The sequence below is a fragment of the Arachis hypogaea genome, chromosome 4 (assembly GCF_003086295.3).
Source record: "Arachis hypogaea cultivar Tifrunner chromosome 4, arahy.Tifrunner.gnm2.J5K5, whole genome shotgun sequence".
NCBI classification, from domain to species: domain Eukaryota; kingdom Viridiplantae; phylum Streptophyta; class Magnoliopsida; order Fabales; family Fabaceae; genus Arachis; species Arachis hypogaea.
Window position 1 is genome coordinate 3,933,114 of NC_092039.1, and position 72,089 is coordinate 4,005,202.

The window sequence follows — 72,089 nt, forward strand, 5'->3', positions numbered from 1 at the left end:
GGACTTAAAGCACTGAACTTGCGATATTGAGACTGATCAACTTGATATCACCTGTTTGGTGTGTATAGGGACCAGATGTCTACTCGCGGACGCGGACGCGGGCGAGGTAGAGGCCGAATAGGCAATGCCATGCCTGAGGCATCAGGAAACACTCCTAATCCTATAGACTTCATGGCTGCATTAGGCAATATGGCAGCAGCAATGCAAGCAACAGCTGAAGCCCTGGGAAATCAAATTAATAATGGAAATAATGGCAATAATGGTGAGAATGGTCCTATGTCACTGCATTCCTTCCTGAAGGTTCACCCTCCAACTTTCAGAGGGACCTCGAATCCGACTGATGCTGATAATTGGATACAGGCCATTGAGCGAGCATTACAGGCTCAACAGGTTCCGGATGAGCAGTGGGTTGAGTTTGGGACCTATCAGTTGCATGGTGAAGCTCAGCACTGGTGGCAGGGCATGAGGCGCATTTTGCAACCTGATGGGATTGTGATATCTTGGGAGTTGTTCCGAGATGAATTCTATAAAAAATATTTCCCCACTTCAGTTAGAAATGCCAGAGAACTCGAACTCCTTCAGCTTAAACAGGGACAGATGACCATCACTGAGTATACCAGTAAGTTTGAGGAATTGTGCCGCTTCTCACGCATCTGTCAGGGAGCTCCTGAGGACTTTGCTGAGTGGAAATGCATAAAGTATGAAGGAGGCCTTAGGAGTGACATTCAGAGCTTTGTGGCGCCTATGCAGATTCGGGTGTTTTCTGAGTTGGTAAATAGGAGCAGGGTGGCAGAGGATTGTGTTAGAAGGGCTGCAGCAGAAAAAGGGGGTATGAGGATGCCATTCCAGAGGACCACAGGGAGAAATTTTGCACCCAGAGGCAGACAGTTCAAGCGTGGTAGCTTTGTTCCTCAGAATAATCAGGGGCAAGGCAACTCCAGGAGGCCTAATACCAATGCTAATCAGGGAAGGAGACAGGGTAAGCAGCCACAGCAGGATATGAGTTGCCACAGATGTGGAAAGTATCATTCAGGACAATGTAGGTTTGGGACTGGAGTCTGTTACTCCTGTGGGCAGCCGGGACACTTGGCTAGTGGTTGCCCCGAGAAGAAGAGATATGAGACAGGCAGGGTGCAGCAACCAGGAAGGGTATACACTACTTCTTCTATAGGCGCTGAGGGGTCAGAGGCATTGATCCGAGGTAAATGTGAGATGGCGGGTAAAACTTTGAATGCTTTGTTTGATTCTGGAGCTTCACATACTTTTATTGCATTTGAGAAGGCTGATAAGCTAGGATTGAAAATAGTAGTACTGGGGTATGATTTAAAGGTATATAATGCTACCCACGAGGCTATGGTGACTAGATTAGGGTGCCCCCAAGTTCCTTTTCGAGTACAAGGGCGTGATTTCGTGCATAACTTAATTTGTTTGACGATGACTGGTCTTGATCTCATTCTGGGATTGGACTGGTTATCCAAGAACCGCGTTCTATTAGATTGCTCGGCGAAAACAGTGTATTTCATGCCTGAAGACACTGAAGGGCCGGTTGTAGTGAATAACTACTACTTGAATTCCATGATGGTGAACTGTTCTGGGGCTGAATGTCAGGGGATATTGTTGCTAGCTGCGGGTGTTTCGGGTGATGATCAAGATTTGGAACAAATCCCAGTTGTGTGTGAGTTTCCGGAGGTGTTCCCTGATGATATTGATGAATTTCCACCGAAACGGGAAGTTGAGTTTGCTATTGATTTAGTACCTGGGGCCGGACCAATCTCGAGTGCTCCTTACAGGATGTCGCCTCTAGAAATGGCCGAATTGAAGTCTCAACTGGAGGATCTGTTGGGTAAGAATTTTATCCGACCAAGTGTATCTCCGTGGGGTGCGCCAGTATTATTGGTGAAGAAGAAAGATGGAACCATGCGCTTATGTGTTGACTATAGGCAGCTGAATAAGGTTACAGTGAAGAATAAATATCCGCTGCCAAGGATTGATGACCTGATGGACCAATTACAGGGAGCTGGCGTGTTCTCCAAGATTGATCTACGATCCGGATACCACCAGATAAGGGTTAGAGATGAGGATATCCCAAAGACTGCCTTCAGAACGCGCTATGGCCACTATGAATATACCGTGATGTCCTTCGGACTAACTAACGCTCCGGCGATATTCATGGATTACATGAACAGAATTTTCCATCCATATCTGGATAAGTTTGTTGTTGTGTTTATTGACGACATTCTTATCTATTCTAAGACTAAGGATGAGCATGCTGAACACTTGCGAACAGTGCTACAAATTCTGAAGGATAGGAAGTTGTATGCCAAGCTATCCAAGTGTGAGTTCTGGAAGTCTGAGGTGAAATTTCTTGGCCATGTGGTAAGTAAACAAGGAATAGCAGTGGATCCCGCTAAGGTTGAGGCGGTGATGAATTGGGAGCGGCCAACTTCAGTGACGGAAATCAGGAGTTTCTTAGGCTTGGCGGGTTATTATCGAAGGTTCATTAAAGGGTTTTCACAGCTCTCTTTACCCTTAACGAAGCTGACCAGGAAGGATGTTCCTTTTGTGTGGACTCCCGAGTGTGAGGAGAGTTTCCTTGCCTTAAAGCAGATATTGACTACCGCCCCTGTACTAGTGTTGCCTGAGCCGAGAGAACCATTCGAGGTGTACTGTGATGCATCCTTGAAAGGTTTAGGATGCGTGTTGATGCAGCATCATAAGGTTGTAGCTTATGCCTCACGTCAATTAAGACCTCATGAAAGAAACTATCCGACTCATGATTTGGAACTTGCAGCCGTTGTCTTTGCCTTGAAGATTTGGAGGCATTATCTCTATGGAGTGAAATTTCAAGTCTTCTCGGACCATAAGAGTCTGAAGTACCTGTTTGAACAAAAAGAATTGAATATGCGTCAGAGGAGGTGGATGGAACTTCTGAAGGATTATGACTTCGAGCTAAACTATCATCCGGGAAAGGCGAATGTAGTGGCGGATGCCTTGAGTAGAAAATCCCTATGTGCTGCTTGGATGATGCTGAGAGAGGAAGAGTTGTTGAGAGCCTTCGAAGGATTGAAATTGGGAATCAGAGAAGAGTTTGGGACTTTATGCTTAAGCCAATTACAGATCTCAAGCGAATTCAAGGCTGAACTGATAAAGGCTCATCAGAACGACCAAGAATTGTATAAGATTTTGCCGGCGATTGAGAAAGGCAAGCAATGGAGAGTGTCAGAAGATAGAGATGGATTGTGGAGGTTCAAGGGCCGGATAATTGTGCCAGATGTTGGGGATTTGCGACATAACATATTGAAGGAAGCTCATAAGAGCGGGTTCTCCATTCATCCTGGAAGCACTAAGATGTACCAAGACTTAAAAACGATGTTCTGGTGGCCAGGAATGAAAAATGATGTGGCGTTACATGTTTCTAAATGCCTAACTTGTCAGAAAGTTAAGATCGAACACCAAAAGCCAGCAGGAACCCTTCAACCTTTGGAGATTCCACAGTGGAAATGGGAGAGCATTGCTATGGATTTTGTTTTGGGCTTACCAAGGACTCGGACCGGTTGTGATGCTATTTGGGTGGTTATAGACCGATTGACCAAATCAGCTCATTTTCTGCCTATTCGGATAAGTTGTTCTATGGAGGAGTTGGCGCGCTTATATATAAAGGAGATTGTGAGGTTACATGGCGTACCTTCCACCATTGTATCGGATAGAGATCCTCGCTTTACATCACGGTTCTGGGGTGCATTTCAACGAGCTTTTGGCACTCAATTGAGCTTAAGCACTGCCTATCATCCTCAGACGGATGGCCAATCAGAAAGAACAATCCAAACCTTGGAAGACATGTTAAGAGCTTGTGTTTTGGATCAACCGGCGAGCTGGGATCGATATATGCCTTTGGTAGAATTTGCTTATAACAATAGCTATCATGCAAGTATTGGAATGGCTCCATATGAGGCTTTGTATGGAAGAAAATGCCAGTCTCCATTATGTTGGTACGAAGCAGGAGAAAAGAGCTTGATAGGACCTGAAATGGTAAGTGAAACCACTGAGCAAATAAAGAGAATTCGGAGTCGAATGCTTGAAGCTCAAAGCCGTCAGAAGAGCTATGCAGACCGAAGACGGAAGCCTCTAGAATTTGAGGAAGGAGAGTACGTCTTCTTGAAGGTTACTCCAACCACTGGAATAGGGAGGTCCATCAAAACCAAGAAGTTAAATCCCCGTTACATTGGACCGTTTGAAATCCTGAAGAGAATTGGACCAGTGGCGTATAGGATCGCGTTACCACCACATCTTTCGAACCTGCATGACGTGTTCCATGTATCGCAGCTTCGTAAATACACTTTTGATCCTAGTCATGTCCTAGAACCGGAATCAGTCCAAGTGAGAGAAGACCTGACGCTTCCAGTAACTCCGGTTAGGATTGATGATACCAGCACCAAACGTCTCCGCGGAAAGGAAGTTTCTTTGGTGAAAGTAGCTTGGAGTCGGGCAGGTATTGAAGAACATACCTGGGAGCTTGAATCAGAGATGCGAAAGGACTACCCACACCTCTTTTCAGGTAACTCCCTCTGAATTTTGAGGACAAAATTCCTAATTAGGTGGGTAGGATGTAAACCCCGCTAAAATCGGTAAATTATTAGTTAATATATTGAATTTTAATTAGGAAAGTTAAAAATACAAAACTAATATTGAAATAGGATAGAGCTCGTCGAAACGAAAATTTTGATACCAATTTCGATAATTTGGCCCAAAATCGGACCGGAAGGGCCGAACCGGTTGAACCGGGGCCCAAACCGGACCCATGGGTTCAACCGGGCCCCTAACATAAATGAAGCAGCAGCTTCATCTTCTCCATTTCACCACAGCAACGAAAAACACAGCAAGGGGGAGAAGAGAAGAAACCTAACCCTCACCATTCCTTCCAACTACCATAACTTCCTCATCCGGGCTCCGATTGCCGCACCGTTCGCGGCCACGCGCTCAGCGCGTCGAGCTCTACCTTTCTATCCAAACAATTTCTCTGGTAAGCCTTCTATTGAGTTCAGAATCTCTATCCCTCTTTCTTTGGTAAACTTGAAAACCTATAGTGAATCTTGTCTAATTTTTGTGTTCTAGGTTCAAGTTAGATTCCGGAACTTGTGGGCTCAAGCTATTGAGCATATGGGTATGGTAAGAACACCCTAACCCTAGCTCAATCTTGTTTTTGGTAATAGAGAACTGAATTGGAACATATATATGTGTATTAGGTGTAGTTTAAGAGGGTGTTTATGCATTGAACTTGAATTTGGATTACTTGGAGCTTTGTTGGTGACAAGGCTTGCTTTGGGGCTGTTTGATTGAGCTTGGAGGGGCTGTGATTTTATGTTGAGAAGCTGCCTTGGGTGAATTAAGTGATCGGCCAAGGTATGGTTTAAGTTTCGCACGTTTAATATTTACGGTGTTGTGAAAACTCAGGTTAGAGGAACCATAGAATAAGTTGGATTGTTTGTTGTATTTAATGATTAGCCTTGTAATGTTGTTAGAATAGATTTGTTAGTGAATTTATATATTAGAATTATGAGGTGTGAAAGCTATTAATAGTGTGCTCTTATATTTATTTATGATGGATTAGAATTGGTGTTTGTTAATAAGGATGTAGAGTTGTGTTGTGGTGGTATTGTATATGCTGTAACTAATTATGTAATGATCGGAATTGCATGAGACCAAGTTTGGGCTAAACTTGGGAATATAAGGAACTAAACTGGAAATTTTGGGACTTTTTTGTTAAATATACAATTTATGGCAAATTTTTAAAGTTAGGTTGTTAAATCTGTCCAGCAGCAGAAAAGATCAAACAGGCAGCAACTTGTTTGTCTTGCTGCGACTTTTACGAGTTGAGTCTTGGAGCGAAACCAATTTTGTTATAAAATTTGATTAACTTTCTTTAGTTCTCTAAAATTTCAGAATTTTAAGAGTTGAGGATTGGGAGCTGTGAATTTTTGAATATTGGTGGTCAAAACTAAAAAGAAACAGATTTCAGCAAGCTATGCATCAACTTCCAATGCTTGTAACTCTTAGAATTAAATAGAAATTGGGTTGCAACCAAGACACACTTGTTTTTAGATGAGCTAGGGGTTCTCAAATCAAAATTTAGCTTAATTGGAGTTTTGTAATAAAAGTTATTCCAATTGAAAGGTACTAAGCTTGTTGGTTTTTAAAACAGATTTTGTCTCATTTTTACTTAACTTCCAGGTAATGTAACTTTTTCATTAAAAATGGTATTGACTCAGAACCAATTGAGAAAGAAACCTGGATGAGTAAATTTTAACTACATTAATTTTCAAAGTCATTGGATTTAACTTGGATTTTATATTGAATTTTGAATATCACATGCTGCTGCTGTTTTTCTGGTTTTATGCACTGCAGAGCAGTCACGGTTTTTCCTTTATTCCTGAGGCTAGAAAAATCAGAAAATTATGATATTTAGTTTGTTAGAAAGCTTATTTCAATATGAACGCCTGGACATAAAGTTTGTGCAATTCCGAGTTCATTTGCTATATTAAAAATAGAAAAGAAAATAGAGTGTCGAGGATGTCTTAGTGATAGTCATGAGTTCGAGAAGTTAAAGTTCAATCCTCGTGTGATGTGATTGATTTAATGTTAGAGTTGGGTTGATTTTAAGATTATTCGATATTAAGAAGGATGAGAAGAGTTTGATAAAAAGTTTGGTCAGGACCCGGAAAGGGTAATCAAGTTGAATTATAAGGGAATGACGATGAAAAATGTGAAAGGGAGGTTGTTAATAAAAGGAGTTAATATGCCATGGCTTGATGAATGATTAAATAATGATTATGACTATGAAATGGCTTATGAATAATGCTATCTGAGATACGAGTTCCCTGGGTAAGAGCCGTGGCTCGCCACCACGTGTTCCAGGTTGAATCTCGATACTCTGTTGACCCTACGTCGTAAGGGTGACCGGGCACGTATAAATTCCCGGGTATGGATAGCCCCCATTGAGTGATTATATGATGATTGAATGTGAACTCTATGCATAGACTCTTGGGGATGCGCGACGGGGGACAGTCTAAGGTTTTCGGACTTGTCGGGTTGGCTGGATAACCGACAGATGGGCCCCATCAGCCATAGGACAGGCATGCATCATATGCATTTGTTTGTATTGATTGCTATGCATTTTTTTGGGTATGCCTAATTGATATATATTACCTGCTATTTGTTATACTTGTTATTTGTACTATTTGATCATTACTTGTGCGTGAACTTGTTTGGTTGCTTGTTTCTGTTACATTCTGAATGATGAAAGGATGGAGAAAACGGAGGAAATGGTTTGATGTTAGGTTAAGCTTGAACTTGAGTAAGTTAGGCAGATTTAGAATACCTACCCCTGTTTATGGCTTCTGTTTAGTACTTAAGTTGGTTAATTGAATAACGGAGTTCTAGGATTGCCTATGGCATTCTCAGGACCGTATTTCTTATACGCGTGGCACTTTTACCATGCTGAGAACCTCCGGTTCTCATTCCATATTGTATTGTTGTTTCTCAGATGCAGGTCGAGAGGCTCCTCGCTAGGCGTCTGGATTCTGGAAAGCGAAGTAGTCCTTGGGTATATTTTGGTTTCTATTTGTATATATGTATGTATATGTGTAGCTTACTCTCCAAGTAACTTATGTATGCTGCTCCTCTTAGAGGTTGAGGGAGAGATAGGAGTTTACTTTGGTATTTTGGTATATTTTGGGGACACTTATGTATGTTTATAGGTATATATGTATCCTCCGGCCAGCCTTAGCTTCGCAGGCTGAGTCAGAGGCTAGTTATGTTGTTCCTTGGCTTTTCTTTATCCCTTCGTTTACTGTTTTATCATGTTCCTATTAGGTTTCTTAGCACGCAAGTAATCCTATTCCTTGAGCGTTGCGCTTTTTATTTTGCGATTTTTGTTTACCCGCTCTGTTTCAAGGCTCCTAGTATATTATTTCTTTCAGTATTATATGTATATCCTTACTATTAAAGGTCTGTAATACCACACTACCTCTGTTCTATGACTTAAGCATAAAACACTGTGTAGTAGGGTGTTACAAGTAACAAAATTGATTATATAATAAGATACAAATTTTTAGAATTTCTAACACAATTAATAAATTTTTAATTTCAAAATAAATGTTTACTCTATTTTTTATCTTTTATTTGATTTTTTATAATTTTTCTTGATTTTTTTAATTAATTATGATTGTAATAACTCATCATAAATTTGTGTTTTGTAAAAAATATTTATCAATCATAAAATACAGAAGACTTAACCAAAAATTTAAAAAATATTGATTAATCACAAAATAAAAAATTATGAATTGTGCTTTAATTATGTTGTAAAATACAAATATGGATTATTTAAAATTACTTTTTTACCATTAATGTTAACTTCAATCATAATAAGGTAAAAAATAAAAATTATATATAATAATTTATTTTATTATTTATACTACTGAAATTATTCTTTAATGTATTATATCCTATTTATTTTTATTCATCGATAATCTTTAGTTCTCTATTTTCAATAAAAATTTGAATTGATTAAATAGATTATTTTTCAATTAGTAATATAATTATTGTGATATTTATTTTGTTGAGTAATATTTTTTAATTTATTTAACCTGATTAATTATCTTTTTCTTATTTTATGCTAATTTAACTAATTAAAATTAATAAATTTCAGTTATTTTAATTCTTGCAACTTTTTATTATAATAATGTATTTTTATTAATGTATTAATAGAATTTTAATATTTATATGTCATTAATAATAATAATCTCATTTTAAAATGATGTTTTATTCCCAATATATATATATATATATATATATATATATATATATATATATATATATATAATTGTAAAAAATTTACTATTTTTTATACGATTAGATTAGACATATTTATATTCAATTTATTTGATTATTTAATTAAAAGTAATTATATTAAAAGATTATATTAAGATTATGGTAGATTAATTATATTATTATTCATTAATTATATTAAAAGATTAAGATTATGATAGATTATTATTATTTTATTATTTTTTATTTTTTGATATTAATTTAGATGTTTAGCTTCTTTTTATTATCATTTTTTATTCTCCTATTCTATGTGTTTGTTCTCATAAATTTTGCTAAATTAAATAAAGTATTGTATATCTTCTTTTTATTCTTCTTTTATATACACATAAAATTTATTAAATTATTTCTCTTCCATCTAATAATTTTGTTTCTCTTCTATTTATATTTCTTTCCTTCAATATTTTATTGGTTCTTATTTTTCTAAATTTTATTTTAATTTATGTATTTATTCTTACTATACCTAATTTTTTTATTTATGTGTAATATACATTCTTATATATGTTATAGAAATATGATTTGATTCCATTAACTTGCCAATTTTTTTTGAAAAATCTAAAGCTAAAGCACAAAAATATATTTATAGATATTTTACTTTAATTTTTTAATAACTAAAAAATATAATATTTTTTTGTCATATTTGTTGGAATTCTAAGTTAAATATGAATATTAATTTTTGAAATAGAATAAATAAATTTTAAATTTTTTGCATCTAAAAATAATATTCTATCAATATTAGAATTATTTAGATGAATAAGTAATAGTGAATATAGAATTATTTAGGATGGATAGAACTAAGTACATCTTTTTATTGAAAATATGAATTTAAAAATATTATATTCAATTCTCAATAGTCAACCTCTTATTGAACCATTGTATTTTCAAAAGATTTTTGAAAAAATGAAATAGTTTTAGGTGTATAATTTTTGTAAAAATTTAATTAATTTAAGATATTTATTATCGTTGATTAAAAAAGTAAATTGAAATGACAATTTAATATTCTATACTCTTAAAATATTATTTATTTATTTTTCTAGCATTCTTTATCATCTAATGATCACATTAATATAATTTAATTCAATAAAATTATTTATTATCATTTGATTGAATAAAATTTTTATTTTAGCTGACAATTTTAGGATTTCTCAGCATCAATATCATCCATATTAAATCATTAAAAAATATAACTAAGAGCGCAGAAGTGTTTCTTCATTCGAGAGTATGATTCAGATCAGAGAACTTGGCTCTTGTGGTTCTTTGATCTTCGTCAACCAAAATCTTCTGTATTTTTGATAGGACTGAATCATAATTTTACTGTGGAAAAAGATTTACGAAGACGAGTTTGATGTGTTGGAGACCAAAATTCTAAAGTTATTATTTATATTTGAGTGTGACACTCATTAAACCCTAAAACTCAAATAAAATAGTATCTATGATTTTAATCTCATTTATCCAAATCAAAAGTAATAATGACTTATTTAATTTAATATTTATAACAATAAATGACATCACCGTCATATAAGTCATTTAATGTGAAATTACTTAATTTACGATTATAATTAATATATGTATTATCCATAAATATATTAAGAAATAATAATTTCCTAACAATCTTCTACTTGGGTTATAAATATATATTTTCTTGAGATGACCTCTTATAAATTTTATGCGTAAATCTAAATGTTATTTCTTTTATTACTTTAATAATCTGGTCTATCTCATATATTAGTTATGAAATTACCGAAACTTTTATCACATTAGTGTCACAACAAAACTACGATGATCCCATACTAAAATACTCAACCACATAGATTAAATTTGGATGAGAAAATTTATAAATTACATGAAAAAATGATCTCATGTATGTCTATTTTTAACTTGAATAAAAGTTCTATTTTATTCGGTGACAGACTCAGATGAAACTGCAACGGCAAAGTTCGGGCTCATAACGAAGGCGACTAAGTGATGAGTTTGTGAAAGAAGAAGAGAAGAACTTAACAGACTCGCAATGAGAGAGAGAAAGAGAAAAATTTACCTAGAGAAAAGAAATTCGGCAGGAGAATGGTGGCGACGGGATCAACAATAACGGTAACGGGATGAGCAGCGATGATGACATAAGGTGTGAACAATGACGGACCCAAAAAAATTTAGTAATGGGGATAAAAAATATAATAAAATTTAGGTATAGATTTTTTTTGCTTCCCACGATATTCAACAAGTTAAGGACTAATCCGTCATGAATTTGAATTCCATTTAAGAACCTACAATTGGTCGGCAACGAGTTGCTATATATACGAGACAGAATTTAAACCCTCAATACTTACTTAAGCGGACCACTAAGTTAATCACTTGATCAACCTAAATTGGTTTAGATATATTCAAAATTTAAAATTAGAACTATCTAATACATATTGATAAGAACTAGAAATATACACACAATCAGTATTATAATATTTAAAATAATAAAATATAATTTCATACACATAGTATAATATTTAAAATAACAAAAAAAATATTTATAAGGACTTTTTTATTTTTAACATGATTAAATATTATTTTTTATATATTTTTTTAAACAATTATTTTACTTAATTGTTAAATCTACTTATTATAATTTTTATAGTATAAATAAATTTTTTAACCAAAATAATTACAGTATATTAATACATAGATAATATATTTTTTTATCTTAAATAATTTTTAAAAAATCACTAATAATTTAAATTGTATTTAATTAAAAAACTAAATTTTAATTTAATTATTAATAATTAACTAATATAATATAATTAATTATCACTAATTTTTTAGTGTATTTATTTATTTTTCATAATAAATCAAATTTAACAATATAATTATTATTATGTGTTAAGTTTAACAAAATATTTTTTAACATAAAATACAAAAAAACTATTTATATTTTATTTTGAGACAAATATAATATAATAAGTGGTATATATGTATATAAGTATTACTTTTTTTTAAAAAAAATTGAGGGGGCAAATGCCCCCTCTATATTAAACATGGGTCCGTCTCTGGCTGTGAAGGAAGATGGGAGTTATGAATAGGTAAGCGGCGATGGACTCAGCAACAACATGACGGGAGCTATGCGATTTTTTTGTGAAGAAGTCGAGAAGAGAAGAAGAAGATTTTAGGTGAGGGTGACTGAATTTATCTTACATGGCTATAGAGTATAGACTGAAGTTATGAATCATGTGTGATGTGATGCAAATCCTAATTCCTAAAAAGTGTTTATATGTATATATTTGGGACGGGTACACCCTAAATCCAACCATACCCTGTCTTGAACAAAATCTGTCCTGACTCGAATCAAGTTATTACCTTTTTCATCCGGGTATGGATGGGTCGGGTACCCGCGTATTCGAAAACTCCTGCCAAGTTTAATCACGTATTGATACTCTATTTATTAAGAATTTATCGCTAGCCAATGAATTGCTATATACACAAGGCGAGATTCTAACTCCTAATAGTTGTTTAAGCGGACGAGTGAGATGATCACTTAACAAACTCAAATTGATTAAGACAAATATTAATTATTTTAATATTTTAATATTAAAAATTTTGAGAGTTAGATTTTAATTATAACTTTATAAAATATTTATAATAATAATTATTATATATATTATTTAATTTTTTAATAAAATTTTTAATATAATTTTATGTATTATCCCGTACAAAGTACGGAAACATACACTAGTTAAATAATAAACCAGGTTTAGTATTTTAAAAAATTTCTATAACAGATTACAGGTCAAACTCAAACTAATTAACTACATAATAGGCCGACCTGTTAAGAATAAAATCTGATTTGGCTTAATCTATTTTTACCCCTAATTTTATACTCAAACATTACTCCCTTATTACTGTTTTTAATGATTCCATTGAAATAAATTACTGTATAAAAAATTGATTACTAACTCTTTTTCGGAGAAAAAAAAAAGAGAAAATAGATAAAAATAAGTGAGATTTGGTGTGAGAAATACAGGTCCAAGAGTTATTTATATATATGTTTTTTTGTTATATATCTAAAATGCAAAAACTTCTGTTTATTTTAAAAGGTATCTCGAATACAGTGTCACCAAATTGATTATGGATGTAATCCGGATACAGTGGTAGAAAATCTATTATAACTTTAATCCAAATATAGTAGTGTATTCGATTTGTGCACGTTTTTTCATTGTTCATATTTAAGGTACAATATATCTAGAATGTTTGTATAACGTGATTTGTTCCATTGTATTCGAAATATGAGTAATTATAGATAAAAATAAATACTTTATATTTTACACATTTTTATAATTATTGTATTTAATTTTTAAATAAAAAATCTCGATATTTATAGTTTGGAATGGCCAATATAATATTTTACAGCATATTTTTTTTTTTGTTATCTTAGACATAACATGAGATCTCCTGAGTTTAAAAGAAAAAAAAAGGTTTTAGACCATATCATGAAATCAAATAGTTTCGCAGTTATAAAAATGTCGTTAAACTTCTATTTTTGAAGTTAAAAGGAAGAAAAAAAAATGATAAACATGAGTCGTGCTAATATATGGATTTCAAATAATATGATTAGGTTCCTTTAATTTATTTGAATAATACAAATGAATAAAGAAAATATTATTAGATACCACTTAGATATCGTGGCAACATGAGTGACAACCCACAATAGCTGGTGTATAATTCTTTCTGCTGGTCTAGTAAAATAACGCTACTTATACGTTGCTTAAAAATTTAGATACTGTCGATTTCACGTGAAATTAATATTTAAAAATTATTAAATAAAAATTTAATCAAATTAGTTAAATTATTTAACAATTATTAGATATCAATTTTAAATGTAATCGACTTCACCTGAATTTTTACCATTTTATATTTAAGTGATATTGATTATGTGACAAATTATTGTAGTTACTTGGAAGATAAGATAATAAAAATATATAACTATAGTTAAATAATACGCGATATAAACATGTGTCACTTTCGGTCATGATTAAAAAACCCCTTCCCTTTTTTTTCTTTTTTTTTTTTTTTGTCGTTGTTACGATTAAACTTCGGTCTCCACAAATTAGTACAAATTCATGGGCCGGGTTAAAATAGTTTGGACCGGAGTGATGGAGGAAGCTTCCTGTGGATTCTTTATTTTTTCGCTAACCGCTAAGAACTTCGGCTTTATCACTTGGCTACAAAATTATTGACGTATACTAAAATCTTCATGCCATCTAGAAATCTCTTGCAAGTAATTTTTTTCTTAATCACGTGTTTAAATTGATAATAAAAAAATTACAGATAATAATATCATGGAAATTATTACGAGATTATGTATGTAAATACATTCTTTCTGTCTCTATCATCTTGGATCATCGTCACCAAAATCTTCAATATCCTGAGCTAATGGATCGGTTAAAAAGGTGTCTCTAATTCTCCCTATTTTTTGGTGCTGCTGTTTCTAATCTAATACTCTAAGCGTGTGTCACGTGTATAATGTAGGAGCCTTAGCTAGCTAGTTAGCTTCCCAACTAATACACTTGAGTGATTCATTCTGTTGGCAAATCGAGTTGAGAGTATGAAAGTAATACTTAATATTCTAGCGCCAAATACAAGCCACCGAGAAGGATCGATTCAAGAAAGATAATATAGTTTAGACATAATAAATTCACGTATATATATTTTTTTTGAAACAAAAAGTTAAACGCAATAAAGTAGAACAGTTAAAAAATATCAAATTATTAAATAACAAAATAAAATTAAATTATAGTCAATTTCGATATTATTATCAATAACTAAAAGAAGTAAAATTAGTCCACTATTCTTTATATCTCATAATTTAGTTGTTGATAACTTCTGTAATATTTGTTTTTTAATTTCTGATATTCTATTACTCATTTTCAGTCAAGTATTTTAGATAATAGTATAAAATTCGTTAACAGACAATAAAATCTATCAATAGACAATAATTCGATAAACTTCTTTTTCACCTTTAAATCGCGTCTCAATAAATTCTTCACTTATTCCATGCTAATTAACACGCGATCAATACAACTACACGTGTAATTTTGTTAGATAGCTTTAGTTGGTTTAAAAAATTATGTTTTTTTTTTTAAGTCAAATCATTGTATTGTAACAAAATTAAACTAGCTTATTCGAAAAACATAAATAAATAAACAACTATGTTACATGTATACTAAAATCAGCTACTAAAGTTAATCATTAATATAAAATACATGCTGAAATATAAATACACATAAAAAATAAATTAAATTACATATATATTTATACACAAATATATTGATGACTAATTTTAGTGGCTAATTTTAGTGTACAAATATATTTTTAAAAAATAAATAATTTAATTGGACATCATTTATTACAAAGCCGCCAAGAATGAAGTCAGATCCTGTTGTGCAAATTTAAATAATAATAAACTAAACAAATTTAAAAATTTAGAGAGATTTGTGATCTTACATTGCGTAGTTGATGATGGGCTTGTGTATACAAAGACAAGAAGAACAACAAAAAGTTGGTGAACTTCTGGCAATTCCATGCAGCCTTAGTGGCCCTTCAAGTTATATTTGGAAAAATAAATAAACTTATAAATAAACATTTTGATTCCTGACCAAAAGACAGAAAAAAAAATTGATTAACTAACCATCAGGGATGTTAATTAAATTTAATCCTATTTTTATATAATTCTATATTATCATTATTCTATAAATTTGCACAATTGGAACCTTTAAATCTTATAATTTTTTTTTTTTACATGTAAACCTATTTATTATTAATTACTGCTGTTTTTCTCACGTAGATAGTTGAAGGGACTGTTTTGGTAATACTTCTATTTTGTTAGAAAATTTTATATTTGGCAACAAAAAAGGGGAAAAATAAAAAGTTATTTTTAATTGAAGGTTAATTGAATTCGCAATTCTTGAACGTAGTAATAGTTATAAAATAGTATACATGGATAAGGACAGAAATAATAAAATATATACGTGTCTTCGTCTTAAATTAGCAACTGGCAGTTTCGTAGAAGAAATGAAAACGTGAAAAGAGTAGTACAAGATCATAAATATTATAAAAAAAATTAATTTTAATATAATAAAAATGTAAAATATTTTACATAATTAATATAATTATATTTAATTTTTAAATAATTATTTACATAACCAATATAAAAAAATACATTTGTCGTAGTAGTGTTATATATTATATTTCTTTGATTTTAACATTGTTAAAGTTTATTTTAGAAGTAATTAATGATGCGTACTATTCTTTTCTCATTGCAAAATCCTGTCTAAACAGTGAAACAAGTGATTTTATCACTTTATATATATTGTCACTCTTTCTTAATCAAACATGCCAATGGAAAATAGTACATCAATGTAACAACTTTATCTGTACATTAAGAATAGTATTATATATACCTATATATTGTTTAAGCTTTTTATTGGGTAAATAATGAATAATTTAACCTTTTATTAGACCACTCATAATAGCCAGTAAAATAAGAAAAATTCTCCACGTACAAGCGTTTTTTTATATAAGTTTTTATAAGTGTACTTTCTTCTTTTTGCACATGTTCGTCTTTCTCTTTCTCTTCTTTTCTTTCGTTTTTTACCTTCTTTTTCACCTTCTTCACGTTTTCACTGCACCTTCTTTTTCTTCTTACTGCACGTTCTTCTTTCTCTTCCTCTTCTTTTTCTTCTTTTCTTTCGTTTCTTGCCTTCTCTTTCTCATTCTTCAACCATTACTGCACGTTTTCACTACACATTCTTCTTCTTCTTCTTTTGTTTCTTACCTTTTCTTTCTCCTTCTTCATTTACGTGCTTTTCTCTCTGTTTTCTTTCTTCGTTATTCTCGATTTCCATTATTTTTTGATATCAAACTCTGAAATCGTTTTTGAAGAAGAAGAAGCAGCAGAAGATAAAGAGGAGAAAGGGAAAGAATTATGAATTATGCAAAAGGTGTACTTCAACGAATTTTGGGTGTATTTCTTAAATCCTTTGGGTGTATTTCTGTAATTCTTTTGGTGTATTTCTATAATCGTTTGAGTGAATTCTTGTAACCGTTTGGGTGTATTTCTGTAACCATTTGAGTGTATTTCTGTAATCGTTTAGATGTATTTCTGAAGTTCTATTATCTTCAAATTTGGCAAGAAACTCATTTTCATGGAAGAAGAAGAAGAAGAGTCGTTTATAATACATGGTGAGTAGCGTACTTTGAAAACAGAAAATAGTTGAATAAGGTGCATTTATTTACTCTTGAATGTGAGAGTATAATATATGTTTTTTGTTGAGTTTATACCAACTTATAAGATTTGTAAGTCAAAAAAACTTATATATATAGCAGAATTTGTAAAATAAAACACTTATTATCCTTTTGAATTTGAGTCTTATTAGACAAGTCTCTAGAATAAAATTATATGTGACAACAACTAATTTTACCCTAACTACCCTTTATTCTAGAAAAACAGAATGGTTAAGGGATAAGCACACACAAATTCTATTACTTTCATCTAGAAAGTCAGCCCTATCTCACATTATTCATTCATTTTCGTCACAAATTGGAAATATAATTAATGAATAAAAAACCTGCTTATTCTTCAAGCCACCAAAGTTGGACTTCAAAATCAATAAAAAAAAACCCTCTCATGTAAATTAAAGTAATTATTTGACCCTAGAGAACCCTCTGGACACACTCCAAGGAAACCAAAGCCATGTCATCAATTTAAACATCTCAATTCAATTCACTTATAAGTTATAACCACCTTATCCCTCTCCAGAGAACTCTCCATAGCACCTTTCTTTTTTCCCTCCTAAAATTTTTTTCTTTTCCCTCTCATAAACATAAACACAAACACATAGAAGACACAAAAAAGCTAACATGGGAACTTTGGTGGGACATGTAGCACCAGGTTTTGGGTTCATGCTAATAGGTTTATGGCATCTCTTCAACCACATCAAGCTCCATGCCATTAACCCCAACAACTACACTTCTCCACCATGGTTCCCAACTTCAAGCTCCAAGTACCTTGAGCTCTTCCTCATCATGTTTGGCTGCACTGCTTCCATATCCATGGAGCTCTTCATCGGCCCCGACCGCCACCAACCCTTCGACCCTGACGGCACCATTCCCTCCAACCACCTCCACAACTTCGAGCACTCCTCCATCTCCATGACCTTCTTTGTCTACGCCGCCTTCGCCATCGTCCTCGATAAACTCAACATCCAAGCTCAACATAGCATTACTCAGTTGATTGGAGCCATAGCCTTTGGTCAACAACTCCTCCTCTTCCACCTCCACTCTGCGGACCACATGGGCCCGGAGGGTCAATACCACATGCTCTTGCAACTTCTTGTCCTTATTTCTTTATTAAGTACCCTTTTGGGGATTGGAATGCCGCGAAACTTTTTAGTAAGCTTCGTGCGTTCCATTAGCATATTCTTTCAGGGAATATGGCTTATGACCATGGGGCTCATGCTGTGGACCCCAGGTCTTATCCCGAAAGGATGCTTTATGAATTCTGAGGAGGGTCACAAGGTAGTTAGGTGTCACGATGACATGTCACTTCATCGTGCCAATTCTCTTGTGACCATCCAGTTCAGCTGGTTCTTCATTGTTGTCACCGTTTTCGCGGTGTCTTTATACATAGTTTTGGTCAAATTTTACAAAAAGATCGAGTATTTTCCTACCAAAAATGAAGAGGAAGAGGAGGAAGACGAATCAAGCCAAGATCTTGAGTCTCCAAAGAAGAACATAGTTGGGAACCTCATGAGGTTCATCCATGTCGGAAAGCCGTATTCATCGCTTGACATTGAAAGGTAATAAGATTTGAAATACATGGCTGTAAATTGCGGTCACAGTCAATTGCTGTAATAAGCCGCAACAGCAGCAATATTGAGACATGAAGCTGGCAAATTAAACTATGAAGGATTACTTAGGTTTGTGGTCCCATAATATGTCAAAATTCATATTTTACATTCATTTAAATTTTGGTGGAAATTCAGGTGCAGTCGACTTCACGTGAAATTGATATCTAAAAGTCGTTAGATGATTTGACTGAATTGATTAAATTTTTATCTAACGAGTTTTAGATATCAACTTTACGTAAAATCGATTTCACCTGAACTTTTACCTTTATTTTTATTTATGATAGAAATTCAGGTTCAGTTATTTTCACGTAAAATTAATACCTATAAATCGTTAAATGAAATTACTGCACCCGAGTTTTTATCATCTACAATGCAACTTTAAGTTAACATCATATAAATTTTTTAATTGGTGGCTAGTTTGTTAATTAATTGAAATATATGTTGTTAACTTAGAGCCTATATATTATGTGGAGATATAAAACAAGTGTAAATTGTGGGTGACGTTGTAATTAGTGGTTAGGTGGGTTGGTTCATGGTACAGCAATACAATGTTGTTTTAGTTTTTCTTTTCCCCCGGCATTAGGGAAAAGAGATTAAATTAATTAAGCCAGCTGAAATTAATGTGATTGGCTTAATTAAACTTGTGCGTGTGGATTACAATGTTACATACACGTCTATATATTTTTTTAGAGGGTGACATTTATTTGATTTGATGGTTTGTGTCTTGATGATGATGATTGCTAAAGTATTATCAACAATTATATAACATGTACGTATTCCGTAGAAATATCAAAGAAATTTCCTCTATTGATTTATATGGGTTATCACTTATGGCCAACAGTATTTGATTTGTTGTATTATGTTCTTTTTTCTTGGGTATATGAATATGATTTTGCTCGCATTTAATTTAAAAATAAACTATTATTTATATCTATGAAAAATATAAATACTGATAAATATATTCATATAGAAATAAAATGATAATTATATCTACAGAATAATTTTTGTATGCTAAGAATATTCTAATAGACTAATTATATAACCAATGTCTAGATATTTTTAGTATATAAAAATTATCTTCCGTAATTATAATTATCATTTTATTTTTATATAAATACATTTGTTAACATTTATATTTTTTTATAAATATAAATAATAATTTATTCATAATTTAATTTGTACTTTTTTGGCAGTTTGAGAATGGTAGCAAGTGGGTTTGTATTTGTGGAAGAAACCTTAGGCAGTGAACCCATGGTTTTAGTTTTTTTTTTATCGCCTTATAATATATGCTTCGCATTATTATATGGAGACATTTGTATATATTAAGATAATTAATTATATGTAGGGGCGTTTTCGTCTTTGAAAAGGGGATTAAAAAGAAATAAAGTAAAAAAAAATGAGAATTAGCATTAAAAAAATAAAGTTATATCCGCTAATAAATATATATATGAAGCAGATCACATCACTCTAAATAATGTGATCATTAAAAAAGTAATTAAGTTACGTTGATTTGTTTGATAGTGACATTTATCTAAACTTTAAAATATTTTAGAATTTTTGTTGTCCCTTAGCCTAGTACCAAAGTAATTAGTTAACTGTTCATAAGTAAAGACTAAGGAGAAGAGAGGTAAAGGAATTGACGTATACAAGGGGAACAAATTTCGGAATGTTAGAGAAAATGAATTTGTATCAATTCACATCCTTTCTAATAATAATAGATAAAAATTAATTGGTGTCTATATATTCCATTATTTAATTGTAGTTAAAAGTAAGAACTATAATGATATATTAGATACGAAAAATATTATACAACAACAACAAAGTCTTGTTCCATTAAATGGGATCGACTACATGAATCAAATGACGTCATTGTGCTCTATCATGTATCATGTCTACAAAGAGACCGTTTATATGTAGATCTTGTTTGACCACCTCATGGATAGTCTTCTTAGGTCTTCCTCTGCCTTTCGCCTTTTGTCCATCTTCCATCTCATCCATCGATGTTCTATCGGTCTTCTTCTCACATGTCCAAACCACCTGAGACGCGATTCAACCATCTTTTCCGTAATGGGTGCTACTCCAACTCTCTCCCTTATATCTTCATTCCTTATTTTATCCAATCGCGTATAATCACTCATCCATCTCAACATATTCATCTCTGCCACACTCAGCTTATGTTCGTACTCCCATTTAGCCGCCCAACACTCCGTACCATACAGCATAGCCGGTCTTATAGCGGTGCGATAGAATTTACCTTTAAGTTTTAAAGGCACTTTTTTGTCGCATATAAAATCAGATACACTCCGCCATTTTGACCAACCTGCTTGGATCCTATGATTTACATCTTGTTCAATTTCTCCATTATCCTGTATGATGCACCCAAGATACTTAAAACTTTTAACTTTTCGTAGGATGTTTTCTCCAATCTTCACCTCTATATTGGGGTTTTCCCTTCTCAGACTGAACTTACATTCTATATATTCCGTCTTGCTACGGCTTATGCGCAGACCATACACTTCTAAAGCTTCTCTCCATAACTCCAACTTCTTATTTAGGTTTTCTCTTGACTCTCCCATAAGGACGATATCATCGGCAAAAAGCATACACCATGGCACAGGCTCTTGGATGTGCTCTGTGAGTACTTCCAAGACTAATGTGAAAAGGTATGGACTTAAGGATGATCCCTGGTGTAATCCTATACCAATAGGAAATTCCTTTGTCACACCACCTTGAGTCTTCACACTAGTTGTGGCCCCATCATACATGTCTTTAATTGCCCGAATATATGCGATCCTTATTCTCCTCTTTTCTAAAACCTTCCATAAGACCTCCCTTGGTACCCTATCATACGCTCTTTTCAAATCAATAAACACCGTATGTAGATCCTTTTTATTATTACGATATCTCTCCATTATATAAATATTATATAAATATTATATAAATATTAAATTAATTATGAAATTAGTCACTCTATTTCTATATATTTATTATTTATGTATGTTTTAATATACTAATTATCTATTGAAATAATTATTTTTCATATTAGAATAGTCAAATTTTTAATAAAATAATTAAAATTTTTGTGAATACCGTATAACAACCATTGTATTTTTATATTTCTATTTGGATTTTATCATAATATAATTTAAATTTAATTATATTATTTACAAAATTTAATTATGAATATTACTCTTTTATATTCTTATATAGATAGCTAATTTACGGCGCTGATGTATAATAATTGGTTGATTTGATACAAAATATATTAATATAAAATCTCTAAGTAGAAAAAAAAAAATAAAAATTTAGGTGAAGTTGATTTTACGTAAAAGTTGATATCTGAGAGCTGTTAGATGAAAATTTAATCAAATCAGTTAAATTAACTAATAATTTTTAAGTATCAATTTCACGTAAAGTCGACTGCATGTGAGTTAAAAAAAAAACAGATAAAGAAAAAAAGAAGTGCTCAAGTGGATTCGTTTGAAGAGATATGTACGAGGATGATGGGGTCACAAGGGCGCAATTTTTTTATATTAAAATGTTAAGTGTATTTTACGTTAATATTATATTATTTTAATGTAATATATTAATATGGGAGAGTCTAATATTAGAAGATATAACAATTTTAATAAAAAGACAAATGTTAGATAAAATCGTTACGAATGATTTAAAAAATAAAATTTTTTATAATAAACAAATCATTACTAACGATTTGTACTAACCAATGAAATTCTTTACTTTAATTAATTTCTTACTATGAAATTAATTATTACCTTGAATTATTCTAATTAGTATATGTATTCTTTTACTTTCACTTTTAGTTAAGTCACGAAACCTTTATATTCTTTTGGATATTTAATTTAAGGGATTGGAAAAGATAGTGATACATGAAAATATATATTAATCCAAATTATGTGTTCCTATTCCAAAACATATATAACACTTGGCTAACACATATCATTCTTTTGCTTTATTATTGATTATCCTTGTAACAGAGTAGACTATAGTATAATTATATTACGATAATTATGTAAGTATTATTAAAATTAAAATTATATTTTTTTATATTTTAATAATATTTTTAAAAAATAATATTATTTAATAATAAAAAATATTATTTTAATTTTAATAATATTTTTTAAAATATTATAATTACTGTATAACATAGTATACTAGAATAATCCTTATAACAATTTAGCTATTAGTTTAGATACAAATCGTTAGTAATAATTTGTTTATTATAAAAGGTTTTTATTTTTCAAATGGTTGCTAACGATTTTTTTTTTATTTTAATCTTATACGATAGATTTTTGTTTCACATAAAATTGTTGATCACAATTTCATTTAAATTTGTCTTTTACTGAAATTATTAGTTACGATTTTTTAATATTAAACTCTCCCACTAACATATTACACCAAAATAACATAATATTTACATAAAAAGATGTTTAATATTCCAATATAAAAAATAAAAATTTGCCTCATATTGAATATCGGCTGTACCAATCGAGTTGCGACTTGGGAGTTAAAGAGAACGAGAAAGTCAAAACTCAAAAGCAGAGAGGGCAAAAAGGAAAAGCAATCTAATTGTGATAACAAGTAATTGAATTATAAGCAACAAGAACTTTTTTAAGAATAAAGTTTATTTATGAGAATTTTTTATTTTTAATATTGGAGTGGTAGTGGTGTTTTTCTTAAATGTGGATTGTTGGGGTGTTATACTCAAATGTGAGATCGTTTAACTAGAAAAGTAAAAATCGGACCGTCCGATTTGTTAGAGGTACACAAATCGGACTGTCCGATTTCTAAGAGGTACACAAATCGATTCCAGGAATTTGTGTTAAAAAAAATTTAAGTATAGAAATCAGACCCAGAAATTTGTGTACTTTCACAGTTTTAAAAAACACTAAAAATTACAATATTAAAGTATATCACTACTTTTACTTCCATAACAAAAAAAAAATAGCCTATTTATGAATGCAAAATTTTTATTATTATTATAATATTAACATGCTAACAAAACTATCTCAAAAATCATACAAGCAAAAGTATTTGCCTGGACCCGGAATGACAATGTAAACTAGATAGTACCAAACTTCTTTTTCTTAATGAAATGAAATAAGTTCTAAACAAATTGAATCTGTGTGAGGGATTCAAAACTTATTGCATTAAGAAAACCTCAAATCTGAATATTATTACGTAAAAAGCAACAATAAATGAACATTGTGTCTTCATAGTGTCAATGAATTCCCTATGTTCATATTACTAACATCAATCTATTGAAAATATAATATATGTAAAATAATTAATAAAAAAGTTAATAATATTATATTATTTTTAAATTTTTATTTTAATTAATATTATTTATATGATGATAGTTATATAAATTTTGAAATTTAATTTTATTTTATTTATTAAATTTTAATAATTATAAGGACGAAATAGATACTTACAAGAACAGGTTAGGATTCAATTTTTTATTACATGCGAGTAAGAGCAGAACGGATTTTATACTGGTTATCATAAGGAAGAAACCGCCCCATTGTCATCCCTACTCACGCCTCATTTACCAAATTGACAATGATGTTTTCATGCACATGCCAACAACCATAACAGCTCTAACGAATAAGGTACAAAAGCATCCAAATTCACGTTCTTAATAACTAAGTAAAGATTATACTCAAAAACAAATTAGTCCTTTTGAAACTTCTTTTTAGTTACAACTTTACAAGCATTAGTCCTTTTCACAGCATTTATAATCAGCTTCATTCACCCTTACTCATTCCTAAACTTTTCACCATTCATAATGGTCCATCTAACTGTCCTTTATGTTCTTTAGTCAATGAATTTTCGTGACATAAAAATGTCCTTTGATAAACTATATCTCACACTACCAATGATCCTCTTTGTAAATTGTGATACAAACTAAACTACTTGCACTGTCACAGATCAGATGTAACTGTATAAGCAAAGGCAGAAACTTGCAAATATAGCACTAAACAATGCCTCAATCTGCAATTTTAATCTTCTTAAAATGTGGGGCAAGGGTGTTCTCACAATTTTGTGCCAAGACCATGTTAAGGTCCACAAAAGGCAGGATCAATTTAGACATCACATTAAAAATATCGTTAACTTAGAAGATCCAAATCCAAAAACAACGAAAAGTTATCACAAAGAATAGAATCCACCTGAGTATTGTTATTTGAAAATAACATATCTAGCCACCTAAAGGTGTCTCTACCATGATTTGTCTAATTATAGGCATCCAAAGTCTAAAAAATAAAGGAGACTTCACTCCTTATCTCCTATACCTCATGTTTTATCTCGTTCTATCATCATATCTTGTTGATTTATCAACCAACAAAGCAAACTAGTAGCCTAATGAAGAGCAGTTGAAAGGAAATGTCACAGTTTGAATGTTTGATGTATTGACTCCAGTGATTCTGCATCAGCATGATTGATGAAACAACAAAGCAGGGTAGGAGTGAAATTCAATACCAGTCCATCCATTAGCATTCAAAGCTGGACTACCAATGAATGAAGAAAAGACAGAGTTATGTGAACACTATCTACGTTATGCAATCAATATTTCTAGAAGAATGCAAATGAAATAGAAAAGTCCGGAGCAATATGGATAGTAAGAAAGGGAACACATAAATAACATCAACAGCTATCAGCATGATTTCAAAATTAAAATTTTGGTACCTCTGATTTATCAAGCTGATACAGCAAATGAGGACAATCGGATGGATGAAGGAGCAATGGTAAGAGAATGTGATCGTTTCGTGTATCAACTCCAATGATTCTGCTACTACAGGATTTTGAAGCAACAAAACAAGATTCGTGGGAAGCTCTATCTCAGTCCATTAGCATTCAAATTACATTCACTATCCAATGTATATGATCATTAATTGTATATTAATACAATCATGTGAATGTACCAAAGGAGTGAAAGACAATCGTTGCTATAGAATACATGGAGTAACCAAGAAAGTGTTGCATGCCAGAGCAAAATTACATTTCATAAGGGATAAAATTTTGCATCAACATATAAATTATCAAAGGGCATGAAAAGCGATCATTTTACTTTTATACTTTTCCTCTGGTTGGGGCCTAAGTATCAGAGAGAACTATACCTAAACCTTCATCGTTAAAAGCATTTCTATACACAACATCTTGTAAGAAGTTGGTCCACTGTGCTCTTTCTAGGTTCCAAAGTTACAAATTACAAAATAAATTTGCAATTAACTTGAAGGAGAGAAAACATTATTTTGATGCTCATATATAAATATATACTTGAATCAAAATTATTAAGGAGCTCTAGACAATATATAAAAACGACTCAGTGATGATTCCTAAAAGGAAAACCTACTGAAATGTTCAGCATATTCATTGGATAAATTAGCAAAAACAATGTGTATGGAAATTTCTTTAACTATCTTACAACACCACTGAACCCAGGCATTCTTTCCATTCTCTGACTCCACAATACTCTTCTTACCAATGATACATCTTCCCACCTTCCTGCATCTGCGTATATGTTCGATAGGAGAACTTTACCTCCACCATGAGATGGTGCCACCCCGGCTAAGCTCTGTGCAGCCCTCTCTCCAATATCTACATTTCCATGAGTTCTGCATGCTGCTAATAAAGTTCCCCATATTACGACGTCAGCCTCTATTGGCATGCTCCTTATTAGTTCTTCAGCTTCTTCTAATAACCCAGCTCTTCCGAGAAGATCAACCATACAGCCATAATGCTTGATATCTGGTTCGACATTATATACACTCTTCATGCTTCGAAATATTCTCCGCCCATGATCCACTAGCCCAGCATGACAACAAGCACTAAGGACTCCTATAAATGTAATTGGATTGGGCTTAATACCATACCTATGCAAATCAGAAAAAACCTCTAGGCACATACTTGCATGTCCGTGTGATGCTAATCCACATATAATTGCATTCCATGCAGACACGGAAGACACAATGTCTCGAATCTGATTGAAAAATCGTAAGGCGGTGTTGATGCTCCCACATTTTGCATACATATCAATCATGGCTGCACATAAATTGTCATTCAAAGGAATGCATTCACTAGTAGTGTACTCATGGGCCCATCTTCCTTCATTCAATGCACCTAGAGTGGCAATTGCGGAAAATACACCCACCATGGTAACTTCATTTGGTTTGACCCCACTAGCTATCATTTTGTGGAAGAGATCAAGAGCCATTCTTGGTTGTTCAGTTTGTGCATAGCCAGCAATCATTGTACTCCACGAAAATACGTCTCTTTCGGGCAACTCTTCAAAGATTTGCCTTGCCTGCTCCATCATTTTATTTTTTATGAATCCAGCAATAAGAGCATTCCATGATTTTAGGTGATCCTTTACACCCACTTCAAATTGTAAATTGGCAAGGTCCATCATCCCACAAGATGAATAAAAATAGATGATCGTAGTCTGTATGAAATTGTAACAGTCAAATCCTTTCTTAACAACTGTTCCATGCAATTGCCGACCTTCGTTGACTGCTGTCTCATGACCACATGCTGAAACCAAATTCACAACCATGACTTCATTAGGCCCTATTCCATTCTGAAGCATTGCACGATACATCACCAAAGCTTCATGCAAACAAGTTGTTTGGATGCAACAATCGATCATCGTCCCCCAAGAAACAACATCCTTATCAGGAATCCTCTCAAACAACTCCTTGGTCATCTCAAGATGCCCCGCCTTTGAATACCCATTCAAAATCACATTCCAGGACACCAAATTAGGCTCAGGCATCTCATCAAACAGCCTCCTCGCTTCCCCTAAACCCAAACAACCACAATAAGCATGCATCAAATTAGTCGAGACAACTACCTGCCCCTCAACAACCAACTTAATAATCAATGCGTGAACCATCCGGCAGTTCCATATCTCACCAAAATGTAAGCAAGCAGACACTACATTGACCAAAGTGACCTCATTAGGGACCACACTGTGATCCATCATGTCCTTAAAAACCTCAAGGGCATCCCCAAAGCAACCATTTTTAACAAGACCCATTATCATGGTGGTATAGGATACAAAACCTTTACCAGGCATTACGTCAAACAGTTGGCGGGCACAGCCAATTTGGCTAGCTCTCATGTACCCAGACACCATGATATTACAAGAAACAGGGTCCAACGTAGGACAAGCCTTAAAGAGCAACTGGGCATCGAACAAGGAGCCGCATTTAGAATACATGCTGATCAAGCTGTTACGAATGAAGGTGTTGGAATGGAATCCGAGTTTGACGACCAAGGAATGGAATTGGCGGCCCAAAGGAGCGGCGGAGGATGAGGAACAACACTTGAGAGCGGAAACAAGTGCAAGCTCGCATTCGTAGTGGTTCTGGTTTTGTCTTGCATTGAAGAAAATACGAATGAAGTGCTGTGGGTCTTCTGAAGGAGGGGCTTTGGTGGCTGAAGTGGAAACCCATTTAAGTGCTTGAGGGAAGAATTTTATTCTGAGATTCTTAGAATTGAAGACCCACAGGAGGTGAAACATTAAACTCAAAATTGGATCTTCCTCTGCAATTTTCTTGTTAAGGTCTTAGAGACTGAAACATTGACGATTGATTGTTGTTTCGCCGCCAAAGAGAAGAAAAAGTGGCACCTGATTTGGGGTTTCAAAAACTGCTTTTTTGGAGTTTAAATGAAAGAGAAAAGTTTCTTTCTTTTAACCTTTAGCCGTTGGATCATTATGTATAAAAAGGATCGTCCATTGCTGGGGAAAATGGGTTTTTGCGTGAAAATTTTTGCAGAATAGAGCATAAATCTTTGTCGGATGGCATGAAAGGAATAAACTGTTTGATTCTGTTTATCTTTGTAGTTTTGGATTGAGTGCTTGTCTGGCGATATTATTTTGATAAAAAAATATTTTTTTAATAAAAAAAATATTTTTTATTTTTTTGTGTTTGGCAAATTTTTAGTAATAAAAATAAAAGTACTAAAAAAATAAAAAAAATATTTTTTTGAGAAATTGTAGTTTACATCTTTTTTAAAAGATCTTTTTTCGTTAAAAAAAATATTTTTCATGTAATAAATAAACAAAAAAATATTTTTATTATACCCAAACATAATTAATAAATAGAAAGATCTTTTTGTACGAGATATCCAAACATAAAATTATTTTTACTTTTTTATAAGATCTTTTAAAAAAAGATAACTTAAAAAATTTTTTTTTTTAGAAGTTCACCCAAACAAGTCCTAATACAACAACTTTGCACTGTTAAGAGAGCCAAAATATTCCAAAACAAAATACTCAGACGATGTAATCATTATCACAACCACACACTATGTTATGTCCTTATTATCTTACACTTTTACTCTCATGATTCAGGGCACTCATTCACGACAAAGAAAGGAAGTTTCAAATTGGCATTGAGTGAAGCACATGTTGTTATGTATATGTTCAACAAATACATGATAGTACAGTACAAACTGAGCTTTAACAAATTTTAGATTTTGTTCACGGATTTAGTTTACATAACTATTGCGTACAACTAAACTAAACATGTGTATATTCACCGCTACACACAAGAAACTAAACAATTTTATTGATGTACTAATATCTATATAAGTTAATATTTTTACAGCACTGAGCGTGTATGCAAATTAAATAGTTTAGAGCCATGAAAGAATAGTACTACCTGAACTCTTATTCATTGAACCTTATGTACCACATAGACCTTAGAGTGTATTTTGTCTTCACATTAATAGGTGACAATATATACACACACCTTACCGTTTATCAACACTCAACACACTCTACATTGACATGGAATCTGTCAAACATATCATATAATAAGAATCCACAAGCATAGTAGTAATTCTTATGTTTTAAGCAAACTCTCGATCAGGGAAGAGGAAAGGAGCCAAGAGAGTCCAAATGTACAATCCAGCAGTGGCCCACTCCGTGCCGATCCGCACCCACACTGATGTCCAGCCAACATCAATGAGATCGGAGCTGTCGGATGTGCTGGTCCACCCAGAGAGAAGCATGGCAGAGTACATACTAGCAAGCGCAAATATGAGGTGGAAGAATGAGTAGGAATAACTAACTGGCTTTGATTCCTTCTCCTCTCCCTTCTTTGATTTTCCTTCTTCAAGTTCTGCTTCAAGAAGAGGTTTATTCCCACCTGAAAAAAAAAAAAAACATGCAAGTACTTGAGAAATGAGACTTACTAGAAACATATTATCATTCCAATTACAATAAATAGTAATAGGGCTATTTGAAGAGAAAAGTTTAGGATTTATTTTGGTTTCGCTTTCCTGTTTTCGTTTTCTATTATCAATATTAAAAAAACTACTGCCTTAATCCATTCTATTTCCTGTCTTTCAGAAGTTTTTCATAAGAAAATGTATAAACAGAAAAAAAAATGTTTTGAAAAACAAACAGGCTCTCATTTACTTTCAAGAAGTCATTCTCTTAAATCAAAGCCAACATAGGTTGTTAAGGTCATAATTTGGTTTACTAAATGGATTCTATAAAGGAATTGATTTCATTTTTGAAAAGAAGTTTGTAGTTCAGAATCTTAAGAGTAGACTAAATTAATGAAAATCCCCAACACATGCTCACAAATTCCCTAAGACAAAGATTATAAATATTACCAGATTTTGGTGAAGATGGTGGAGATGCTAAAAGTGCAGTTGAAGATCCAGCACGAACAGCAGAATACAAGACGGATAACACCGTTGTTAGCATGCCAAGAACAAGGGTTCCTGTGCTGACAGCTCTGGACTTGTTGAGACCATTGCATTCATAGTCATGAGGTTCACTAGAAAGACCCGTGTAGCACACATAGGCACAGTAAAGGGAAATCACAGATGCAGGCAGCAAGCTTCCATTCACCTGATTTCACACTCCCATTATTGATGAATATTTTGTGCAAAATAGAAGAATGACAGCACGAGGTTACATGGAGTAAAACTAAGTAATCAAGCTAATTTGATTAATAAAACTCTTGAGAATTCCCAGCACCATTACATGAGCTAAATTGATGATGGGAAAACAGAGTTAGAGCAGAAAATCCGCTAATAGCATTGCAAATCAAGTCATTCGAATATGGCTCATATGAAATATGTCTGAGAAAACAGTAAGACATGTAGCATTCATTAAAAGAACGCTCTTTCAGATGACCTTAACTAACAAAGAGAAATGATGTGATCTGCTAAGCTTGAGACAAAGGACTCTCAACAAAATGGCAGAAACTAGAAATCCAAAAACATAATCATATATCTTTTGCATTCTTGACAAGAACTATATCCAGGAACAACTTTATCATCTATGGTTCAACAAAAAAGTTCTAATTCAGAAAATAGTATTATAAACTACGAGATCCTAAGATGTTCTCCCACATAATGGAGCTTCAATAACTTACACAGTTATATTCTTTACCTGAGGATGTAAAGCAATTACTGCAAATACAAATGCAAGGATCATGGTCATGACAAGAAAGAAGACATTGAGGCCACAATCATATCCGGAAGGGTCGAACCAGATGAACAGAATTCCTGATAGTACATAGGCTCCAATATAGCATGTGATCGACACAGCAAGTAAAGCAATGTACCTAAAAATTCTAACTTATTAAGATACAATGGTAAATAGAAATCCATCAAAAAAACTATGCAAAAAAATTTCAGCATACCATTTCTGCTCATCTTTTGCAACCCATGCATCATTCCAAGTGTGTGTAAAGTCAAGTAAGAGAATCACTTGGATCAATAAGAAAAAGCCAGCCCCAAATTTAGATATAAACCCTGCAATATTACAAGTAAGCACATGTCAGAAAGCAGCCATCTCATGCATCTGTTGGCATATCGGACAGTATACAAATAGACACCAGTATATCATCACACAATAAAAAAAAGAAGATAAAACACTAAAATAAAACAGATTACTGCCAATAGATTAACGTGTGACAATAAAGTTATAGAACATTGATTTATATATAGTGATTATAGCTAGCAGTAAGGAAGGGATGTTAAATTGATTTCTTCCCTAAACCAACCATGAGGTATTTCCAAAGTCTACATCATATAATGGTACAAAAAACTAAGTTCATTAATCAGAATAGCAATACATTTCCTACTTCAGACTCTAAACAATCATGAAAAGGAATAAAAAGCTAAAGAGTGAGGTTAGATAACTTACCATATGCTAATATTATGACATCTGGAAGGAAAAATGAAAGAATCACGAGCAAAAGCCATATCACCATTTTCACAGTCCATCCACCATGGTGCCAGGAATCACGCCTATCATTCTGGTCCTTCACACCAATCATTATAAGCGCTAGAATACTAAAAAATAAGCAATTCCCCAAGCTCACTCGAAGAACTGCTTGTATTTGATACCATTCCTTTGTCTGAGCATCAGAAGAATCTATCCCTGTAACCATCATATATACAAAAAAACAGGGGGGGGGGGGGGGGGGGCGCAGAAAAAGATTAAACACATGTACAGGGAAAAAAAATTCCCTAAGTTTGAATGATCACTAATTCCCAGCACTGGAAAGTTGAAGCTCAAGAAAGCATCAACAATTTAACAGAAAGTGATTATATTGGTAAACAATAGTAAGTAATCTGTTTCTACATGCTCCAAACCTAGCAGAATTCCAAACTTTCCTCTAATAACTTGAAAATCATAAATACAAACAGGATACTAATAAATGAGGCTTCCCCCAAAGGCAAATGCAAATTCAACACCAAATCTTCAACTATTCCATTTCCCAAAAACCACCAAACAACAAGTCAACAACAACCACCACAATACATCAAACTATGCCAATGCTATTCAATCCTATCTATATCGCACACAGATATTTGGTGCAGATGCATAAAACTAACCGATTTATATTAAAAACAGCTCACAAAACCAGAAGATTTGAAAGAGAAAGTATGGCAAGAAGTAAAGTTAGAATCTTTAATGGAGAAAGGATTACTGACAGGGGAGTTTCTCCAAAAGAGGAGCACCAACTTCTCTGAGAATCCATGAAAGGATGAGAGAGGCACCAAAGAGACCACAGTAACCGATCCTAGCAGATTTCTGGGAGATTCCAGAAGCAACGGAGCTGCAGAGTCCGCATGTTAGGGACGCGCAACAAGATACGCAACACGACATCGTTTTGTGATTCAGAAAGAAAGGACCTTCAAGTCTTCAACTTTGAACGAGTTTCAGGGAACCAACGAAAACCAAAATTGGAGAAGACTGGAAGATAGCTTCGTACTGTGTTAATGCGTTCTTCTGCGTTTCGCGTTTATTTCTGTCGTTTTGAACAGCGATTACTTATTCAATCTTCGCCGTTTAAGGAGTCGTTTGTCGTTTGGGCTATTAGTAATTGGGCTTCTACATGAAAAATGGGCTATTGGGCCCAATCGTCTTCACGTGATATTTCTTTCTTTTCCGATCCAACAATTATGAAATAAAAATTAACTCCTGGCCCAATATACATAAACTGAACTATAAACCCCACAAAAAAGTGCAAAATGAGCTATTTATGAATTTATATTTTTTTGAGAAATTACTAAATTAGTTTGTCGAACAAATTTTTTTTATATGCCAAAATAAATATCAAAGATATAATTACATTAAAGGTAGAAAAATGAACTGAACGTCAAATCATCAACTATTTTGGCATTGGGTTAGCTTTTTTTTAAAATTAAAAGTAATTAATTATGTGACAATCAATTTTTTTAGATACTTTATCTAAAAATTAATTTTTTTGAATATAATGTATTATGATTGGAGTAATAAAAAAATCTATTTTAAATAGTATAAATATAAGAATTGATATGAAATGATTGTTTATATTATTTAATATTTGATACTTGAGGTCAAATTGATACAATTATTATAATTTCAAAATATCAAGATTTTGCTTATATTATAAGCTTTAAATTATTACTTTCAGTTATAAGTTATATTTAATTTAAAATTATTAGTTCTGATTATTTTTTATTCAAATGTTTTTTTTTTTCCCTAAAAGGTATATATTCTATTTTTTTTAGGGTGTTCCCAGACATGGACTAACATGAACCAAGAAATGAATGAATGAAAAATCAATTTCTTTCACTTGATAGCCGTATACTTTTATGTTAGTGGAGCCCCAAACCTGAGTTAGTAACATCCTAAAGTATCCTTATCATTAACAATTTATCATTATCTTGATGATGTTCCTAAAGGCTAGGAGCAGCATCTTCACGTGACTATTTATGGTGAATCATTTGAAAGTACACTGCACCTATCTTCTTAATTCCTCTGCCATCAACATGCACTTTCCAGTCCCACATGCTTGTCAGACTTATACCTGAGGATATATATTTGGATAATACATACTAATCTTTTAATTTGTCTTTTTAATAAATGCAACTAACTCATGCTCAAAATTACCCTTTTTAATTTTAATATTAGAGAGGGAAATATGCAAAACGCATTATAAAATACATGTATATTTTATGTAGATTTGGTGTCAAGATTAAAGAAATTGAATGGTCCGATTTAAGGTTAGGTAATTGAATGGTTCGATTTAAGAGGTATAAATTGAACTGTCTGATTTATATTTTTTCAACCACATGTTGCACGTGTGTTGTCCTCTACAACGGTGCTCCTTATACTAATATGTTTCTTTTTCTGAATCTACTTTCTCTTGTGACGTGTTTTCCTTACCTACTTAGTCACCATTTTTGCTCTTCTTCTTTTTTACCACTTTAATTTCTTCTTCTTCAGTTGAACAAAAAAAATACAATACCAAAAAAATAAAAATATAAAGATGTTGATCGTCCTAAACTTTATATTATCACTTATCTATGCCATTCTGAGTATGTAAGTTTGTTTTTTAAAATTTTTTATATTTTAGAATTATTATTATTGTTAGCAATTTAAAAATATATGTTTAAATGATATATGTTACAGAATTATTATTATTGTTAGAAATTTAGGAATATATGTTTAAATAATAGTTAGAAATAGGAATAAGTATTGTTTTGGTCCCATACGTTTAGGGTCAGAATCAAAACCGTCTCCAAAGTGATTTTTTATTTAGAATCGTCCTTAACGTTTTATTTCGTATTAAAATCGTCTTTTCAATTTTTTACGGACAAAAATACCCTCCACCACCACCAGCACCTCTACCACCACCACCACCTCCCTTACTCCATCACCATCTTCCTTACTCCCATTAAATACTAATAATCAGATTCAAAAACACCAACAATAACACATTATTCAAATTCAGAAACAACATCAAATTCAACAACAAAATCAATAAGAAAAATAACAAATCAAAATCAGAATCGGAAGCAGAATCAGAAATAGAAGCAAAGCAGACGTAGAAGAAGAAGCAGATGCATCCGGCAACCCCGACAGCCCCGGCATCCATCTCAAATGGTAGCGGCGACCAGACTCGTGCGACGGCGACTGGGCAGATCGACGGTGGTAGGAACCCAGCTCAGTCTCGGATCCTTCTCTCTCTCCTTCACGTGCCGCCTTCCTCGCGTAGGGCTCCCCTTCCCGGTGATGCACTCCACGGCGGCAGAAGCATACATGAATAGCGGCGACGTCTTCCTCTGTTCACGGTTCTGGTGGTAGCTCGTGGGCAAACCGGCGACGATGCAGGTATCGCGAGAGTGGCGGCTATGGCAGTGGCCTCCTCTCCTCCAGCGGCGCTCTCTCTCTCTCTCTCTCTTTCTTGGATCTCCTCTCTCGCTGGCTCGTTTTCGATGGCGAAGGACCCAAAGGTGGCGGCGACGGCATTGGAATTCACGACAACGGCAATGGGATGCTGGGGCACCTCCCTTCCCTTTCTTCCTTTTCCCTTTTCCTCCCCGCGTCCTTTCTCCTTTCCTTTCTCCCCTCCCCTCGTGTGCTTTTCTTTTTTTTTAATTTTATAATTTTTTATTAGGATAGGGATAATTTAGTAATAAAATAAAAAAATTATTAAAAAGACGATTTTAATACGAAGAAAAATGTTAAGGATGATTCTAAATAAAAAAATACGTTGAAGACGAATTCGATTCTGACCCTTAATATTAGGAACTAAAATAATACTTATTCCTTAGAAATATATATGTTTAGATTTAGTTAGTGAACATTTTAATCAATGATAATGTTTGAATTAGACTAATATGATAGATTAGTAAAAAATATATGTTTAGAATTTTTTGTAATAATTTTAGAAATTATTATTAATTAACTTTAGAGTTACGTTAATTGTTGTATATTTTTTTGTAATAATTTTAGAAATTATGACTAATAATTAGGTTTTGTAAAATATAATATATTTTTGCTCCAATAATAATTATTTATTTATTGTTAGATATTTAATTGACGTAAATATATTATTATTGTAGTTGAGGTTTTAATAAAGTAAAACATTATTAGTTAAATAAGAATTAGATTTATTTATTAGTTAAATAAGTATTATTCTTGGAGTTTAATAAACTAGATTTAGTAAAGTCAATTTTGTTTTTTGGTATTTTCAATAATTAATGATTATTGTTAGATACTTAATTAATATGTTTTGTGTAGTTAAATTTTAAATTTTTTTAATAATGATAATTAAATAATTAATAGGTTAGTTATATTTATACATACATACTAATTACTAAATTAACTAAACCTATGGTAGATTTAGCATTAGTCTAATAAATTAGTTAATATTATTAAAAAATCAAGATTAACATAAATAAATATTCATATGTCGAAGCAATGTTCACAATATTAATATTTATTTTAATATTAATATTTATTATTTTAATACTAATATAAAAAAAATTTACATTATGTTATTATTTCAATTTTAACAAAATAAAAATATAAACACATAAATAAATACTAATTAATAAATATTAATTAATATTTAACTAAATCAATAGCTAACTAAAAAGATTATTATCTTAAATTTAACTAAATAAACACATAAATAAATGCTAATTAAGTATATTTTTAGAAGTCACGTAATTATTTGGTTCGTCGATTAATATAAATTATTACAAAAATCTATTCCTTCGTATAAATATAGGCAATTACATAACTGCATTCATATATTCTGAGAATTTCGGAGTATGTATGGCTTCCAAATCTAAAATTCGCATAAAAGATGGCTCCCCAAATGGATGTTCGTTTGCGAGTGCGTTTGCTACGTCTGTCACATTTGCTTCTATAGTGCCGTTACCTTGATATTCGTTACCGTTTGGACCAACAACTTTGTAATTGCTTTCAAACTCTTCCTCATTGTTACTATTGTAATCTTCCCATTTAATATTTTGGTCCGCTTCAAATTGTTCGAACTCAATATACAACTCAATGAACGATATCTGAGCACGACTTTCAATGTATATTGAAAACATCTCTTGCATGCTCGCTTCATCAGTTATATATTTGATTTGAAATTGAACGATACGTATATGATACCTGTATAAAATATATGATATTTTTCTTGACCTTTTAGAATCTATCTTTTCACAAATCACACCTTTTAGTTCTTCGAATGAGATTGTGAATGGAATAACATTTTTACAAATAAATTTTATTTCTTCAGATGTTTGTAACAAAATTTGACCAAAATAATATACTTTTAATAGGATTCTATCATCCATTTTTCTCACTCACATTAATATGAACTTTACTGTCAATTTTTTTTACCTCGTACAAAATGATAGAGATAGATCTGGGTGGAGGAGCTTACGGAAAAAGAAGAAGAAAAAGAAAAAAGAGAAGAGATCTGGTAACTCGTATATATAACAAATCGGACCCAATGATTTGATTGATTTAAATAAAATATATAATAATCAAATCAGATAGTTCGATTTGATTTTTCCGAAATAAAAAAAATTAAATCTATATGAAATTGGACGGTTCGATTGAATACACTAAGGTTATATTTGGTTGGAAGGAAAGAAATAGGGAAAAAGGAAATAGAAATGAAAGGAAAGAAATTGAGTGAATTTTTTTTTAGATGTGTTTGGATGGAAGGAAAATAAGGAGGAAAGAAATGTTATAAAAAGATAATTTTACCCCTATATTATAATATATATTAAAAAAGTGAAGGGGTAGTATTGGAAGTAGAGAGAGAAACATTAGTTTTCTCTCCATTTTCTTTCCAATGTCGGAGAGAAAAAAAAATTGGTGGACCCCACCAATTTTTTTTCATCTATTTCTTTCCACTCTAATTTTCTTCCTCAACCAAACAATGGAAAATAATCATTTTCTTTCCCATTTTTCTTTCCTCTCTTTTCTTTCCTTCAAATTTTCTCTCAGACAAACATAGCATAAAATTCAAAATTTTTTCTCTCGCACAAATCGAATCGTTCAATTTGTGGGCCTAATTTTTTAACAAAGAAATCAGTCTGATTTCTTCATCCCATGGTTCGAAAAAAGTCGCCTTACATTCATGTCTAGCACTTCCATTTTTCATAACTATGCACAACACACACAGACTTTGCATATCTAAAAAAATGAGCTTTAAAATTACATCATTTACTTGAAAAAGGATATCATAAATATTAGAGTTAAACCTCAAAGTGGTCACTGAACTTGCACTCGATCCTCAAAGTGGTCCTTAAGCTTGCACTGGCCTCAATATTATCCCCGAATTTAACACAAGTGTTTCACGGTCGTCCCTGAAGCATTTTCCGGGAAATATTCCTTAACGGCGCGCTGACGTGTATGGAGAGGCGCCACGTTGGATATCTGACGTGGCTGTTATCATTTTTTAACTCAATTTAGTCCCTGAATTATTTTATAACCCTAATCCCCAATTTATTATCAAAACCGCTCTCTTTCTTCTTCTATGCTCTCTTTCGTCTTCTCTGCCATTGTTGAGCTGCCATTGTTGAACGTGATTTGAGTGGGTCATGATGGATGGAGTAATAGTTGAAGTACCTGGTGGTGTGATAATTGGTTTGACCCTTACTTCCTTGATTCTGGCATTGAATACTTTGCAAGCATTATTACATATGTTGTCACATTTTGGTTGGGAGGGGAAGAAGGCCCGACTCCATGCATTTCTTCGTCATTTGGAAAGGTACTCTCATGCTTCCTTTTTATCTCTCTGAATTTTCATCATTCCCTCAATGAATCTCTCTTGAGTAGTAGATCTTACACACTCCCACAGTAATCCTCTAAGTTCATTGTCTTTCCACTGCTTATTGAAATTTCTCCGCAAGTGCTATACACAAAATCTGTGGTGGACATCAATAAAGACCTCCTGCACAGCTGTGATTAACCACTGAAAGTAATAACTTACAATATCGGGACCCGAAATGGTCCCTCACCTTACATAAGTGACATAAAAATAGTCCCTACACATATATAAGTGACATCAAATGATATAATGGCATATGCAATGACGTAAATGGCTGCCAAGATTTGTCCACCAAATCTGATTTTCTAGAATGCTCCATTAAGCGCTATTAGAGGTCTGCATCCCGCCCTAAACCCATTCTTGTACCCATCCAGACAAATATATATCTTGTCAAAAGTGGGCTCTTCTGTGGGATTGGGATGAGAAATTGTTGTGATGCGCACAGTAGAACTTTGGATTTCAGGAGAGTCTTACCATAGTCTCTCACCATCCCATATTATGCAGCTGCATCACCATACACAATGTGTCTTGCATCTCCAAGTGCTCTTTTCAGTGAAGATTTGTCCAGGTCCAAGTCACATTTGCTTTTGAAGTATGTTAAAGGTTCAAAGTGCTTCAGATTTGAAAATTTTCTAAGCTTCTTCACCAACTTGTTTGCTAATCACCCTCTGTTAACTAGTTTATTTTTTGTCTCCCTTGGGTAGGTATGATCATCATTGAAGGTTTTAACTTGCCAGTAAAAATCTCACTATCCTTAGAGATATAGATAACCCATGAACATTCCTCACCCCTACATAAAGCCCTGCATCGTACATTATCATTTTTCTTGAATCTAACTCTTCTATCTTCCTAAATGCAATACTCCCTCACAGCCTCCTTAAAATCCATCTTCGTGTTGAATTTCATCCCTACCTCTAATTGGAGTTTCTCGAACCTTGTTTTTTCTTTGAAAACAGGAAATGAGTCATCATCCTCTGAGTTAGGGGTGTCTTCATTTCTTCAGAATACAAAGAATTTGTCCCATCTAACTCATCATAATATACATCATGAGCATCATAACTTCCAAAATTCGAGCCTTCATAATAACCTCAATTTGCTGTCTCCACCCATCATGACCCACTCAAATCACGTTCAACAATGGCAGAGAAGACGAAGGAGAGCAGAGAAGAAGAAAGAGAGTGGTTTTTGATAATAAATTGGGGATTAGGGTTATAAAATAATTCAGGAACTAAATTGAATTTAAAAGTGATAACAGCCACATCAGATATCCAACGTGGCGCCTCTCCATATACGTCAGCGCGCCGTTAAGGAATATTCCCCGGAAAATGCTTCAGGGACGACCGTGAAACACTTGTGTTAAATTCGGGGATAATATTGAGGCCAGTGCAAACTTAAGGACCACTTTGAGAGTCGAGTGCAAGTTCAGAGACTACTCTGAGGTTTAACTCTAAATATTATTAGTATTTTATATAAAGTTGATAATAAAAAATTATTAAATAATAATTCATTAAAATCTGTTAAATTATTTAACGTTTTTATACTATTAATTTTATGTCAATAAAAATAACTATATGTGAATTTTTATTATGGTTTAAAGTTATCATTACATGTATCGATATATTTATTATTTATCTATTATTCATTTATTGAAACGAATATTTTATTCAAATGACACGTCAACTTAAATTACGATAACGGATGAATTATTACAATAATATGGATGACTTTTATGGGACACACAAAACTCATTTACATTATCTGTCTCTATAAAGAATGTCCAAAAACACTGCTGTTGTTGTAATCTCAGTTAGTCACATCATAAAAGAAAAACAACAATGATGTACATTCATTCATCCATCTAACTCTTCCCATTATTGCACTCAATCAACCCAAGCTAATAAGCAACACAAATAATAGGGTTTCCTTCCAGCCTGGGACCTTTCTTTTCTCTCATTTCATCACAAAATTCCAACCCCATTGAAGTAACATGTCCCCCAAAGACTCCTTAATTCACAATCTTCCACAAATTAGCCTCCATTTGTGTCAACCCCATTGGTGTATCAATGCATCTAAGCCTCTCTAAGTGGCTCAAATTCAACATTGTTATTCAATTAGATTGATGGAGTGATGGACAATTACCAAAAGGCCCACAAGATTAGTTTTGAATGTACTTACGATCTTATCTTATGCTTTAAAGATAAGATATGGGAGCGTTTGCTTGGCAAATCTTCCCCTTAACAGTGAGACATTAATTTTTGACAAACTCATGAGTCACATGCTTCCAATGTGCATCTCACGTGAAGTTTCACAAAGTTTGTGTAAAAAACAAGCCTTGAGTTGTGTGTCTCTCACTTGAATTGCTTCAATGAAGCAAAGTTAAGAGAGGCCCCATAGGTTTGAAGGGATAATGATGTCACTGTTTTAGATAAGACTCACTTTTTTGGGGGCATATAATTAGTATTTAGTACTATAAACCTGTTATTAAGAATTTGACTATTTCCAAGCTAAAAGCTAAAATGTTTTGAAACTGGATTTGAAAAGAGATAAAGAGAGAGCACGTGCATTGGCTTGGAATATATGTACATTGTACAAGTGGAGCCTTTATATTGGATAAGGGCAATTGCAAAGTCTTGATGTATATGTTTACTCATGCCACATAGATTTTTTCCCCTTCAATAAATTGTGATGCTTGTGAAGTGAGTTTGAAGGCACTAAAACACTACATGCTTTTGCATACTTCCAATTGGAGCCTCATAGTACATAATGGGAAAGTTTGGTAGAAGAAGGATTGAGAAGTGTAGGAGAATTGTAAGGCAACAAAGGGGGAAGCTTTATATAATGAAGATGTGTATCTGTATGCTTATTAATTGGCATGATGAAAATTCTTAGGCAGAAGCACTTACTTTAACTTTTGGCTTTGTTAAATCAGCTTTTAGGGGTTATATATATGTGATATGTGATTACCCCTTTTCTTTTTTTATGAACTCTTGTATACTAGCATTCATATACAATGAGAATGTGTATTAACATATATATTTTGAATCACCCCTACCCTCAGAACAAATCTGTTTCTGTGTTTTTTTTTTTTTTTTGTCTTCAAAAGATATATACCTAAGGTAAAATAATATGGTCAAACATATGTGTTTGATCATAGTTCCTTACTAGTGCTCTGTTTCATATATCCCAAATGTATTTGAAATACTCATCTTAGTATAAACTAGTGTTAATCTCTTTCTTAAGTGTATAATTAAAAACTCAAATGTAGCTTTTAATTTTCTTTAAGATATGTCATGTTGGATCATTTGCTATTAAATTGACTATCATAACATTATATCGAGTGAAAGTCGTTACTATTTAGTAAAAATGTTAATTTATTTTCTATTTTCAATAACTAAAATTGACCAGATATCAAATTTATTAATTAAAAATATAAAATTTCTTTAATTTAAAAACTTGACATGAAGATAAAATTGACCTTTTTTTTGTATGTTTTCATCTTTTGCTTTCAGGATTTTTTCTTGTAATTTTGTTAAAAAAAAAAAAAGAAAAAACAGAAATTAAAAACAAGAAAGCAAACACAGATCCTATGTCTGAAGCAAAATCCTGGTTGTACCATGTGTATGATATCTTTATCTATCTGAGTGAGACACAGAATTGGCATGCTGAAGTTGAGGCACAAAATGGACATGTACTACATATATAGTTAGTCATAGAGACAATAAAATATAGGGAGATATTTAGAGAGACAGGGTTGGCCATTCCAATTAATTAGGATATGATGAGTTTTATAGCAATCTAAGTCCTTTTCAGGGGAGGGGGGGACAATATGAGAAAGAGACGGATAAGGCATCTATAAATTTTACTAGGAGAAGCCATCAGTGTCATTCATCATCATCCACTCACTAGGAAGGAAGTTTCACACTTTCTCCACAACCATTTGGAAGGCTTCACTTGCTGGAGCAGAAACTAAGACATATCATTTGGAGATAGATGCACACTTGCACAGTGATTATTCTGAGGTGGGAGAGAAGCAATTATGAACAAAAGGTAAGATCATAATTCATATTTAATATAGAATCAATTTTGAGTTTATGCATGGCTATGTGTTATCTGATATTTTTCCATAAAAAGTTTATTAGCTTTTTCCTTTTTGCATCTCTTTTGGTTTCTCTTGCATGTTAATTATTTTGCTTTCTTTGTTTGTTTTCCTCTGATTTTTTTTCCTTTTTTTATTTCTTTCTTCCTTAGCTTTTTTGGCCAACTTTTGATATGGTAAGCTTTCTTTTTATTCAACGAGAAAACTTTTGATCAATATCTATAGAGAAATATGTAGGTAGTCCTTTTTATTATATAAAAAAACTATTTTCCTTACTCCAAAAAAATATATAGTATAGATTTATTCCCTTTCCTTTTTCTCCATTTAAAAAAAGAAACTTTTATACATAAAGCGTAAAATTTACCTAGCACTAATATTTTAGATACTCATCTCCTATCTGATTCTGATCAGTATATCTATCGGATATACCATAATAAATATTTTATGAAATACTTTGATTTTTTTATTATATTATTTTATGTTATATGCACAAATTTTGCTTTAGATTATATGCACAATAAGTGTTTCGATGGACCAAAATAATTTTTTCCAATAAATAGTACTTTTGTTTCAACTAAAATAAATAGGAAAGTAGAAGAATCCAAAATAAAAATAAAATATTTTTAAACATAAATTACTCTGTTTTTCTATTTTTTTTATAAGAATTTAATTTTGGTACACTGTTAGTGTAAAATAATTTTACATGTAATTAATATAAGTAAAAATAACTACTTTTTATATTAATTAGGTGAATAATCATCCAAAAAAATAGATGTAATTGCACACTGCATAAAAATTAAACTCTTTTTTTACAAACACTAGGGTGCATTTGTTTTGTATTTTCATTTTTTGTTTTTATTTTCAGTGTTTTTTATTTTTTGGATTTTATGAAAGAAAGAGTGAAAATAAGAGATGAAAATAGAAGGATTTATTATTTTTACTGTTTTTATTCTACATAAAATCCAGAAAACAAAAGACATTGAAAATAAAAATACAAAATAAAAACGCAAACCAAACCAACCTATTCATATTTTTATTTTCTTTCCAAATGATACTTTTATTGCATTATTGCGTAAGAGTAAATCAAAGGTTGAAAGAGAGTAAATTAAAAAGAGTATTAACAAGTGAAGGTAGTTTTTGTTAAAAATACAAACATTTTTCAAAGATTAAAGATTTCTCAGTTAAAATTGAACTGCTATATGTAATCGGAGGTGCCAGATATACATCTGCATTAGCCCAGTAAGCTTGCACTATAAAACACTAGACGTGTTTATTGCCTTTCCAGAAAGAATATGAACATAATATTGTTAACCAAAAAAGTGATACTAACTAAGCTCATCAAATTGTCACTATTTCTCGGTAGGCTAGCTAAGAAGAAGTTCACTGGGAACCTGAAGAATATAACGAATCGTCCCATGTAGATCTCCTTGCAGTTAGCGCCTCATGTCGCCTCGGAGACTGCGGTTTAGTTCCTCCCTGGACGATCAAATCAAAAGCCAAAACCAGATATACATTATACAGAAAACATTGATTATATGTTCCAAAATTTGCTTTAACATGCGATCTCTTACCACTCCCTTAGCCAACCTTCGGATTGATGGCGCTCGTGCAATAGAGGAAGCAGCTGCAGCAGCAGCAACACGTATTCTGCAAAATAAAGTTTATAAGCAGCAGTTTCATCCACCTTTACAAACTTAGTTTCAAAACTTTACTCTCCAATATATACCTCTTATGAACATCAACATATTCATCTGTCTCATCCACAATCTCCTCCTGCACCATTGGAAAAACTTATAATCAGTCTTGAAGGAAAATGATCCAACTGCTGCAGATGGGAGAATATGTCGAAGACTATAATTTACTTGCAGAAGTTCTTCGAACACATCCTCTAGAGTGATAATACCAATCACTTCACCGTCTTCAATACTTTCTGAAAAACAACCATTTCTTATTATATCATTAGATTGCGAAGCATTTCGCTCCTTACTTCTGGGACTGAGAGCATCTGAGGGCTGGTCAATGTCAACAACAACACTCTTCGATTTTCCACTCTGTAGCAATGGCGTAGTCAACTGCGAATCCCCATTGTCTTTGCTTTCTTCATTTTTGTCTCCATCATTTGTTTGTGCATTTGCATTTCCTTTTCCTTTAGCTCTAACAACAGCAGCCATGTGACTACTGCCCTTTTGAAACTCATTCAGTATATCATAGAGAGGCATGTCCGATGGAACTCTGCATATAATCCCATGTTTAACATTAAATTGGAATGTTAAATGTTAAAGTTGTCAAAATCGTTTATTGCCTCCTCTTATTAGTGACATAGTAACAGAGACTATGTATCTAACAAAGCGGTTTGGAGTTACAGCTTTATAGCCCCATTTTTTAATTAAATAAAATGTTAATATAAGCTAAAAATTCAGCATAAAACAGGTATGTGATATGCAGTATCCCACATGTAAAATATATTATGTGGGAATTACACACATGAATTGTAAATTGCTATGAGTGAACTCATATGCCATACGTCACTTATTAGTGATTTTACGTCACTATAGGTAAAATTAGCCGTTGTCCATGCTTCAAGAAGCACAAAGGATTAAGGTTGTGCTAAATGTAATTAAATCACTCATGCACCTTCAGCTCATGCATTTAGGACAGTTTAATCATTGACAACAAACACACCGTGGAATTCTCCGGATTGAAACAGCACTGACAGGAGTCTCTGTTTCTGGTCGTACAGTTAGAAGACTTTTAACCTAATTCAAAAAGAGAAGGTGAGGAAAAGAGGATAAAATATAAAAATTGGAAGACTAAAAACAAAGCCAGAATGTGAATGAAGATGTAACACCCACCAGCAGTAGTCCAATAATATTTTTTGGATTTCCAGAATAGACAGGAACTCGGCTGTGCCCACGAGCAAGAATTTTCCCCATTGCCTCCCTAATTTGAGGTTCATTAACATACGTGTCAAGGAATAAAACAATGCATGCCCCAGTACATAAACTTCACATTTTTAGGTCCAAGAATTACACTCCCAAGTCCCATATTCAAGTGAAGTCAGGTTAGTTTTTTTTAGTTAAGATACCTTGAATTTCCACGCATTCTAGTGATCAATGCAGTGGAAAATATATCAACAACCAAAAGACCCTTACCGAGGAAATGAAGAATGATTTGTTGATTTCCTCTTCAAAGTGAAAATCCATTATCCAAAAATAATTTAAAAGTGCATTACTATTTTAAAAGGTTCGACACACATTCATGTTCAAAAACATGGACATGACCCTAAGATGATGTGTCCTTGATTTACAAAATGAAAGCAATTGAAAAAATAAAAACCACACACTGTTTCTGCACTCTCTCAATTATTATTATCATAGTTGCAATCTCTACATTGTAGTATTGATTAATATATGATATAACTGACTCTTAGCAAGGGTACAACTCAGAGTAATAAAATTTATGTCCAAACCAATAAATCTGATGAAGATAACACAAGCCGCATTGAGACACTCACCAATCCAATATTGAATTGACATCTAAAGAAAAAGTCGATTCGATAGGGGTCATAGCCTCTTCAGCAGTCTATTCGAAGACACACGAATAAGGAAGAAGAAAAATAGTGTTATTTAGAAGCCTTCTGCAAAAAGTGTGAAGAAAATATTCCTTGCACAAGTCAACAGCATACATGATATTTGATAATGAAACAGAATACAGGAAAAAGAAAACTCTACTGCACAGGAAAGAGTATACTGAAGTAAGGCTTAGTTGCAATTTGCAAACATACCTTTTCAGTTAAATCTAGAGCTCCACTGATAATTGTTGTCTCGTCATGTGAAAGATCACCACCTTTCCCAGCCTGAAAACAAGAAAATCCAACATTTACGGATCAAACACGATGAAGGATTAACAATACCGGTACATTCGGATAACTTCATCAATGCTGGTATGACTGATTCCATCATTAAGGCAATTGTACCTCCTTGCTGTGGATGGAGACGAGAGCTTTTAACTGTGCCCGCCTAAATAAAGCCTCATTATGTCCCAACAGGAAATCTAGAACCTGGGAAAAAAAAAAGATCAGTGAGAAAAAGGATCATCTGTAGGCATGACTAAGATAAATTCTGTCATTGTGCAAGTTAACTCTGCCTATGTTGTGCTTTATCTCAAATCTTTTGCAAAGCCAATCTAAGAGGAGATTCGTATTAAACAGTTGACAACCAGCATAAAACATTTCCGCTCTTCATGGACAGCATCAACAAAACACAAGACTTGTGAATTTGACTTAATCGAAAAGGAATTAAATAGTGCTCATTTGCTAGCACACTAAGCATAATACATCATATATCTATATGAAACTTCTATCAAAATTTATATAGAAATATTTTGAGATGATATCTATTCATTTCTACTTGTTTGTTCTTTTCTCAGTTATAATATACTGGCTAAATGATTATCCAATGAAAATTAATTTTACAGGTTAATGGATATATCATTGAGATTAACACTTCTGAACACAAAAGAATTGGTACTTCAGCCTATGAATGATAAGTCACCTTTCCAATGGGATAAGCAATTGGGTAACATATTATCATTAAAACTCGCACAAGAGATACGAAGTTGGACCCTACAGCAAGCCCATATCTACTGCAAATTGCCTGTGGAATGACCTGAAATCAGAGGGAAAAAGTAAGATTTGAAGAAAAAGGAGAAAGAATATTCATTGGACAAAAGTGTTGAAGCTAAATCGCTGACATTGACATACCTCCCCAAAAAACAGAACAAAAGTCACAGAGAGAATGATGGCAACAAATTGATTGAACAACTTATCCAAGTATAACGGAAGCGCCTGCAGATTACAACTTTCAAAGTCAACGTAAGCGTATGTATGCATTAAAAATATCATTCAGATATTTGAATGCGGGTCACTAAGCAATGACTCCAAAATCCAAAAAAATGCAGATTCCACATGCAGAGCAATTCCAATTCATCCATCATCAAAACCATTTTAAACGAGTGATCCAAATAAGCATAGCACATAATAAACCATAATGTGTCTGATCCACATTATAATATTGTATTATATTATATTATATTATGATGGTGTTCTATTTTTTTCTAATTTAATCACTTCTACAGTTCTGTTCTACCTATAAGTATAAGCTCTCCTCAGTGATTTTGTCCAATAAACCACCACATTCTTGAACTAACAACGTCAATATTCCAAATTCCAGTGAAAAATCTAGCATGAAAAAGAAGGAGCATTAATTCAGTTACCTCCATGGCAGCTGCATTACACAGAAGCAGAGTCACCAGAAGCTGGTGTTGTTTCTTAACCACGGGAATTATAGTCGCTGTACACAAAAGAAAAAAAACGCAAAAATCACATTGAGTATTCGAAAATCTCGGAATCGGAGAAATTGAATGACGCAGGCAACGAGTAAATGAACCTGCTTGCTTTTTCTCGGTAGGAGAACCACTGCGTTGAAGGATCTCGAGGTCGACGAGGCCGAGAGACATGAGACCTAGGGTTAATCCGGACATTATTCCGGCGAAGAGAACGAAGAAGCACGAGAGTCCGGCGTAAATGAACCACCACACCGATCCGAACGGAATGCCTCCCTCGTGGCCGCTGAGTTGGTTCCGAGTCAGAAACCGAGTCACCATCAACGCGTTCACCACATTATTCATCATTCTTCTTCTTCTTCTTCTTCAGTTTCTTTTTCTGGTTCTTTAAAGTTTTCTTCTTCCTTCATAAGCTTTCGTTCGTACTTCAGTTTGCAGTTGCAACTGACTCGTCGCTCGTTAGACACGTGGCGCGTTTAGGAGGCGAGGGACGTTTTTTGTTAGGATGCATGGATATTCCACTTGTTGACGTGGACCAAAACGGACGATCACGGAGGCCTTCCATCTCGCCATTGACGAATCCTGGCCGTTAAGTCTTATATCATCATGGAACACGGAGCCCAATTATTGGGAATCGACTTTCTTGATGCTACTTTCAGATTTTGTTCTTCCCTTTTTCTTTCTTCTAGGCCTGTTGGGCCATTTGTGTAGGAAAAAAAACAATTTGTTTTTGGGTCATAATAATACCACACTCACAAACTCATAAGTCTGTCTCTCATCAAGCTGCACTAAAGTTCAAATCTCAAGAATGGAATATAGAATCCTTTCTAATATGTATAGTAAGGATTGTAATAGTAATATCCCCACAAATATTTTTAATAAAGTATGTTGAATTAGGAGTTTTGTAACTATTCTACTCGTCGAATTATAACTCATCAAAAATTCAACTTGTTTCATTAAAAATATTCTTAGACTAAACTTGGAATTATGATATGACTATTACAATTCAATGATATAATTTGCACGTTACAAATCGACTTAATGAGTCATAACTTATCTTAACGGCACAATTTATAACAAAACAGCTAGTCGAGTATTATAACGGCCGAATGCAATATAATTGCCTTTTAATAGCATAATCATAATCAATGAAACTGTAAAAACACCTCTTTTTATATAAAGAAGGTAAAAGTATTTTCCCTAGACACATTGGATTTCGAATACTAATTTAAACATTGGAATGCCTTTACAGGTACTCACCCCATTTTATTTGTTTTCTCCACAAACGTGATACACTTTCGGACAAAAAGTTCGAACCACCAAAACTTGTAAATTTAGTGTTGAAGGCTATAGTTCGATACGACTCTTAAGAGCCGAGTTTTTCTCAGGATATCCATATGCAAGAATAGTAATATCTTCATCGTTATTCATCAACAATTTTTTTAACCATGCTTACACGTATATTTGAACATTTTTTAAATATATATAAAATACTGATATTCTAATAGTTTTAACTATTGATCTCAATTATAAAAAATATATAATATATTAATTAAAATTAATGGTTAAAATGATTGTAACACTAATATATTAAGTAGATTTGAAATTTTTTTAAAATTTTGTTGTTTTCAGTTTCAAGTCTAATTTGAAATAGTGTGACAATAAGTGGAACTTTGACGTGTTATAGATTTTACTAGATTGGAACATCTATGTCAAAGAAAATGAGGATTCACATTCAAATATGGAGAAACACAACACCACATGAAACGCATGGCAGAGTATAAAAATGTGAGCTAAAATTCATATGTCAAGTCAATTGTATTACCGTGGATACATCAATGATGAGATAATGTGAAAACTTAATAGGAAAGGGTGCCGATGATGGAAAATGAACAAATTGTGGGAAGCTAAGGTATATATACAGTTACTATTCCTACTTGATTACTTTGAAATTAAATCCTAGGAGAAAAAGCATGCTATAGCTTATGACTAATAATGGCATGATGATATAAATGATCCACGCAAACCCAAGTTGGAAAGAAGATATCTTGCCCCATTTTTTGACCTTATTATATTCTTGTCAATAAAGCATTCCCACACACGGACACACATACATAGTTATTGGATTAGATGTTTATAAGGTAGGGGAGTTGTTAGAGAGTCCAATTACTGGAGACAATTATGATCTATGCACCGCCGATCAAACAAGTGCTATCATCTCATGAGTGATCATTTTAGGATTATTATAATTTGATTTGTCAACGAAATTTAAGTGAAATGATAATAATGTGATAGATGTGATAATGACTATATTACAATAATTTCAAACATAAAAATTCTATAATATGTTATAGAAAGGATCGGAAGAATAATTTTATTTTTTTATTTCCATTATTACCATAAATTTTTAAGAGAGAAAACATATATTATAATCAGAAAAAGATAAATAAAAACAAATGAGTGGTTATTTATGGATGATGATACAAGTATTAAATTTTTTCTTCATGAAAAAGAAAAAAAATAATTATGTTAGATGTACATTAAACTCAATTACTAAAATTAATCACAAAAATAAAATATACATTTAAAATATAAAATATATATTAAAAATAAATTAAATTATACATAATAACTAATTTTAGTAATTAATTTTAGTATGTAAATAATATTTTAAAAAAATACAATATACCATCTAAAAATACAATTCTAACACACAAAACTAGTCAAACGTACTAATCTCACAAGAAAAAATTGCAAATTAACATACATCATGGTCTTTAAGTAATTCTAGAGATCTCCAAAGCTACCTATTAATTGTCGCTCTACGTATTTGGATTGGATTGGATTAAATGTATTAAAATTAAATACTTCAAAAAATATTATATTAATATTAATATTTACGCATCAATAGACATTAATATATATTATTTATTTATTTTTTATTAAATATGTGCCAAAATATGAAAGTGAAATTAATTAAAATAATAAGTGACTTATAACTTAATTAAAAGGATTAAAAAGATATGATTTTTGTACACTTCCAATTCCACCTTCTCTTCTCTTCTCTACAAGATACATAAAGATTAAATCAGGGTGGCATAAAAAATAGGTATTATGTTTTAAAGTTGATGGTTTTTATTGACTTTGTTATCTCCCTGTTTAGGTCAAGAACTTGATACTAAACATAAAAAAAATCACAGTAGCATGGCAACCAGCTAATAATAAGATGTATGAACATTTTTTTGTATTATTTGCTTTTAGTAAATCACATTAGTTTGCCTAGGTTAGTTTATAAGGTTTTAAAAAATTCTAAAACATTGTTGCATATATTATGTTCAAAACAGCTCCAAAATAAACCCTATTTGGCTTATACAATTTATGTGTATGATAAATTAAATTTAACTGTTGCAATTCATTTGTAATAAAAATATGACATATGTAATTTTATAATATCAAAATTGTTATGACTTAAAAATTTAGAGTTCAATATTTGTTGATTTCAAAAAAATTAATATAAAAAAAGGATCTATGTAAAATTTATTCAATTCTAAAAAAAGGCATTTGAGTAAGGAGATGTATTAGATATATAATTATTCATGTATCTCTTTTTTCGGTTTAAATTTTTAGAAGAAGTGTTATCAAATAATATGGTATAAATGTCTATTCTGATATCTAGATAAAATTTTTATTCATTTAATGTTAATGGTAATTAATTGTAGTAAGAGTACATCAAGAATACATAAGGTTAGTCATAAAACATTTTTTTTACACTTATCCAACTTCGATAATAAATATCTATGTATTTTTAAAAGTAATATCTATACAATTTGTGACCAGTTAAAATTAAGAAATTTAAAATATTTTGCTCCTTAAATTGCCTCACAGCATCTGCAATACCTATAGGTTGAATTGTTGTGCGAATGACCATGTTAACTCATGAAGAAATGTGGAGTTTGTTAAAAATTTAAAAACATCAGTCGCGATTTATATATACTTGGTAGGAAAATATCATATTTCGCGATAAATAACTTATAAATTTTAATACGACAGTTTTCACTTTTTTTTCGCATATACTTTTTTTTTCGCACATACTTTAACTTTAATGGAATTATGTGAACTTAAATTCTTGTGGTACTCCTTTCTTTAAGTAAATTATCTTTAAACCTTCAAAAACAGATTTAAAAATTAAGATAAATTCTTTTTTTATAGCATCTCATCATGTATTAACGTCGAAAAAAGTAGCTGTATGATTCTTTTTTATTAGTCAAAATGACAAATTACATTAATAATAGCATATATCATTATTTTCTTGAAAAACACCAAAGATGTATTAGTAAAAAACGATTGTTGTCGTATTAATTGCATATAACTTGTCTTTGATACCATTCGATGCATTTAAGGGGCAATTTTCATAATATTGATGAACACGTATACTATACTATGCTAAAGAAAAAAGGTTTATATCTACCTGAAAAAATTAGTTGAGGCTAACGAGAGAGTTCCCAAATAAAAAGTTGAATAGAGGTATTTTACTGTTGTTAGCTAGTTAGTTATTTTTTTTAATAAATTTTGTTGGTTTGCCGAAAATTAAAAAAAAAAATATTTTATGGCTAACTTTATGTACTCTTTATGTACTCCTACTATAACTAATTGCCATTATCATTGAACTAATAAAAAAATTATCTAGATAACAAGTGAAAGTTAAGAGAGTAAAAAATTAGTTCTTTTTATTTTAAAAAATTTAAATAAATAAAAATAAAAAACTACAAAAAAATTGTATAACTAATCTTATGTACTCCTACTATAATTAATTATGATTAACATTAAACTAATAAAAAATTATTTAGATAACATGTTCAATTCAATATTATTAGACTTCTACTTGCATTGCAAATGTTTATTATACTCTAAATGATAATTTTCGAGTGTAAATAAGAAGTATTATAAGTTATAACTCTTACATTTCTTGAGAATAAGATTTTTTAAAAAAATTATAAATATGGGACATCATTCCTCTCATCAACTAATTTTTAGGATTGTACTAGACTATCAAATCTCAATTCTAATATTATTTATTTTTAAATAAACACATAAATAAATTTTTATAAAAGATTAAAACATTTTTTATTATAGTCTAATTTTCTTTATAAAATATGAGTGACTTTTCAAAAAGTTATTACTATCAGAGTAAGTATTTGAAAGACATCTTTATACAAAAGATTTGGACTACTAAACTTAAAAACTCATTTTTTCCCCCTTACTAATATATATTCATTATGAGAAGTGTTAGGAAACTAACAAATTTTGTGATTAATAGTCATTAATTAATTATTATTGGTATTTTTAATAGTGTAAAATTTCATCCAATAATATGAGACTATTCACTTTTCTTTGACTGATTAAGTGTTGACTGAATTTTAATAAAAGTATTGGTCTCCTAGACTTTTTTATTATTTAATTATCAAATTTTTATCATAAATATTATCAGCCTAATATTTTTTATTAATACTAACTAATATTTTATCTTTATACTATTATAATTTAAAAACAAAAATTTAGAATATAAAATTTAATTTTTAATATTTAAAATTGATCAAATATTGATAAAAATAAGCATTACTCAATTTTTATTGTACGGGCGGTAATTAATTAGACCAATCATTTATCTATTTAACTGAATTGACTTTTTAATTTGCTCTCTTTTTTTTTAAAATTACGTCACCACAATATATATAAGCCAAAATTTAAGTTGCTTAAATTATTAAGATCTTATCTCCTCACCCTCTTTCTTCTTTTAATGTTTTATGGTGTAATTCCAGTAGAACTTTCCTTTCCAATAGTATATGTTGGGTTGGCTCAAGACAGCAACGGTGTCACACAATTAATAAAATTACATAATTAGAATTTCTGTGAATAAATAAAAGTATAGAATAAAAATATTGACCTCTCTTTTGCATACACAATGTGATGATCATTGATCACCTAGAAAGTAGTGATTGATATATATATCTCTATATTATTCTCGTTAATATTAGACCCTCTAATCTCTATATATGACCTTGTCGTAAAAGAAGCATATATACATATATATGGAGATATCATCATCATGATGTATACAAGTTCATATATCATATCATCAAAGGGTATACTATACTTTTATATTGCACACGATGATCATTCTGTTACAGATGTGGCATTTTTGGATCCTATATCTCAATCAATTAAAAAAAAAAAGAAAAAAATATATTATTATTATTGTCATCACAATTCTTTTTTGTTATTCATGATATCCTCTAATTCGATAAAAATTTGTTACAGATCTGAGCCTTATTTAAGGATTTGTTGCTGGTCAATGAATTGCTACATATCCAAGATAGGATTCAAACTCTCAATCCTTATTTAAACAAAGAAGTAAGTTGATCACTCGACCAACTCAAGTTAGTTTGTTATCACCACACAATTCACAAAGGACAAGAGGACAAATTCATGGTATACTAATCTTTTGCAAACTCCTCTTTAATGTGTGGCTGGAATTTAAATCTGTGCCACAAAGTAGAGAGTATTCTATATATATATATATGTTATGAAGAATAAGAAAGTGTAAAATTTGTTTGATAGCTAGAAAATGCATATAGAATGTATCCCCTTAAGAGATCTAATTGATTTATCTTTAGATTAGATTGATGCCGAATTTGGATTCTCTTGAGTTGTAATTGACTAGACTTTTTGGAGAAAGAGGATAACAGTTTGGAATTAGTAATGAATAATGACATGGAATTGAAGAACATGAAAGCTGTAGGCCAAAAACACGTTATCTTCCTCTCGATCTTCAATTCCTTCACCTTTTTTCCCCCTTGATTCCCCCCTCAATTCAAGCATCTTTCAATTTATGTCAGCCTTGCATAGTGGGGTGAGTTAATTTGAGCGATTAATTAGGTTAATCTGTCGTTGATTTTTTTAATATATAAATTGTCTTTTAATTCATAATTTTTTTGAGTAAAAAAAAAAAAGCCTTTTTGCAATACTGAGTATTCAACTTGATTCAAGGCAAGCTTTTAATTCAACAAGTGATATTTCAACTTAATGTGTGTCTGCCCAAACAACATTCTACTTTGATGAGACCCATTAGGGTTGTAGTCAATTAGGGTTTAGATGCCCAGGCCAATGTCTTGCAAGAAATTATGACCGTCAAACCAACAAAAGACCAAGAAATGAGGCTTAGGATTAAATTGCATACTTGTGGTGGATTTTATGCTCTTAATTTACAGTAAATGACAAAAAATAAAAAAAAAATTAATTTGATTTAGGCTGGATTTAGCTCAAATTTTATTTATAGAAGAACGAATTTAAAATGATTATCATCTTTAGGTCTAATTTAAGAATTAAGCCGTAACAATATTGATGTTAAAGAGAAGAATAATTGGTGGTTTATTTTGGACAAATAAATATTTTATATGATAAAATTAATCACAATCTATTAATTAGATTAAACTTTTATGATAAATAATTTTATAATATAGTGTCTCAGTTTATGATAAAAAAAATTTGGAATTTAATTTTTATTAATTTCAAAAAATAAAAAATTTTAATATAATACAAAATTTTTATGTAAAAAAACGTGATAGATATATAATTATTTATGTATTTTTTATTAATTTAAATTTTTGAAATAGATAATAATAATAATAATTTAGTTCACATAGAGACGGGCTACTTCAATTCAAGCTACTTCCATTCTATACTACAAAAATCAAATATTTGCCTCCAAACACAGTATATGAGAGTAATTAAATCTGATTTGGTTAATTAAATCACAAAACGTACGTCACAATATTAAAGAACAATTTCACACATATTGATATCTGATATACATGCATCACCGAAACCGAAGGACAGAGTCCTGCCAAGTATATATATAGTGCCATATTTAATTAATGTACTTCTATCATATCATATAATAATAACTATATATCATTTAATTAACTTTACATTTCGTTAACATAAACATCAACCAATAATGGAAGCTTGTAATTGCAATTTGCAATAAACACCGCTACCACCAATCATATGTAATTATCTGTTGCTAATACACTTCACAAATGTCACTCCTAATTAACCTTATTATACTTTGATACTTGATAATGATATCAATTAATTAAAATATATATAGATAATCTGGTAGTGACGAAATGCATGCAATGCAAATCACTTTCATACAGTTACTGAAATGATAAGAACAGATACTAATTACTTTTATATTATTAAACAATGACACATATATTCTCTCTCTGTGTGTTATTTATTTATTAATTATTTGAATAAGGCAAATATATTCTATGCATGTTTGATGTGGACCAAGATGCTCATGTAGTCATGTGGAAGCATTGGAAAATCATTACTTATACTATCTCCTTTTTTCCCTTTTCTTTTTATTGAGATGCAAAGCCAAGACTACATATACCCCTTTGCTAAAGCTGATTTTGACCATACATACATATAGTACTCTATTATATTGTTATATATAAATTAATTATTTCCTTATTTATTAATTTTTTTTCAAGAATTTCATTATATATGATAGTAAAATAAGCCCATTTTTACAACAAATAGTAATAATAAGGTTTAATTATTTTATTAGTTTTTATAATTTTATTAAATTTATAATTAAATTTTTATATATTTTTTAATTAAATTTTTATATTATTTTTAATTTTATAATTAGGTCTTTTAATTTTATGTTAGAAATATTAATACTAACAGAATATTTTTTAAAAAAATATGTAGTTCAAGATTTAATTAATTTTTTAATTATAAATATATTTAATTTATAAAAAATATTCAATTAATTTTAATATTTAATATACTAAGAAGGACCTAATTACAAAATTAAAAATACTGAAAAGATTTAATTTAAAAAAATGTATAATAATAATAATAATAATAATAATAATAAATAAGTAAAAGTCTTAGGAACAAAGCTTTTTTTTTTTTCAAAAAAAAAAATTGACATCCATCCCTAGTGTGGGTCCACTTGAAGTCTTTAAACTTTTAAATATGGGGTGGTGAGTGGGAGTATAAAGGCAAACGGGGTGTTATATATTGGATGGAATCATAATGTAATTACATGAATAAGATTATAAGACAAATTAAAGGGCTTTCTCATCAGGGACATTTGCCCCCACCATTTTTATTATAACCCTTCCTCTTTAATTTCCCTCTTTTTTCTAGATTCCCCATAAACACATGGCATAAGAATATTAGTGGTTAATTCAATCAATAATAATTTTTACTCATCTCTTACATTTCCGTAATTAATGTGGCAAGCAATCCATTATTAGTAATCCAGTTAAAACTTGAGAGGAATTCCACACCATATTCTAAAAGTTGCAAGTATCCATTATTATTCACCCAAAAAGAAAAACTAAAATTTAACACATTATTATTTGCTACGTGGAATAATACTATGTTATTTTTAAATTATTATTAAATAAAGTGTAAATTGATTAATTAGTTGAATTGGATTACAACCCATCCCACTCGTGCATTCATCCATTTATTATCAATCACATCATCATATGTACGTTAAGTTCTTCCATCAAATCTTAGGTTTCTATTTTTATTTTTTTCCTCTCGCACTAGGGTTGGCCTCCGATCCCTCATGATCAATCTTGAGTTGACGGTGATTGAAATTGCGGCATAAGTTGATGCAATGAAACGCACCATGATATATATCATCAATATACGTATTCCAATAATGATAAGTGTATGTATATACGTGGTGGAATACATGTTTCAATAAGGGACAAAGCTATGCTCAATATATATATATATATATATATATATATATATATATATATATATATATAAAAGTCCAATTTCAAATCCAATCCAATTAAATTGATGATCATAGTAACGACAGTATGTATAACATACATGACATATCTTATGCTTATAATATAAATAAACATAGCATAACAAATAATAAAAAAATTTACATAATTATCTAATTAAACTAGTGTTAACATAACTTTTTAAATAATAAATTTAAAAATTAATTATTTTTACTTATAAAATAATATAAGACTGGCAACTGAATAAAATTATTTAATATTATTAAAATATTATAAATATACAAATTCATATACCGTTATTTTTATGTAAAATTAATAATTAAAAATTAATTATTTATTTCACATGATGCACGTAAGTTTTTAAATTATTTAATAATTTTTAATTAACTACGTACTCTTTTATTAAAGTGTGCATGTATAACTTATATAATATACGAAGAGTTTTAAGTATATCAAAAATATCGGTGTTCTAATTATTTTAACTATTAATCTAAAGTATAAAAAATAAATATAATATATTTATTGAAATTAAGGTTAAAACAATTAAAATATCAGTATTTTCAATACATTTAGAATTTTTTTTATAATATAATTTAAATGTAATTGTCTTAAGAAATTTAAGATTGAGTCGAAATTAAAGGTAGGGCAGGAGCATGATGATGAGTGGGGCTAATTAAGTAGGGAGTTATATTCGAATTTCCATTTCCATCATAAATCACAAATCAATCGGTACGACTCATGATGAAGTTCAACTCAGACCCCACCAAAGTTCTCTCTTTATATTATCATCATAAGCTGCACCACAAAACCTTCAGTACGGACATATACATACATAGAAGGTTCACAACCTAAAAGGAGAGAGAGATTTCAAAAGAACTTTTGATTTCTCACTATATGTTATACTTTATTAGCAGAATTTTTAGGTTCTTTTGAGAGAATTATTAAATATTATTGTGGAAGTTCTTTTAAGTACCTCTTATAAAATATAAGAGCATATCATTATTTTTATATCTTATTTATAATTTATAATTTATAAATACGGGCAAATTTTGGTGAAAAAAAATATTTATTTTTATTAAAAATTTAAAAATAAATTAATAAGTGCATATAGATTAATATATTTGTTTTTATTATTATATTATTTTTATTCTCATTGAAATTTATGTTAAAAAAATTATATTATTAAATTTAACATAAAATAATATTTATCTTATTATAAGTATCAAAATAAATAAATAAATAAATAAATAAATTCAACATTAATAAATATTGTTAATATATTTTTTAAAAGTAAAACTAACCAAGCTTAATGAATTACTAAGCTAAAATTTAATTGTCTAAACATAAGTAAAATTATTAGTTTTGTTCAAAATTTGGTTAAGATAAAAAAGAAAACTATCTATCTATTAATATTTTTTAAATTGATAATATATCAAATTAATTTTAAAAACATATATAAAATATAATATCTAATTATTTTAATTTAAAGAGAGGAAACTATTTCAATTAATTTTTTATTATTTTAAATGAATATATTTTTTATGTATGGGTCTATTTTTTTGAGTACTTATACATATGATTTTAATTTTAAAATATAAATATATCAATATTTAACTAAATTTATTTTAGTATATTTTTATTTTTATATCTAAAATTTTCTGAGTCCATACTACTGTTTATGAGTAAAGAGTGATATTGTTGTTATTTTGTGAATTTGATATTGATGTTATTTTTTTAAATTTTAAAAAATTCACTCCTACTATTATTATTATTATTATTATTATTATTATTGTTGTTGTTGTTGTTGTTGTTGTTATTGTTGTTATTATTGTTGTAATGATAGCAAAAAAATTTGTATATGTGATTTAATAAAAGTTGCAACAAGAAGGACGAAGAAGAGAAGAAAAAAATAATAGTAAAAATATAAAAGATAAAGAGAAAAAAAAAAGAAAAAACTTCCAACTTATCGGTTTGTGGAAATAATAATCTTATTTCGCATTTTTATTATTTTTGTTTATAAAATAGTTTTTGTTGGTTTAGTCAAATACTCTAATCTCCAAGAAAATTTATTAATTACCAAATCTGTCACTAATTTTTATTTTGTTAAGCAAGTTAGCTCATATTGTATTTGCTAAACATTTAGACAAATCAATCTTATTGTTAATTAACAAAGACATGATGAAAGATTTTAAGAATTTTTAAAAAATTTTATATTATTCTACGTAAACGACTAATTTAATGTTTGAATTGATTTGTTTATGTCACCAAAAAAGAATTGATTTGTTTATGAAATAAAATTTTAGCATTGATTTGATAATTAAAATTTATTAAAAACTAAAATATTTTAAAAAAATTTAAAAACTAATTTGACAATTTCTCTCAATTTTAAAATTATGTATTTTTCCTAAATAATAATGTACAAAAAATATTAACAAATATAAGTCCTCTAATTAAATAACAGTGGATTGAAATATATTTTTGTAGAGCAATATAATGATAAGGAGATAATAACACAAAGTTATCATATTTAATTTAATATTTATAATTTTATATATGTAACATTTATCATTGTATATATCATATCTAAAATTATCTATTTATTTCAATAATAATTAAGAAATAAAAAATAAATACATTAAAAAAGACAAAAAAAATTATAACTAATTTTTTATAGTTCTGTTTGGATTAATATTAAACTTATAGTCCAATTAGTAAAGTATATTATAAATAAGAATATACTATTTTTTTATTAGCTCTAATTCTAAAAATTTCTATTTGAAAAAGTTTAGAAGGCCAACAACTTTATTAAATTCTGGCCAGCATATAATTAGTAAAAAAAATAAGTAATTTCATACCATTAGATGAAATCTCACATCATAAAAATATTGTTAATAATTAATTAATGACTACAAATCACAAAAATTACTCATCTCTTAACATTCCTCTTTCTATTTTATTCTTTCTAATCTTTTATCTAACTCTCTGTCTCTTGATACAATATCGTATCAAGTTCCTAAAATATGAGTTCCAACATTATATTTTTGTTGTATACTTTAATCATAGTTACATAGCACATCGTATGCAGCCGCCCTTGAGAGATGCCAATAAGCAATGTGCCTCTCAACGGTACGGCCGCCCAAGGAAGCATATTAATTAATTTAATTAAGTTTAGGATTCAAATTTTATTGGAAATTACTTATAACAGATAACGCATTAGCCTTCAACTTTTTCCTATTATTGTTTTACAGTTCATGCTCACCACACCAACTATAATATATAAACACCCAATTGATCATCCAATACTTCAATTAAACTTACTTTTTAATTTCTTTACCAACTTATTATTTGTTCCTTCATACTTTAACTTTCTGCGCTTGGATATCTTAAACAAACAAGTTTTTCTTAGATTAAAAAAGAAAAAAATTCATGCTACTAGTTAGAATGAGATAGGATTCAAATAAGAATAATTAGAGTTATACTTTTCTTTTCTTTAAAGCACGAAGACTAAAACAGAGTAGACGAAAACATTCGAGTCATTCACTTCAATTCTTTTATTTGTTATCTTAATTACGTAGTTCTATCTTAGGAAAAAATAAATATATTGTCTTATCAGCATCAAATTTAACAAGCATTTCTGGCCTCGAGTGTAGGGATCGTATATTCCATTCTCCATTACCATAATATTAAATTAATTTATGCCGAACACACTTAAGTGTTCCTTATTCTCTTAGCTTGTAATAAATCCAAAAAAAAAGAAATATTAACATACAACCCTTCAAGAAGTTGAACAACGATATATATGAAATATGATCGTATATGTATATATGTAGTATAATAAGTAAAGCTTTTACTACCAACGACATCACCTCAAAAGAAAGAAAATATAGAGAAAAAAAATGAAAAACTCAAGAACATTTAACTTCAAGTAAAATTGGTAATTAAAAGTCGTTAAATAGTAATTTAATTAAATCTGTTAAATTATTTAACGATTTTTAATTATATATTAACTTTAAGTAAAATTGATAACTGAGAGAACCGTTAAATAAAAATTTAGTTAAATAATTTAAATTATTTAACGACTCTCAACTATCAACTTCACGTGGAGTTGACTGCACCTGAATCTTTACCGAAGTAGTTAAACTGTTTCCACAAAAAAAATTACAAAGTAACCCCCAAAGAAAATTTGAAAAAATGAAAGAGAAAAAATAAGACAAAATAAAAAAAAAACAAAAGTGGTGTGGCACACGGCATCATATCAATGGAAATTTAACCTTTCTAAATCTAATGCGTGGCGGCTGCGGCCACGGCAGCCATTGCCACCGGCGGCGAAGAAGAAGAAACATTAATTCCGGAAGGAACAAGAAGATGTTTATTGTTATCCTCGTAGAGGAAGTTGTGAAGAATCCTAAGGCTCTTGGCAAGAACATGCTCCTCCCAGGAATTTTGAGATTGGTGATGATCAGAGGAATTACGGTTCAAGAAAACCTGCGTGGCGTCGAGGCGATGCATGGTCCTCTTCCAGGTGTTGTGGAGTCGCTGAATCTTGTGGATTTGGCGATTGGCGAGGGTGCAGTTGTTGACCTTGATTCTTGCAATGGCTATGTCTAAGAGCATCTTCTTTGTCTCTTCATCTGCTCCTAAGGCCTCTGCTCTTAGAAACTCGTTGAACTCTGGCACCCCTATCGCTCTTCTTATTCCCCTCTCGTAATCTGCCAATGGCTCGAAGAATTTCCGCACTTCCTCCACTTGTCCCGCTTCGATCATGCGATCCACGCGTGATCGAAGCGACGCATGCAGTATGGGGATTGAAACATCCACCCATAGGAAGCAACACTCGTACCTTAATCTGGACAAACAAATATAATATTTCTAGCTATTAATAAAATGAGCGTAATAGAAAATAAGAAATGTTAAAGTCTATATATTTTGTATTTTTGTATATAAATATATTAATTTAATTTTGATGTACTGTAAATATAAAATGTTTCATACAATGGTAAAAACTCAAGTGCAGTCGATTTCACGTAAAATTGATATTTAAAAATCGTTAGATAATTTGACTAAATTTTTATCTAACAGCTGTCAGATATCAACTTCATGCAAAATTGATGCGCACCTAATTTTTCACCTTATACATTATATAAAAAATATTGAATGATAATTATGTAAGAAAATGAAAATGAAGTAACTAACCTAAAGGTGGAGTGGTGGTTGATGAGAGCATCAAGATAGGAATTGGAGCCACCGGCGATGATGGGGAGGGCATCTCGAGCAACGATGGAATCGACGGCGGAGGTGGCTTGGCGGCAAAAATCATGGGCGGTGAAGTTGGCATTGGGGTGAATTGTGCCAAGTAGATGATGTGGGACCCCACGAGCCTCTTGAGGAGTAACCTTATTAGTGGTGATGTCAAGGCCCTTGTAGACTTGCATTTTGTCGGAGTTAACAATCTCAGCCGGTGGGAAGTGGTTGGCAAGGTCTATGGCCAACTTGGTCTTTCCGGTTCCGGTGGCCCCCAATATCACCACCACCTTATCCTTATTATTATTGTTCCGATTATATAACATGTTCGTAAATCCCTTTTGGAAACTTACTAGAGGCTCTTGTACTTGTTTGCAAGCTGAGGAGCCAGATACCGAGATAATCATCTTCTTAATTCTTAATTAACTTCGTGTAATCTAAAACCTGCCCAACAGTTGACCAAACATTATTTTATATTTAGTTGTGTGTGTCACTATATATGTAAGTAGTATACCACTATAATAATTAATAAGCCTCCATATTAATTAATTTATCAACTAGATAATTAAATAAAAGATTATGGGAAAGCTTGTTCACTCTACTAGCTAGTGATGATGTGCCACTTAATTCATTGAAAACTTGGTAGGAGAATCTAGCGAGGAGGAAGGGAGAAAGAATAAAGAAGAAAAAGGAGCTTAATATATAAGCTATATATATATATATGGAGGAATTCGCAAGAAGCTAGGAATAAAATTAAGAAAATCAAATATTTTTGTTTTTAACCATTATAAACCGCATATAAAGTTGTAAAAATTCAAATGAAGTCGACTTCACGTGAAGTTGATATTTAAGAGTCGTTAGATGAAAATTTAATCAAATCAGTCAAATTATCTAACTACTTTCAAGTATCAACTTAAGTATCAACTTCACGTGAAGTCGACTGCATTTGAGTTTCCACGATGGACCACAAAATATGCGTGTGTGTATGTACTTACCTTTAGTGCCAAAATTAAAGACGTGGCGAGTAGTATATATACGGAATGTATGTATAGTAGGCTGAGATTGATTATATTGATACTTGAGAAGAGTTGATGAACTTTTTTTGAGGAATTAGAAGCACTTTGAGGTGTGTGAAGAAGTTTAGAAGAAGAAGAAAAAAAAGAAGAGAGACGAAAGATATATGCAAGTGTGGATTTTCTGAGGGTACCAAAGGATCGGAAGCACTCACCGCTATTTATACACTAAGACTATGATAGCATGGCCCACTTTATATTATACACCATGTCTTTGATGAAAAATTTAACTTACAAAGTTAAAACAATAAAAAAGGCAAATGATCTTTTTTATTTCAAAAGTTTAAAATATAAACCCTTAATTAAAATATTATTAGATATTTATTATTATTAAAAAAAGAATAGATTGATGCACTTAGTATTTATAATGAGGCTCATACTTATCGTGTGCAGTTACAGGAATCGATCTAACGAGCGTGGTGTGTTTTGCAACATCACTTTCCACCAGCCTAAGTGTTTATTATATTATCGTACTCACATAATTAATATATATATATATAATAATAAAGCTCTTGCTAACCACTAAAATTTGGAAGTTACTTAATTCGGCTATAACAGGATATTTTTAACCCATGGTACACTTGATTCTCAAATAGAGAAATTTATGATCTATCAAACAAAGTCATGCACATTAAAAAAAAATTCACACAACTAATCTTTATGCCATTCATTTTATATTTTATAATTTTGCAAAAAAGAGTAAAAGTAATAAATAAAAATAAGAATTTATTATTTTCATGAAAGTGTATTTTTCAGTTTTAGTAAAGACTAGACTTTCTCTAATAAAGATGTCACAAACACATTCTATTTAATTACTAACTGGATCCCATACATTAGAACATATATTCTTGCACGCTTTTTATATTCTTTTGAGTCATGAATCTACTTGGCTATCATGTGAACAAAATTAGTCCTTGATTTTAAATTTTATCATTATTTTTTTGTGTTTTAACAGAATTTTGACATGACAATATATTCTCGTTGACAATTGAGAGACTTTTCTTCTCCTTTCTTTCACCAACAATAGAATTCTACTCATCATCTTGATGAGGTTGTTATGCCAATTTTAGATCCCGAGGAAGAGGAATGTTAGTGGTATTAATAACACATATTCAGAATTTAGAATTTATAATTTAGAATTTTAAAATTTAAAATTTAAAATTAAAAATTTAGATTTTTAAGATTTAAAATTTAATATTTAAAATTTAGAGTTTAAAATTTAAAAAATATTGTTTTATTTTTTTCAGAAGTGCATTAACCTTTGTTGATTGCATAGGACAAATATATATTTATAGTTCACCAAGGCATAGGTACTTAATGATTTGAGACATTAATGCATGCTAACTTAGGGGAAATGGATATTGTTTGATATAAATAGTTCCATTTTAATTTGAACATATCTTTAATCAATGTATAAATATAGAAACATGGCATATACTAAATTTAACTCCATTTAAATACAGGAATGCTAAAACGTAAATACAAAGAAAGCATTACAAGAGAAGAATAAAAATCAGATTGTAACTTTGTGTATGTTGGTAATGTTGCTTTGTGAGGGGTGTTTGGATGCATCATCACTACTCCATGGTGTATGATATGAGAATAAAATCCTAAAAATATCTCTCTCATTACTAGTTTATTACATTTATAATTATATAATTTTTATTTTAAATAAAAAATTTAAATTCTTATATTATTAATCTTAAGAGATATTTTTAAATTATCAAAATGCGTTTAATAAAAAAAATCAAAATCTCAAATCTATTAGTCTCAATTTATTAAAAATCAAAACATAAAAAAATTATTGATTTATGCCCTACAAAATAAAAAATAAAAAATAATTAATAACAAATCAATTTTAATTCGTAGATTATAGATGTTATATGTTTGAAGTTATATTATAGATATTATACATAAAAAATTATAGATGTTAAAATTAAAAATATTTTAATAATTTCTACTATACAATTTTTATTTATATATATATAATAGAAATGAAATATGGAAAAAAATTATGAAATAAATGATTAAATGTAATTATTAGTTGATCATATTAAAATCAATAAATACGTATATATATAAATATCAAATAAAAAATATTAAAATGATTTAAAATTATAATCTATTAACACACATGTAAGATCATTCAAAAAATACATATATTGAAATTGGGTAATAATAATTCTTAAAATTTATTAATTATGGATATTATATGTATGAAAATATAAATATTATGAATATGAAATTATAAATGTTATATCTAAAATTATTGATATTAAATTAAACATATTTGAAATACTTTTATTACATAGAATAAAAGAATTTAAAAAAATAAATTAAAAAAATTGTGTGCATAATAGGCTGAAAATTGACACGGCATGATTATAGAGAAAATATACCAAAATTAGTAGAATTGCTAATAGAAGATAATATCTTTATCATAACAGTTGGTAAAATAATTTAAATATTATTAAGGTACTTTAATTTCTATTATTACTATTAATGCTATTAATGCATATTTTTTTTTCAATTATTATTTGTGAGGGTGAAAAATGAGGAACGTGAGAAGAACAACAACAAATGTGCATGTTGTAATTAAAGTATACGTAGTAGTTAATAAAAAAATTAGATGGCTTTTGGCTAATTTTTTTATTATTAAAATATTTTCAAAATTTATTATTATTAATACATCAAAATTTCAGTAATAATATTAAGGAGATAAAAAACAATCAATTTAAACAGTTTAAATTTTATTTAATATTTATTCATTATATATTACAGAATACATTAAATAAAAAATAATAAATTTAGACAATTTTTAACTGATTTTTTTTTACCAAATATTTTCGCTTCATATATATATATGGCAGTTAACGGTAGATTTATTTCCAAATTATAAACTAAGCTTGTTCATAATCTATCGACTAATTAAAGTGTCTTGCAGGGTTAGTTACATATGGTTCTATCGATATCCTCATACAAATAATTTTATTCTATATAAAAACTTAATTCCCTTTCATCAACATTAATAATAAGTTTGTAGGTTCTCATCAATTCTTTTAGGTAGCGTTGTTTTGTTTTGAGATATTTTTAGGTAGCGTTTGTTTTGATATAATGAAATAGAAATTGAGAAATAAAAACTCAATATCATGTTTGTTGGTCTAAAAATTGATATTAAAATTTCAATTTCTACTTTTAAAATTTCAATATTTCAATACTTCCAAAAAGTGAAAACACAAGAGACTGATATTTTTGAAGACGGAGACTGAAATTTGAATAACATTTTATACTTAAAATATCCCATTTTAATTAATTAATTCTAACTTTACTTTTTGTGCAAATTAAATTATAACTTCATTCTTATTTCAATCTCTATCTCTTACTTTACACTAAACACAATACTAAGACTTATTTTAGTTTCTATCTTACCGTTTTTGTCTCTTAATCTTAATTTCTCTATCTCTGTCTCTCCTTCAAACACCACCTTAAAATTTAACATTAAATTTATACTTAATCTTTATACTCAAAAATATAATTTTGATAAATTTTGGTACTGTACTTGATCACTTGTTTTGTTATTTAGTTGAATTTATTAATTTAATCTGTATAATTTAGTTGTCTTTTATTTAATTTGTTAATATAATTTTTTTCCCCTGAGAGTTAAACATTTCTTCGTTTCATATATGATGGTTTCAGTGGCTAAGAGAAGGGGGTTGAATTTTAGCCCCTTTTTTTTGCTAACACTTGCTGGACTTAGAAGAGACTTTTCTGTTTTATCTCGTCCCTAGCCACGAGACATTTTCATTTTGTCTCGTCACTTGACACGAGACATTTTTTATTTTTCATCTGAATAGTAAGAACAGAATTGAAGTAGGAAGAAAGAGAGAAGATTACACCCAGATATATCCTGGTTCAGCTGCTAAGTGCAGTGCAGCCTACATCCAGTCTCCATCACAACAATGATGGAATTTCACTATAATCATCCAGATTACAACTTGTAAAGTGCTAACCCAACTTACAAGGGGATTCCCACAGAATCATGAAACATAACACAGATGTACAAAGGAACTCTAAGACATCTATGGCTTTTTCTTTTAATTTTGCACTCTCTGCCTTTTTTCGCTCTATGACTTTTTCATACAAACCTCACTGTTTGCCTTTTTCCATGAGACTCAAAACATGACAAAATTAAACAGAAAAATACAAAACAGAAAACATTGAAGGAGAAGAAGAACTGCTAGCTTAGGTAGCTCTGAGAACTCTGTGCCTTGCACTCTCAAATCTTACTCCTTGAATCAAACCATGATTGTTCACCCCTTTTATAGAGAAGTGAAGCCTTCACGGTTGAAACACAAACCCGAGCTCAACTTCTTTTCCTTCACAACAAAACCGGTTCGGCCACAAAGAGAGAAGAGGTAACTCATGCAAAAACCAACATGCAAATACCTCTAGTCCTTCCTTGGTCATCACTCTTCATCAATCCAAGCACTCCATCCTTGGCTTCCTCTCCAAGATGGATTTCTGGCCCTTGATGCTTCATGATGATGATGACTTCATCTGCTTCAATCTCTGCCTTCAACCATCACTTCGCCACTCTAGCTACTCCCTGTGGTGGTTGAGCAGAATCAAAGACAAGCCACGCCTCCAAGATCTTTCTTGCTGGCCGAATCTTCAATGTCCATTTTTGAGCATGAAAAGCTCAAGATAACCTCACCAAATCTAACCATATTTTGTGAATATCTCAGCCACAGCTCATTTTTATTTTAGTATGTTTTCTTGCCATCATTAGCTTGATGGTCTTGATGCATGCAACTTCTTCTTTTTCTTGGTTGAAGAACATTTCTTCCATTGTTTCCTGGACAAGGACTGAAGAAAGAAGAAGAAAGAGATGAGAAAGAATAAAAGAATCTGAAGAAAATCAATGTAGAGTGATTAAACACATTAATTTGAGAATAGCTTGCTTTTACTTCCCTTAGAGTGGCGTGCATAGTCATAATAGCCATCAAATCAATCTTCTCTCTCTTTCTTATGTTTCTAATGCATTAATTAAATTTGAATTCCATCCAAATTGAGAATTGGAATCCGTTGGAGCATGCAACCATGATCAAGAGAATGGGTTTTTAAATGAATAAAGTAATATTGTGTTCCATCTCTCCCCTTTTTGTTTCGGACCAAACAAGTTGGTTATACACCAACAATATATTTGGGCTTGCATATTCAAGTCTGGCCCAAACCAATTCAGCCTTAATGATTAAAACCATTTGTATGAATGCTGAATAAATTTTTAATAAAACTGGGCTAGCTGTAGATTTCCTTTATTTTTGGCCCAACAAAAATGTGCACAACAAAATTATTAATTAAGCAATTGTGAATTAAAAACAAATTAATAATTTTGTAATTAATTATTTTTAATAATGTTTGTTCATCACAAATATTAATTTGGAGTTTTCCAAACTCATCAATCTCCCCCTTGATGACAAACATTATTAAAATTGAAATGGAAAGAAATTTAAAGATTGAGTACGAGTACTCCCTTTGAAGATTGAATTTCTCCCCCTTTCAAATTATCACATGACTCCCCCTTGATGTATGCTATTTTACCAAGGAAAGCACTAAACCTGTGACATTTAAAATCAAGCTTCAAGTAACAATGTTATTTAGCAAATTTTATAATGCTAAATGCTTGATTTATGAGCAGTTTTAATTGATAATCAAAACTCATTTGATATCATAAACTGATTTACTGCTCAACAAACACATCAACTAAGCTCAAACAGTGTTGTTCAAAAAATTCAATTATTTTCCAGTCAAAGTATCAGAGCTATATCATTCAAGTAAGGAAAATATTTTTGAATCTCATATGAACAAAAATATGGCAGCTGTTAGATATCACAGTTTAAAGGAACTACCAAAAATATGTTTTCTGATCAATATATTTACCAAGATGAATAAGAATATTCCAAATAAAAACATGTTCATCAAGATAAATCAACAATCAGGCATTCAATAAATCAAACATCATTATAAACCAAATGCCAAATGCAATAAGCAGTAGTAACCATAGTGAAACAAATATGATGACAACATGCATTCTTTAAACAAGGGTGATCATGAATTTTCATCAATTGAAAATTTCATCCCCTGTTTTCATTGTCCTCCCCCTGTTTCATTAGTTCCAAATTTCAATTTTGGAGACTAGTTTTCCTCCCCCTTTTGTCATCAAGGGGCACCTGCACAAAATATGAATAATACCACAAAATATTCATAACAAAAGTAACAAGAGTGTGTCAAAGTATCACAGAGCAGCGAGTTTCAAGTCATGCTCATACAAAAAATAGATTGAGCCTAATAGAGCCAATATCAAATAAAAGGAAAACAGTCATTAATCATCAGACAAATTATAATCAGAGTCTGCAACATCTTCTTCACTGCCAGTGCCCAGATCCTTTTCCAAGTTTTCCAGCATCATGCCCACTCGCTCTTTACATCTCCCCCAAGCACGTTCATTTTCATAGGCTAGCTTTCGAGCAGCCCTATGGAATTGAATCATGAGTGTAGACATATTAGAGAATTCGGTGAGGATTTTCCTTGTTGACTCGGTTGCTTTAGAGGATTCAAACTGGCTTTCAAGGTCACTGTCCATTGGCATTGATTTCTTACTCTTTGTTCCTTTTACAACACCACCGCCTTTAATCATAGAGATTTTGTTCTCCACATTCTCATTTGTTAAATCTACCTTATAGTACTCAAAAATACACGTGAGAAACATTCCATAAGGTAAATTAGCCTTTTTGGTACTCCTTACACAGTCCCACATATGTCTGATCATGAGATAAGCAAATGAAATAGGAGAAGAAGTAACAAGGGCAAAAATTATTAAGGAATCAGATACAATTACCCTATTGTGAGAACCACTTTGTGGAGTTAAAATGTGGGTAGTGATGCGATGCATCAATGAGTTGGTTGGTCCAAGAGCTTTGTGAGTAGGAACAGTGCCATCTAATCCAGACATGTTTGCACAGATTTGAGAGAGAACTTGTTCGTAAGTAATCCCAACATGATCATCCCATTTGTCACTCATGTATACCCTCGGTCCCTCGTCCGTGTAACCAAGGGCAGCACTGATGGTTTCAGTGTTCAGAACCATATGCACACGTTTCACATAGGAGTGAAGAGTACCATCAATCAGTCTGAGATTAGCATACAATTGCCTAACCAATTTCGGATATACCATTTTGTGAGTGTGTAGCAGTGGAGACCATTTGATGTTATCAAACAAGGGTTGCAAAATAATTCCTTTGGCTGACAGTTGATCAAGATTCACCAAGTAGGAGGGACAGATATGCCTCTTTTCCAGAACTTCTTGATGGAATTCATAAAATGCACATGTCAGGAATCTGGATGGATCATAGTGAGAATGTGGCTTGTGAAACTTGTTCTTGAATTCCAGTGACTCAAGATTTGCCGGTTCCCTGGTTTCATGCAACACGAAACCTTTGGGCTTCTGAGAGCTTCTGCCTAAAGTGTGTGGTGTTGTCTTCTTTGGTGATTGCGGCGGTGGAGAAGGAACGGGTGAGGTTTGAGACGATTCTTCT

The 72,089-nt window shown here is 31.0% G+C and overlaps 5 protein-coding genes and 1 long non-coding RNA gene across 7 annotated transcripts; 2 read left to right on the top strand and 4 right to left on the bottom strand.

Annotated features, from left to right (window-relative positions):
- Positions 1 to 17,441: 17,441 nt before the first annotated feature.
- On the top strand, positions 17,442 to 19,478 carry LOC112795840 (uncharacterized). The gene has a single exon (XM_025838023.3). The coding sequence runs from the start codon at positions 17,779 to 17,781 to the stop codon at positions 18,718 to 18,720; it is 942 nt and encodes a 313-aa protein (XP_025693808.1). The 5' UTR covers positions 17,442 to 17,778; the 3' UTR covers positions 18,721 to 19,478.
- A 6,543-nt stretch (positions 19,479 to 26,021) lies between these two features.
- LOC112795841 (pentatricopeptide repeat-containing protein At5g19020, mitochondrial) lies at positions 26,022 to 28,630 on the bottom strand. The gene has a single exon (XM_025838025.3). It carries the CDS (start codon positions 28,306 to 28,308, stop codon positions 26,203 to 26,205), a length of 2,106 nt encoding a protein of 701 aa, XP_025693810.1. The 5' UTR covers positions 28,309 to 28,630; the 3' UTR covers positions 26,022 to 26,202.
- Positions 28,631 to 29,435: 805 nt separating this feature from the next.
- LOC112795842 (uncharacterized) lies at positions 29,436 to 33,087 on the bottom strand. Its single transcript, XM_025838026.2, has 6 exons — positions 32,754 to 33,087; positions 31,960 to 32,196; positions 31,454 to 31,565; positions 31,201 to 31,375; positions 30,414 to 30,654; positions 29,436 to 29,941 (listed from the first exon to the last, which is right to left on the bottom strand). Exons 1-6 carry the CDS (start codon positions 32,926 to 32,928, stop codon positions 29,643 to 29,645), a joined length of 1,239 nt encoding a protein of 412 aa, XP_025693811.1. The 5' UTR covers positions 32,929 to 33,087; the 3' UTR covers positions 29,436 to 29,642.
- An 8,510-nt stretch (positions 33,088 to 41,597) lies between these two features.
- LOC140184380 (uncharacterized) lies at positions 41,598 to 45,277 on the top strand. Its single transcript, XR_011880862.1, has 2 exons — positions 41,598 to 42,937; positions 44,350 to 45,277. It is a non-coding gene; the product is annotated as an uncharacterized lncRNA (long non-coding RNA).
- Positions 44,121 to 48,801, bottom strand: LOC112795843 (DUF21 domain-containing protein At4g14240-like). Of its 2 annotated transcripts, XM_025838028.3 has the most exons (13): positions 48,434 to 48,801; positions 48,261 to 48,337; positions 47,749 to 47,832; positions 47,540 to 47,653; positions 46,963 to 47,046; positions 46,771 to 46,842; positions 46,501 to 46,568; positions 45,839 to 45,926; positions 45,669 to 45,742; positions 44,849 to 45,218; positions 44,713 to 44,759; positions 44,558 to 44,633; positions 44,121 to 44,462 (listed from the first exon to the last, which is right to left on the bottom strand). In XM_025838028.3, the coding sequence occupies exons 1-13, from the start codon at positions 48,675 to 48,677 to the stop codon at positions 44,367 to 44,369; spliced, it is 1,494 nt and encodes a 497-aa protein (XP_025693813.1). In that variant the 5' UTR covers positions 48,678 to 48,801; the 3' UTR covers positions 44,121 to 44,366. The 2 variants fall into 2 exon arrangements, with proteins under 2 accessions (XP_025693813.1, XP_025693812.1); XM_025838027.3 differs by having other exon boundaries at positions 44,713 to 45,218; positions 48,434 to 48,791.
- A 13,501-nt stretch (positions 48,802 to 62,302) lies between these two features.
- LOC112795845 (adenylate isopentenyltransferase 5, chloroplastic) lies at positions 62,303 to 64,629 on the bottom strand. The gene is made up of 3 exons (XM_025838029.3): positions 64,417 to 64,629; positions 63,374 to 63,865; positions 62,303 to 63,026 (listed from the first exon to the last, which is right to left on the bottom strand). Exons 2-3 carry the CDS (start codon positions 63,826 to 63,828, stop codon positions 62,462 to 62,464), a joined length of 1,020 nt encoding a protein of 339 aa, XP_025693814.1. The 5' UTR covers positions 63,829 to 63,865; positions 64,417 to 64,629; the 3' UTR covers positions 62,303 to 62,461.
- Between the last annotated feature and the right edge of the window lie 7,460 nt (positions 64,630 to 72,089).

Bases quoted from the DNA above. Each gene is read 5' to 3' on its own strand.
- LOC112795842 (XM_025838026.2), bottom strand. From the start codon at position 32,928: ATGTCGTGTTGCGTATCTTGTTGCGCGTCCCTAACATGCGGACTCTGC. The intron at 32,197-32,753 runs GTCAGTAATCCT...TGATGGTTACAG, and splicing joins TCTTTTGGAGAAACTCCCCT to GGATAGATTCTTCTGATGCT. The intron at 29,942-30,413 runs GTAATATTTATA...TTTTTTTTTCAG, and splicing joins ACCATCTTCACCAAAATCTG to GTGGGAATAAACCTCTTCTT.
- LOC112795843 (XM_025838027.3), bottom strand. From the start codon at position 48,677: ATGATGAATAATGTGGTGAACGCGTTGATGGTGACTCGGTTTCTGACT. The intron at 47,047-47,539 runs GTGACTTATCAT...TTTTTTTCCCAG, and splicing joins TTGCTTATCCCATTGGAAAG to GTTCTAGATTTCCTGTTGGG. The intron at 46,569-46,770 runs GTATGTTTGCAA...GTCTTCGAATAG, and splicing joins CTCTAGATTTAACTGAAAAG to ACTGCTGAAGAGGCTATGAC.
- LOC112795841 (XM_025838025.3), bottom strand. From the start codon at position 28,308: ATGTTTCACCTCCTGTGGGTCTTCAATTCTAAGAATCTCAGAATAAAA.
- LOC112795840 (XM_025838023.3), top strand. From the start codon at position 17,779: ATGGGAACTTTGGTGGGACATGTAGCACCAGGTTTTGGGTTCATGCTA.
- LOC112795845 (XM_025838029.3), bottom strand. From the start codon at position 63,828: ATGATTATCTCGGTATCTGGCTCCTCAGCTTGCAAACAAGTACAAGAG. The intron at 63,027-63,373 runs GTTAGTTACTTC...TTGTTTGTCCAG, and splicing joins AACCACCACTCCACCTTTAG to ATTAAGGTACGAGTGTTGCT.